The 72089-nt window shown below is 34.1% G+C and overlaps 5 protein-coding genes across 14 annotated transcripts; 2 read left to right on the top strand and 3 right to left on the bottom strand.

The window, feature by feature from the left end:
- Positions 1–9578: 9578 nt before the first annotated feature.
- Positions 9579–14851, bottom strand: LOC120073359 (Phototropic-responsive NPH3 family protein). Of its 8 annotated transcripts, none has more exons than XM_039026163.2 (7): positions 14362–14851; positions 13626–13698; positions 12275–12386; positions 12120–12189; positions 11423–11821; positions 10409–11149; positions 9579–10324 (listed from the first exon to the last, which is right to left on the bottom strand). In XM_039026163.2, the coding sequence occupies exons 3-7, from the start codon at positions 12331–12333 to the stop codon at positions 9791–9793; spliced, it is 1803 nt and encodes a 600-aa protein (XP_038882091.1). In that variant the 5' UTR covers positions 12334–12386; positions 13626–13698; positions 14362–14851; the 3' UTR covers positions 9579–9790. The 8 variants fall into 8 exon arrangements, with proteins under 8 accessions (XP_038882091.1, XP_038882090.1, XP_090168467.1 ...); XM_039026162.2 differs by lacking the exons at positions 13626–13698; positions 14362–14851 and adding exons at positions 12562–12638; positions 12767–13037; XM_090312341.1 differs by lacking the exon at positions 13626–13698 and having other exon boundaries at positions 14362–14770.
- Positions 14852–31044: 16193 nt separating this feature from the next.
- On the top strand, positions 31045–35063 carry PGLP2 (2-phosphoglycolate phosphatase 2). The gene is made up of 11 exons (XM_039025051.2): positions 31045–31486; positions 31574–31641; positions 31743–31835; positions 31924–31995; positions 32232–32303; positions 32948–33007; positions 33092–33144; positions 33523–33620; positions 33727–33826; positions 34498–34601; positions 34702–35063. The coding sequence occupies exons 1-11, from the start codon at positions 31387–31389 to the stop codon at positions 34800–34802; spliced, it is 921 nt and encodes a 306-aa protein (XP_038880979.1). The 5' UTR covers positions 31045–31386; the 3' UTR covers positions 34803–35063.
- A 2289-nt stretch (positions 35064–37352) lies between these two features.
- LOC120073943 (serine/threonine-protein kinase D6PKL2-like) lies at positions 37353–52029 on the top strand. 3 transcript variants are annotated; one of them, XM_039026868.2, is made up of 7 exons: positions 37353–37411; positions 37521–37600; positions 41263–41369; positions 45530–45633; positions 46589–46745; positions 48277–49369; positions 50924–52029. In XM_039026868.2, exons 6-7 carry the CDS (start codon positions 48411–48413, stop codon positions 51804–51806), a joined length of 1842 nt encoding a protein of 613 aa, XP_038882796.1. In that variant the 5' UTR covers positions 37353–37411; positions 37521–37600; positions 41263–41369; positions 45530–45633; positions 46589–46745; positions 48277–48410; the 3' UTR covers positions 51807–52029. The 3 variants fall into 3 exon arrangements, with proteins under 3 accessions (XP_038882796.1, XP_038882794.1, XP_038882795.1); XM_039026866.2 differs by lacking the exons at positions 37353–37411; positions 37521–37600; positions 41263–41369; positions 45530–45633; positions 46589–46745 and adding an exon at positions 47299–47800; XM_039026867.2 differs by lacking the exons at positions 37353–37411; positions 37521–37600; positions 41263–41369; positions 45530–45633; positions 46589–46745 and adding an exon at positions 47623–47954.
- LOC120073942 (Tetratricopeptide repeat (TPR)-like superfamily protein) lies at positions 38310–40766 on the bottom strand. The gene has a single exon (XM_039026864.2). The coding sequence runs from the start codon at positions 40667–40669 to the stop codon at positions 38513–38515; it is 2157 nt and encodes a 718-aa protein (XP_038882792.1). The 5' UTR covers positions 40670–40766; the 3' UTR covers positions 38310–38512.
- A 19-nt stretch (positions 52030–52048) lies between the features above and the next one.
- LOC120073944 (Adenine nucleotide alpha hydrolases-like superfamily protein) lies at positions 52049–54000 on the bottom strand. Its single transcript, XM_039026869.2, has 4 exons — positions 53443–54000; positions 52748–52866; positions 52561–52670; positions 52049–52476 (listed from the first exon to the last, which is right to left on the bottom strand). The coding sequence occupies exons 1-4, from the start codon at positions 53813–53815 to the stop codon at positions 52224–52226; spliced, it is 855 nt and encodes a 284-aa protein (XP_038882797.1). The 5' UTR covers positions 53816–54000; the 3' UTR covers positions 52049–52223.
- Between the last annotated feature and the right edge of the window lie 18089 nt (positions 54001–72089).

The following is a 72089-nucleotide window of genomic DNA, read 5'->3' as shown; positions in this document are numbered from 1 at the left end:
GTTTAGCCATATCTCAACGATCATTTACCTGAGGCTACCCGACACGACCAACTTTTGGTCTTCTTCTTTGCTGAGAACCGCATCTTCATGCTTCGAAACTTCATCACGAACGACTCGAATAAATCAAACACTTTGAATTACAGACTCGATTGCATGTTAATTATGCCCAAAAACACAGGGGCCCTTATAAATTAACACTTTGTAATTGAAAGAAAGTTTTGAACATAGGCAATTAACCCGTAAACATTCATCAATGCCATCCACAAACGCATTTAACACTTAAACGCAAATGCAGAAAACCCACCACGACTGTAAAAGAAGTTCAAAACATAAGTGAATTTTGAAATATCAAAACAACCTGGCTCTGATACCAATTGAAGGAAATCAGATATGAGGATTTCCATGAGCAACGGAATGATCGTTCCAAATTTCATTCATATTTGAACAAACACAATTACAATCAAGATATGGAAACTTACAGGTCATGCATAAAACAAAATTATAGCATGCTTTCAATAAGATCAAGGGATAAAGTATCATACCTTTGAAGACTCATCTTCAAACTCCCTCAATCACAAATGCTTGATCAATCTCCAAGACTGCAATACACGAATGCTCGTCCACCACGATCGTAATACAGCACGATCACAACAACCACGAACACAGTAAAAGGCCTCCAAAAAACTCGACCTCAGTCAAGTTGAGTACGACACCACTACAATGGCTACATTGATATTCTCGATATGAGAATCCAAAAGTGTGGGCTCTGTGTGGACTTGGTTAGAGGAAGAGACGGAGGATTAACAATCGTGTAAACGATTGAGCAACTGGGAGATGACAAAGGTCTATCATATAGACGAATGCCCAATCAATTAACAAATGTTCCGCGATCATTTAGCAAAAGCTCCATGATCGTTTAGCTAATGGCCAACTAAGTGAACTATCGTGTAATGTCACTCCATGATCATTTAATCTCTCTTCAGCTATCGTTTAGTGAATTTTATTCACTTGACATCGATTTTCTATGAGTGATTCCGAGAATGGAAACTCTTGCAACAACGACTAAATTTAGGAAAACATTTTTTCTTTTATCTCATGGTTACCATGAAACTACTAATAACCTCCCATTCAATTGGTTATTAGAGAAAAAGAGATAATTATCCAATAATTAATATTATTATAAATATATATGATAACCAACTTACCATAGTATATTTATAACATATAGTTTTAATATTTTATCTCATGAAACATATAAACCATAGCTCTTTTTTCTATGTCATGATACTTAATGTAAATCTCATTTACATTAATCCTCCACTTGATGTATCTCATACATCACACCGATCATATCATGTATAATCGAATTACCTCTTGTCAATTTGAAATTTTCAAATCAACACCAAGAACTGATTCTCAACTTGAATCCATTGAGCTACTAAAGGGATCTTATGGACCTATAACTCGAAGCTCCAACGATACGTGAATAACTGACTAAACTCTTTAGTCACGGGATCCACCATCCGTTAACTGCCAGGCACTCCACTATAGACCGACAGCTGAAATCTCCTTACTATTGATATATTATGTATCCATATCAACCAATCAACAGTGTAATAACCCTTCATAGATCACTCGTAAGTATAGTTGGGCCAATAATCGTTATACCCCTGTAGTTACATCTAACTCCTTAAGTACCACTGATCCCTCTAATGAACATAAGTCATAGTCCTACTATGACTAAGTTTTCTCTTCCAAAGAGAAGTTGTGGCCACTATGTTCAAGACCCAAAATCATCCCTTAAGGGAGCAATCTATCTACTTACCCCTACTTCGGAGAATGAGTGAATTCCATCTTGTGTAACTGAGTTCCCAACTCCGAAATCAAACAAGTCCCCAAAAAGGTAGGCATGTTGAGTTGGCAATCTGGCCAATCTCACCCATACTAATCAAAGGACCGCCCTCAAAAGTAGGAGTTCACAAAACACTCAAAATTGAGGTCATGTCACCTTTGGTCGTTTAGGTGAGATATAAGTCTTAAGTATCAATGACGTTATATATAGAGACTAGTCATCTCGTGGTCCGATCTTATTCAAACTCTTTGTATAGGACACCCCCGCTCGCATGTCTCCATATTAATGGTCAGGATCTACCATCTATAGTAGTTCAAAACATTTTCAAACCTCTACAAAGCGGGCTATATCCGTAGTGTCACCAGGATCAGGTATCCTTCCTTAATCCTTATACTACAGACCTTTTTAGGTTATCACTTAAAGCATGATCCACTTGTATATCTCATATACGTGCTTAAGTTTTTATACAATAACCATGGAGCTTTGTTTATTGGATATGAGAAAATACCAAATAAAATAACTCTTATTTTATTCATAATATTGTGTACAGTTTACAAACTACGAGACTTTGGGAGAATTAGGACACCAATCCCAATACTAGGCTGGATGGTGGTTTTTCAAGAAGAAGCTGAAGCGGTCGACGGTTTGGACAAGGAAGTGGCCTTTGATGAAGGGGATGGCGATGATGAAGATGAAGGAGAAACAAAAGAGGAGAAGAAGGAGCTCACAACGAGTCTCCGGTGAAGCACAAGGATATGTTTTAACTGTCAGAAATGTCTGACATTGTTCTCTAGTGTTCAAAAGCTTGGAAGAATGGTCGACTAAGAGTGGTCAGACGGCAAGAAGGCTTCGAGAACTCTGAGAACTAGGGTTGAGAATCGGAAGGAAGAAGAAGATGAAGTGGGTTATGAACCCTTTTTATAGAGCAACGCAGGGGAGAGAGAAAGTAGGGGACAAAGTTGACAGGTGCCAACTGCGGGTGACATTTGGGTTGCGCATTAAATGCAGATCTGCAAAGGTGCCTTGGGTCACTCAACCACTCGAGTGGTTTAGCTCCCCATATAACGTCTTTTCCTCTTCCAACGCATGGGTATGCATTGGCTAAATTCTAACGCCTCTACTTTAGTACCATCCCCAAATTTTAAAATCTACAAAGTTGGTTTTTAAATAATCATTCAAAAGTATGCAAGGTCAATAAACATGAAACAAACTTAAAATTTCAAATTCCAAACAAAGATTCAAATAAAGAATCAGAAACAAATGCATAGTATACATAAAGAAAAAAGTAAAGCAAGAAAGAGGAAGCGTCCCTGGAATATATGTCTGTCTGCATGCAAGAACACTTTGACGCGAGCCTCAGGCACCCTCTCGTAGCTTGATGAATGTCTTGTCGTATTCCATATGCCTTTCAAAGTATGGCTTTACCCTCTGGCCATTTACCTTGAAGGCATTAGTGTCACCTCTTGAGTGAGCTCCACGACTCCATAAGGAAAGATTGTTTTGATAACGAATGGCCCTGACCATCTGGGCTAGCGTAAAAAAGAAATACATTTTTTCTTTCAAATCACCATTAAAAAAAATCTCTTATAACTTCATCATTTGAAGAAGAACAAGAACCTAAATATAACATTCTATCACCATCGTCACCTGTAACGACCCTAATTTCCTACAATATTCTAAGACGCTACTTCATGCATGTATAGACTCCATCGTACAACGTCTTTTAAATCATCAAATTAAAGAGCCAAAAATTTTATTTAATAATACTCAAACGAGCAAAGATGGGCAAAAACATAATTAAATAATAATAAATAACTAAACCAAGATAAAATAAAATAATTTACCAGTTAGGGTACCCTTAATTTCTACTAAAACAAATGTTTGAAATTAGGTAGTCAAATAATAAAATTGATATATTTTGCATAATAGTGAAAGACGCCTAACTCCTAAACCAAAATTCAGAACATAATGCGATATGCGAAAGCAGTGAAACGTCCTAATCACCAAGTCACGGATCTCTCTTGTCATGCGCCAGTCTGTCATTACTCTTACCTGAAAAATAGGGAGAGAAAAGGGTGACTATAAAAATATACTCAGTAAGTGGCCCACTACTGGCCCCACTCAGTGACCTATTAGTCTATCCATTGGACCAAAAATGCACAAAAGCATCATAAACATAGGTATAGGCATAGGCATAAGGGGCGAACCTGAAGGTACACTTTCATAAGTAGTGACTCAAAGGTCACAGCATAATTACAACTGGTGATCCCAAAAAGGACACCGTACATAAATATAGGGTGTGGCCCAAAGGCTCACACATGTGATGTGCATGGCCCAATGGTATACTAACAGTCACTAAAATCTCATACGGACATAAGCTTACAAACATCAATATATATTTAAACATAAACATGCAATGAAGGTCATGCATCAACATTAAACTTTAACACCGCTCCCCATATTTCTGCTTCAGTCTACTCTTAACTCATACATCAATACTTACCCATAACTCATACTCATAACTCATACATCAATACTCAACATCAGGCCTTAACACATTATATCCATGCTTCAACCTTATCACAGTATCCTTTAATCCTTACATCCAAATTCATCACAGCAAGAATAATTCAAATTCAACTTATCGAATTCAGCACAACACCCATAGCAGATTCATCACAGTTTCACATATGAAATAAAATATTTCACACCAGGCCTAACAACAACCTAAGGCAACCAGCAGTAAACCCCTTACCTCAAGATAACACACTGTCCCAAAACAAGACCTTACTCCGATTGAGAAGTCTCTTCACCAACATACACTCCTGAAACCAATAACAAATTAGGCCCAAGAATCCCCAAATGACAATGAGCTGCCAAGAAAACAACTTACCCTCAACAAACCGCTCGACCAGACTACCGCGAATCGATGACAACCGACATTGTTCTGGTGCACAAGACGAACGAAGGATGCTCTAACGCGCATTGGGCTTCGACTATTGATGTGTGGCAGACGAAAAGCGGCATGGAAGAGGTTCGCACGACTAGGCCTCGCACGAAACAAAAGCAGATGGCATGGATCGGAGGCTTGCGGCACGGATCGAAGCTTATGGTGCGGAACAGAAGACGGCGTGGCTGGACCTCGAGCGGAACGGACGACGTGGCTTGCGTTGGGTCGAATGGCGGTGGATCGGAAGAGGAGACGACCGGCGAAGGCGACTATAGCAAAGGGGGGGCGGCTAGAGGAAGAAGAATGGGGAAAAACCTCTTTTTTTCTTCTTTTGCACGCATCCCAATGCCACTTTAAAACCCTACTTCCCTTCCTAAAAATAACCAATATTTTCCTCCTTTTTTCCTTTTTTTTTTTTTTTTACAACAAAACTTTGGGACGTTACATCACCTACAGTACTATTAGAAGTAGAAGACCCTTCCAAAGAACAAACACTTACATGAGCAACTAATAGATGTCTACTGATTGCATCTTTAGCCAAAGTCAGATATAAAAAAACATCTTTGTCCTTTTTTATTGGAACCACAGCTTGAATACTACTTTTACCAAAATCCAATCAAACTAACAAATCTACCAACCCATTCAATTGAATCTTTTCATATTAAACTAGCTAAGTCTACTCGATCATCTATCAAAATTCCACCACCCTCATAATTCTCATAGGAATGATAATCATTCCACTATCCTCCATAAAAAATAACTATAGGAATGGTCATGCTATTCTAAAAGATGAAAAAAATATATATAAGAAACTCATAATATAAATATTAATGAACTCATAAAGAAAATATCCAATAGTGATAGATAGAAATTGAGTTCTATCTTTGACTATAAGTGATAGGTAAAGATAGAAATATATTAGTGTCAACTATAAGTGATAGACAAAGATAGAACTCTATTAGTGTCTATCAGATAGAAAATGATACAGTTCTATCTCTATCTATCACTGATAGACAAAGATAATGATAGACAAACATACAGTTCTATCTTTGTCTATGAGTGATAGAAAAAGATAAACTTCTTATTAGGATGTATGCCCTAAAGCCTTGTAGTTTTATGTTAATTGAATCAATGGTTGGTTGATTTTATATTACTTGTGCAATAATCCATTAACCTGAGATCTAAGGTTATCTAATGTAACTTAAACGTGTATGTGGAGACATATAAGTGGATCATGTTTAAGTGATAACCTAAATAGTTTGTAGTATATGGATAAGGTTGGGTGCCTTATCCTAGTAACACTACTAATACGACCCGCTTTGTAGTTGTTACAATCATTGTAAAGTACTAAAAATGATTTGATCTTGATCATTCTTGTGGAGGCATGTAAACAAGGGTATCTTATATAAAAGAGTTTGTATAAGGATCGGACCACAAAATGTTAAGTCTCTCTTTATAACATCGTTACTAGAAGAGACTTACATTTCACTAAGATGACCATAAGTGACTTGACTTTAATCCTAGTTGAGTTCTGAACTCTTGCCTATGAGAGCGATCCTTTTATTTGTATGGGTGAGAGTGACCAAATTCACCGACTCAATAAGTCTACCATTTTGAGGATTCGTCTTATTGGGGAGCTAGTAACACAACTACACAAGAAGGAATTCGCTCCTTCTCTATAGTTAGGGTAAAAAGATAAATTGCTCTCTTAAGAGTTGATTTCAGGGCTTGAACAATGAGGGGTCTCACCCTCTCCTAGCTCGAGAGAGGTTCGATCATAGTTGGACTATGACTAATTGTTCATTAGAGGAATCAGTGGTACTTAAGGAGTTAGATGTAACTACATGGGTAAAACGGTAATTTAACCCAGCTGTACATATGAGCAATTTGTGAAGGGGCAATGCACTATTGATTGGTTATATCCAATGGACACATAAATATATTTATAGTGCAAAGAGTTCAACTGTTGATCTTTAGTGGAGTGACCGACAGTTAATGAATGTTGATTAATTTGATTAAAAGAGTTTAATCAATTAATCTCGTATCATTGAAGTTTCAATTTATAGGTACATAAAGTCCTCTCATTAGCTCAATGAGAACTTATGGGAATCAAATTAATTTTTGTGTGATTTAAATTGTTCAAATTAATTAAAATGAATTAATTGTATAAGATATAGTTGAATAATGTATATTGATACATTTTATAATATAATATATGTTGATACATTTTTATGAGAGAAATAAATATTTGAATATGACTTAAATATTAATTATATGAATATGAATCATATAAAAACTATATGTTAAAATTTAATGTGAATATGATTCATATAAAATTTATATAGTTTTGTGAGAGAAATAAATGTTTGAATATGATTCAAATATTAGTTATATGAATATGATTCATATGGGAACTATATGTTAAAATTAATATGAATATGATTCATATTAAATTTATTTATTTTAGTGAGAGGTATTATAATTTTTATATGATTTAATTATTATTTATATGAACGTGATTCATAAAAACTATAGGTTAAAATTAATGTGAATGTGATTCATATTAATACCTTAGGTTATTTGAGAGAATAATAAACTATGGTTTACTTTATATGTGATATAACATTAACTATAGGTTACATATGTTATATGTGATATAACATATAGTTTGTCTGTATAATATATATATATATATATATATATATATATATATATTAAATTCAAATTTTTTAATTTGAATTTAATAAAATTAAAATGGGGGAGTAGTAACTTCCTCACCCTTTTTTTTCAAGATCTCACCTAACAAACTAGGTGAAAGGAGAGAATTGTTCTCTCTCGTTCTCTCTCTATTTTCTCTTATGCATATGAGTTTTTACAGAGAAGAAAATTTCTCTCAATTCTCTTCTCCTTCCCTCATGTCAATTTTAAGTGCAAGTCTGCCTCTGCACGATTAAGACCATGTGGTGGTGTCCGGTTGCGATGTTTATGAGATCAGGAGAAGACGACACGAATTGGGGAGGAACTCGAAGAATTGGTCTTTAAGTGTATGTGGTTCCCTTTATATCTTTCTTCTCTGTTTGCTTAAGTTAATATTGTTTATCGTATTCGTCTCTCTATATTTTTCTATTCTGTAAAACGAAGTTTAGAGACCAATATATTCAATTGCTTCCGCTGCAGGAAATTCCAATTCCTTCACTTCTATCTCTGTTTATCACCAATACACTCAATCACAATGATGAGTGATATATAAAGATAGTGATATATTATTATCTATCAATGATAGTCAGAGATAGGCATCTATCTCTATCTATCAGGGATATTCAAAGATAGAGTTCTATCTCTGTCTATCACTGATACACCCAATCACAATGATAAGTGATAGATAGAAATAGTGATATATCGTTGTCTATCAATGAATAGTTGTACCTCACTGATACGATATAATACAAAGTAGTGAATTCAATTCAAAATAAAACAGGACAAAATAAAGAGATAGATAAAGATGATTGTCTATCAAGTATAAGCAAAGATAGAGTTTATCTCTGTCTATAGGGATAGGCATCTATCTCTATCTATCTAGTGATAGACAAATAATAGTACAATTCATAATCCTTCCAATATTGATATCCAACTTTTTGTGAAGAAGAAGAAGAAAAAAGAAAGAGACAAAAATCCAAAAAATAAAAGAACTAAGCAATTGATATGGAACTGAACCTTTTCCTCCTCACTTTTTCATATTTCAATTTTCTGGAGAGGTGAATTCTATTTTTTGGATTGAAGAAGAAGAAGAAGAAGTGTACTTGTGATCGATGAAATCTACGAAGAAGAATGAAAACCTGGTGATGATTGATCAAGAAGAAGAAAATGAATTGAAATCAGCGATCAGATGAATTGAATCGAGAATACTAAATTGAAATTGAAGTTGAAATTGTCGTTGAAGTTGAAGGCGTGACTGCAGTTGTAGTTGAAGTTGTCGAAATATTGATCGAGCGAAATTGTGAAGTTGAAAACTATACTCAGAAGTTGTCGTAATTGAAATCAAGCAAAGAAGAAGAAAAAAGAAGAACGAAGAAGCAACGGAAAAAATCGGTGAATTGGCAATATATGCGCAAAAAATTTAAAATATGGAGAGGTAGTTTTGGAATTTTTTAAAAAAATGAAGTTGTTTCCGTTGACATTTTTTTTGTTATAGGATGTAAATAGTTTCCTATTTTTTCATTTTGGACAATTTCTCCTAAAAAAATTTACATATGAAATAAGAGATTTAAATTCGGCTAAAAAGAGGATAGCTCGCATAAATTATACTATCAACCTTAATCTTAAGGCCAAAAATTCGATATTGTAGAGAAAAAAAAAAAAACAAGCGTTTAAATTCTCAACTTATTGAATTTGTTTAAAACTAAACTTATACTTAATATTTAAATTACTTTTATAAATATTTTTATATATTTTTCAATCCAAATGCCCATTACAGGGAAAATTTTTAATTTGTTTTCGTTCCCTTTCTGAAACAGATAATTTTCTTTCATCTACTGTATTATCATATTCTCAACTTATAAATATCCATTGCATTAACCAATCACACGTGAAGAATGATCTTCACCACACATTAAATTCACTTTTTTCTTGATATAAAATGTTATATGGCTTTGACATCCAAAAATTAATTAAAGATTTTCAACATCCAATAAAGTACATCAGCAGCATGTCTAGATAAAGACTGTATAATTTCATAGTAACATTCTGTTTCAACAGAATTGTATAGTCTGTGTACTGTTTCACACAAGAAATGAAATATTATTACTGTTTGATAGATATTTTATAAATGCCCACAATTGACAGAGTTCCCTAATTAGAGCTATGAAAACATATTTTTGAGCATTAGATCTAGAACAGTACAAGAGAAATGAAACTAGAATAAAAAATAAATAAACAAACAGCAATTAAAAATGATCTTATTCGATCTTCATTTTGTGTATTATCTGCCTTCATCTTTTAGCCTGTCTTTGTTCACCACCATGATCTGATCTGCTTCCCTTTGGTACCATTTTCTTAGAATCTGACTTGCTCAAGGACTTGCTATCCTTGCTTATCTCTCTGGTCCTACAACTCTTCACTGACTTCACATCAAGTTCTGATTTATCATCTTTCATTTCCTTCTCAAGTGGCAGCTTCACATCTGCTCTTTTTGTTCTATGTCCATCTCTCTCACTGCATTCAGAGAAGGCCTTTCTTTCTCTTACTTCTTTATCGACGCTACTGTCGATATCTGGTTTTAGCTTACCGTGATTGTCACTGGTGATTGTCGCCTGTTTTTCGACAGAAATCAGCTGTTTTGCAGTGGGTGTGAAACTTGTAAGTTGCGAGCTTTTCTCTTGATCAAAGAACAGGACCTGCACAACAGTTCTCAACGGTAATCGCTCATTCTTTACAGCATGGGCTCGGACTTCAGACGATAACTTTTGGCAGTCTAGAATTCGACACAGTCGCTTTTTATCTGCCTTGCTCAAATCGGGGTGTTCCTGCTCGACGTTAAAATATGTTTTATTAATCAATGTAGGAGAAGTCATAAAATAAAAGGGAAAAAAAGAGTAATATCTTCCTACCTTGAGATACATGTTTATTGCCTTGTAAAGATCGTCATGGTTTGGGCGAGCAATATCTGGCAGAGCTTCAACGAGTTGTATCACTTTAGATACAGGCATGTTGATATCCATCACAACCACCCGAAGATATGAATCAACAAGCTTCCCGACCTTTCTAATATATCTCAAGAAATGACTGTTTTCAGAAGCCCCAGAGTATTGCCTTCGCCACAGTGCTCGAAGACATTCCAACACCGCCACAACCGAGTCGACATCATAGAAGTGCGTATTGGAGGTTGACTGTGAAGGAAAGAGCAAGTCACTCACTCTTGCCTCCTCAAACTGCAGACTCGATCTTCGAATTATTTCAGTTTTGGTCATTGATGATACGGCTAGATAGTTTGCTATGTTAAGGAGTCTGAGCAAGAAGCCAACTGAAACTGATCCCCGATCTGAAGGAATCATACCAACTATTTTCTCGAGAATTTGTCGGCTCTTTTCCAAATCTTCTTTGCTCTGAGTAATCTTAGTCTCTGAAGGCTTGACATTTGCAGCATCAGGTAGCCAACGACAGGCATAGACGTGCAAGGCTTCTCCAATAAGTTGTGGTGGTAGAATGTATGTAGATCTAACCGCCAAAATTATACAGCGGAACAATTCAATGTCAAGATCTGACAGATCCTCAGTCCACCAATCTTTTGGGACACTTTGATTATTTTTTTTCGTGTAACCTGGTCTTGTATAAGTGTAGGACCATGAGACCTGCAAAGAATGATCTAATGTCAGAGCAATTCCAAGAAGAATGGATCCTAGACCCAAATTTTGCCAACTCTATTCCTCTTTCAGTTTAATATCAAGAGTGTTGAATGAATAAATATTCAAGCTGACATGTATTCAGAATAAATTAACGGTTGAATTTGTATTAGTTGAATAACTTCAAACTCTGGGGTTAATAGTACTCCAACATTAAGAAGTCATCTTTTCTCAAAAAAAAAAAAAAAAAAAAACTTAAAGAAAGTAAGAATGCAGATTAACCTTCGAATGTGGTGTTAAGATTTTCTCAACAATTGAATCGATGCACTTTCTGACAATTCCAATATTCTCAGACCACTCAGGTAACTTTACGGTGCTTTGTAGGGTGACAATGGAATCCTTCCAGCCAACAAGGATGCACGAGTGGAGGAAAGACTCTAGCTTCAGAACAAGATTGCCCTTCTCCACTGCTTCGGTCATGCGAAGGAACTTAGCAGCACATAATGCGGGTACGAGATTATGGGCACTAATATTAATAGTCATTCCATAACAAAATTTAGCACACAGTTCAAATGCTTCTGCACCTCCAGGAACATCATGAAGTTCAACAGTGGCGATGTTGGAATCTCCCAAGTCAGGGCAGAGATGTTGCAAGAGGCCACACTTTGGTAGAAGCTGAAACTGTAAAGCAAACCAGCAAATAAAAAATCCTGGTAAAGAGGAAATTCTGTGTATATCATTTGTAAACTCTGCAGTGTATGTTAATAAATAGGAAATCCTTTTGTCTTTGATTACACATTTCATCATTTCCGAGTCTAAAAATGATTTACGTTCAGAAACTTGAAAGTTTGAAATTGAAGTTCATATCAAGAAAAAGAAAAGGTATACGATGAGTGAAATGCATAGAGTTAAGAGCTTAGATATGTCATCCTCAAATTATGAAACAGAACAAAAAGTAGACCATTGTCAGTGCTCCTACCTTATGGAGAAGGAAACTAAAGTTGTCGATGCATATAACAATATTGCCTGGGACATCAGAAATAACCGTCCTGCAGTGTACAATTAATGTGTTGTTTAGTCAAGAAACTTTCAGGGTTCGTTTTTGGAGGGTGGTTCTGAATTCTGAAATGATACCTGGTAGCTGCTTCTGTGTAGAAGGAGTCAGGCCTCGTTCCCAATTTCATAAACTTCATTTCTAGAATTGCCTTTTCTTTTCATCGGTCTTCAGTATTTAACTTTGAAGCTCCTTTCATATATAAAAAGCTACATTCAATTCTCAACTACAATGACTGAATGAGGTATAAGAAAAAAGAACAGCCGACAACAGCTTGCTATTGCAGTTATCTGTGCTCTACAGTACAAAACACATAGAATAATTGAATAGAGTGATTTGTATATTTTCTAAACTGTTCTAAACCAACCAGATTCATTGGCAAGTACTGCAAATTAAATGCCAGAGTGAGAAATAGTGGTTGTGTGCAGCGCATATTGCCTTTTTCTACAGAAATGTTAGCTTACATTAAGTAAAGAAGAAAAAAAAAACATGTGGATTTAAGCAATCCATCTATGAAAGCGGAAACTAAGAAGAATTCAATTCAAATCAATTGGAAAGACAATGGCCAGAACCGTCCAACTTGGAAGAAGTCACGATGGAGAAAAATGAGGGAGGCCGATGACTTTATTGATGCAGGAGCATTGCATTAAAAACCAAACGACAAACACCAGTCGGCCCAATTGCAAAAACAGAGGAAACAAAACTTTAAAATTTACAAAAAGAAGAGTTGATAAGAGAGGAAAAAGGAGGAGGATCGAATTGAAGTTGCAAAAAGGAATATAGGCTTTAAACAAGTGAAAAGGAGAACGGTAACACCAAAAAAGTGAAAAGCTACTGTTGCTCCTGGTGGAATAGAATCCAGTATCCTTGTTATAACTTATAAGACAAGAGAAAATGCCTTCCCACGATGGATTATTCGCAATCTGACGTAGCAATAAAACAAGGATTGCGTTTTCACAGACATATGGGGTTAAACAGAATGTTACAGAGAGCTATCTCGTTCCTTTTCCAGAAGGAAAGGTCTCTGAGGTTCTTCTCTCAAAGGGAAATACAGTCATACGTGGAATATGCGCGTTGTAAGACCAATTTTTCCTTTTCTCTCCAATCTTGATTTGCTAGATTCTCGACAAGGTTTTTGATTTGTTCTTTTTGTCCATTTTCTATTGAAAGCATTCTGAAAACGTCCACACCAAGCATAGTGTGGTAAAAAGTATTCTTCCATATAAAAGAGAAGAAAAATGGAAGGTATCTAAGCTAAATTGAAGATTCATTTAAGATATTGCCTATTAAAGTAAAAGGGTTTTGTTTATTTTCACAAGTCAAAAATCCATTACTTTACTTCACTAATCGACAAAATTACTACCATAAATGAGGCCCTGAAGTAAACTCACAAATTAAATCTAGCAAGAAAGAAGAGATGAGAACATTTACCGTCGGAGACGCATACAAAATGCAGTTGACACGGTCCAGTTCCAGAAAAAAAGAGAAAGGGACAAGGTAAAAGCTGCAGAAACACCAAACAAGCCCAGGTGATCGGAGGAAACAACTGAAAAAGCTTCTCTGATTCAGATTCAACCACACAGCGCCATATGTTATGATGCAGAAGATGAGAAAGCCTTAATGGTGAAAAGGGTTTGGAAATCACAAGCTGATTTATTCAGATTTTATGATGGAAAAAAATGGGTGTTAAAAATCTACTGGTGAGGCACGCCAAGTAAAGGCAAATTGGGTTATTGAGTGCATGGGGACAAGGAGAGGGACATGGGTTTGGAATCTCCTGATTAGTCAACCTAGTAATAATCTAAAGCAACGCTATCATAAACCGCTTGAAGATATACAGAAGGGAGATGTAATGAAAAAGTTAATGCAGGCAGTCTTTAGACAAAATGGTGTTCTAATCATAAATCTCCAAATGAATCATGCATAATCAAGATCAAGAAAATTGAAATGCACTGAAACATTTCACATATACAGTCATAAGTTGATCTACAAAAGGTTCGCCAAAGAAATTAAAGCTGAAGTTCGCTGAAAGTCAAAATTGAAACAGGAAATCGAGATTATAAAAGTGAGAATTGAGATAGGGAAAAACAAAAACAAATTGCAGAGGTGGGGTTGGGGCTAGGGTTTAATGCTCTATAGCTAAGAAAAGGGAAAAAGGAGGCTTTACTGGGTCCCTGTGATCCTCGAGATTGAAAGATCGCCAATGGCAGCCTTCATCATGATTCCCCCCACTAACTCCGCTGATTCTTCTTCCATTAATCGTTGGTTGGTTCTTCTTGATCTGCATGTCGGCCACGTGTCGCCGGCTGTATCACTCTGACGTTGGATTACTCTTCTTTTTGTTGGTGGTTTCGGAGGCCAATCGCAGACAACTCTCTCTCTTTCTTTCCAACTATGTCGCCTAATTTCTCCATGCGCGAACGGAACTGCCACAACGCCGCCGCCTGATACGGCGGCGGCCATTTTCCACCGGCGGCGTTCGCTTTGGCTCCAAACAGCGGCGTGAACTTCGTGCAGAACAAACCTTTACCATCGTCTTTCTTACAATTTCATCATTGATTTGATTGCTCAAAATCATGGAAGCCTGCTCAATTCGAATGTAATTTATGTACTCTGTGACCCACCGTTTCTATCTTTACTTTTGTTGGGTTTTTTAGGGGGAAAAAACCTACTTTTAGGGTATTTTATTTATTGGGTTCGAGTCCCCATTACTTTTAACAAATATCAAATAAGACTTTTTAAAAATTCATTAATTTAAAAAATAAATAAAAATGAAAATAACTAGCTTAAGTTTATACTATCAATTTTCCAACTTCAATTAATCCCAATATGATAAAAGAAAGAAAGAGAGGAAAAAAACTACATCTACCATTTAACAAATTCAAATTTTATCACTTGTGTCGTAGTTGTAGTCATGTTTTATGATCCATTCAAGGGACAAAAAAGCTTTTTGACAAAAAAATTACAATTAGAGATAGAAGATTTGAACATAGAACTTGTATTTATTAACACACTAGTATGTCAATTGAATTGATACAAATGTAAATATTATTACAACAATTATTCAAATTTGAGGTAGAAATCGAAGTTTAAGATTCAATTGGATAAATTTAGAAATTTATAATTAAATTTAGATTTAAATACTATTTTAGTCTTTGTATTTTTTGTTTTTGTTTAGTTCGGTCCTTATACTTTCAACTTTAATTTATTTTGATCCCTAAACTTTTAAAATGTTCATTTTAGTTATTGTACTTTCAACTCGAGTTTATTTTGGTCATTGAATTTTCAAAAAGTGACTATTTTTACCTCTTAAAAGTGAAGTAAAAATGAAAATGATGGGACCAAAATGATTCTTGGTCCTTGAACATTAAAAAAAAAAAAAAAAAAAAAAAAAAAAAAAAAAAACTATGACCTTTTAAAAGTGAAAAAAAAATGAAAATGATGGATAAAATGATCCTTGAACTATCATAAAGTGACTATTTTGACCTCTTGAAAGTGAAGTAAAAAAGAAAATGACAGAACTAAAATGGTCAACTTTTGAAATTACAGTATTGAACATGAACATGCTGAAAGTTTAGAGACTAAAATGAGTATTTTAAAAATATATAAACTAAAATAAACCATATTTAAAAATATAGAGATTAAAATAATATTTAAACCTTAAGCTTAATATAAGCAACAATGTCTAAAATAAAATGACTATTTTCTATTTTAATTCGAAATAACGTAATAATTAAACCTTTTTCTTTTTCATTTAAAACAAATAAAACTTTTTATGAGCTCAAACCGAACCCAAAAAAAGGAAATAAAGAAAGGGAATAGAAAGGCAAACTTTTTCTTTAGTTTTTCTTTTTTTTTTTTTTTTTAAGGTAACAAGAGAGGCAAGCATTTTTAATTATTCTATTGGATTATCGGTAACCTAGGTGATAGCCTAAAATTCATAGGGAATTAGGCTTTATAGTTTTGACTCAAATCTGTCTCTCATTTTGTAATATTTTATAATTTTTATGATTTGGCCTCTTGAAGAAATTATTAAAGCATCATCGACCGAAATGTATCAAAATTGACCGACATTAATATATTTTGTAACATATGATGTTATTTTCACTCTAATATGTTGGAAGATCAATGAAAATCATTTGATAACGATCTCGTAGTTTCGGGATGGTTACAACCTTTTTTTTCCTGAATAATGGTGGATATCACACACTTGATAACTAATTAAAAAAGTTCGTATCTTTTATCTTAAAGCATAATATAATCTAAAACGAGAAGATTTGCATTTGAATTTCTCCCTCTTATGCATTTTTTAATTCAATTATGGATCAAAGTTTTAATTTCTTATATTTTTATCAATACTAATATCTCTATTTAATTGAGCATGACTTGAGTTGACTCTCTTCCATCAATTATGAGATAAGAAATAGGACAAATATCAATTTATACTTCTAAACTTCGGGGGTTGTATCAATTTAAATCATAAACTAAAAGTTATATCAATAAACCTTAAATTTTTTGGGTTGTATCAATTTAAACCCTGAACTTTGGGATTTGTATCAACTTAAACCCTAAATTGAGAATTATATCAATTTAAAACATGGACTTCCATAAGTGTATCAATTTAAACTCTGCACTTTTATAAATATATCAATTTAAACTCCGAACATTCATAAGTGTATCAAAAAATACAATGGAAGGTTTAAGTTGATACAATTATGAAAATTCGGTTTTTAAATTGATACATCTATAAAAGTTCAAGGTTTAAATTGATACACTTATAAATAGGGAAATTATTTCAAATGGTAAAACTGTTGAAAATGTTTACAAAAATATAACAAAATTTTAGAACTATACATTCGTTGATAGACACTGATAGACTTCTATCAGAGTCTATCAATATTAATGATAGTCGCTGATAGACTTCTATCAGTGCCTATCGGTGATAGTTAGAAAATTTTACTATACTTTGTAAATATTTTATTTTATTCTTTATATTTAAAAATAGCCCTAATACTTATAAACATTCGGAGTTTAAATTTATACAATCATTAGTTAGAGATTTAAATTGATACAGTTCACAAAGTTCACAATTTAAATTGATAAAATAATTAGTTTAGGATTTAAATTGATATAACACCAAAAATTTAGAGATATAAATTGATATTTGTCCGAAGAAACATGATAAAATAGAATATTAATCTAAATATTTTTTATGGACTATTTGTGAAAGTTTTATTAACCAATAAAGGCTAAATTTTGATTATAAACTATAATAATCAAACTATAATATTTTTCGAGCGGTAGGGACCAAATTTTATAACTGAATCATTTATTTTTAAGTTTTTTTTTTTTCACCGTTAAAAAAAGAAGAAAAAAAAAACGCTCCACTTGGTTCTCATAATTGTTGTATGTGGTTTTAAAAAATTATAATTATATTTAAACCCTTGAGTTTTCTTTAAAAATAAAAAATAAAAAAATCAAGTTGATCCTTATAACTTGTAAACACTATTTATGTTTTATTTTTATAGGAGAAAAATTGATTCCTCTTGGGTCTTATCATGATTATTGTTTCTCACATTAATGAGAATTTGATTGACGTTGTATAATGATTCGGCTCTGCCGATGTTGTTTTTTTTATCTGATTAAACTTTTTTAATGTATATTGAACTCCAACGTGACCAAACAATCTTAATAAATTTTAACGTCTCATTTAAAATTAATATTAATTATACAAGCGAAGAAGCATCCTCATTTAATCATTATTCATGTTCATAATTTAAACAAAATAAGTTGAGAATGTTTAAATCCTATTTTGATAATTTTATTTTATTTTGATTTCTAACTTCTAAAAACGACCAATGCCATCAAGTACTAAACAACCAAAATTTTTAATGTAAAATGACTTTTGAGTTCTATAGAATATCGCTTTACTACCTAATTCAAAATTGAAAGTCTGCATTTTTTTTAGCGTGATTAATATATTTGGCAGCCTAGTAATCTAAAAATACAAGTAATTTCATCATCTTGTTTGATAGTTAACAAAATTTTAATATGTACCAAAGTAAGCAATTTTAATAGTGTAGGGATTAGAATAAACGTTTCTAAAAGTTTAAGGACCAAAATATAATAAGTTTCGAAATTCATGGACCAAAATAGGATTTAAATCTAAATCTAATTATAAATTTAATCTCTCACATTTAAATTTTGTGTCAATATCTTTTAAAATTATAAAATTAGGATATGATTGAATTGATTAGAAAAAAAATATTTTTTTAAAAAAATATTTTTATTTAAACTCTTTTAATAAAAACGGTTTAAAATACAATGTTTCTCAAACATTTTTGAATGGTTGTTAAGCACTTCAACTTTTTCCAAAATGACTTATTAAAATCAAATACTTAAAAAGTTAAATAAATACACCCTTAATTTCTAAAGTCCCATTTTGTAACCACTGCGTTTTCAGTTTTTTATTTTTGAAAATTAAGTTTATTTCCACTCAATTTCTTATGATGATTTCCAATCCTTTTAATTACAAATATTGAATTCTTAGCTAAATTTTAGAAACAAAAACAAGTTTTTAAAAATACTTTTTTTAGTTTTCAAATGTTTGTTTGATTTTTGAAAATATCAGTAACAAATAGATAACAAATCAAGAAATTTAAAAACAAAAAAACTGTTTATATGCTTAATTTTAAAAAAACAAAAAATCAAAAATCAAATTATTATCAAACGGGACAAATTTTTTTTGAGTTTTTTAAACTTCACCGATCTATTAGACACATAATTACAAGTTTAAGGTTCTGCAAACACAAAATTTATATTTGTATATACTAGATCAATCAAATTTTAAATATATTGAATTTGTTAAATATCCATTAAACACAAAATTAATAATTCAACGTATATCTGACATAAAATTAAAAAAAAAAATTAGCAATTTGTTTTACACTTTTAAAAATTCATGGACAAAATTGACACGTCGTCTTAATTCGTAACCCAAATTAATTACCTGCAAAACGAGCATGCAGGGGCGAGTTGATGACTCCGTATGACAAATGATTTTCAATTTTCATGTTAATTCATCATTTCCAAAAAGTTTTTTCCCCCTTAATTAATTAATTTATTATTATTTTTCTTATTCTTATGTATCGGTTTTGTTATGTCCTTTAGAAAGCTAATCGTTAAGATATCTTATAAGGGAAAAAAAAAACCCTTAAAACTTAAAAAACACTTTTCTCCCTCTAAACTTTTAGATAAATAATAATATAATCTCTACATAGTTGTTTGAGACGTTAATAGAATAGGATTATAATATAATCCAAAACTCATATTTGGATTGAGCGTTTTTTGCTCGATTTGTAATATTAAACTCATTCCGATAGTTTTTAACTCAATCCTCTTTGTCACTGTTTTCACATTTCACGATTCCATTTCCATTCCCACCCTCAATTCCTCATGCATTCCAACATTTCCAACATTCCCCTCATTTTCAGTAATTTTGATTACATTTCAACCTTCCAAACAGTCCTTAAATTTTGATGACGTTTTAGTTCATGTAATTACTACAAAATCTCGTAAAAGTTTGTGACAATTTAGTCTTTAATCCTATTGTGAAAAATCTCATCAAAATTAAGTGTCAACTTTTATTATGTAATAATTCAAACCAACCTTTGTTAGTACACAAATCTGGTAATAAAGATTCGAACTTCTAACTTTTGATCGTGATTGATTTTTTAAAAATATATTTTAAATTTTCTTGTTTTTTTTTTAACTTATATACATTTTTTTTTTGTACTTTCCTATGTTATATACGAGCTAAGTTGTCCAAAAAAAACATGATGCAATGTCATTTATCATGATATACACAAAACTACCAATATAATATATATAAAATACACATTGGTTCAATTGCATGTCACATTTCAAAAGTTTATTATTATTGTTATTATTTAAACATCTAAGCCAAAAGAAAGAATATTTTGATGAGATTGGGATTTGATGATAAGGGTAGTCAAACTCAGCTCCAATATGATGAGTTTATTGATAATTTGGTATGAAAAAAGAAAAGAGAGAGAGAATAAATAAATAAAGCAAAGAGATTTTGATTGGTGGGGGGCAACCACATAACATTGTTGGCTCATTGGGGTATCACTTTGGTTTAGAAAATTAGAAATTGGGTATGCTTTAACTTTAAGAGAGAAAAAAAAGGGGGCCCTTCTCCAACAACTTCAAACCAAAGTAATTAAAGTTGGGATTATATTTGGTTTCCTTTAAAGCTTTACCCAATTAATTAATGCACCCTACTAATGATGTTATAAAGATAGTGGTTGTTTGCCCTAATTGGCCAATCTCTAGTACACATCACCGAATTCTCAACAGCTTTTTGTGCCTCAATTTCAAGCTATGGGAATGGCACTTTAGGAACGTTTTTAGTGAAGATATTGGCATAAATGGATTGGGCCATTGGTGCTCAAAGTCTATGAAAATACAATGTCAATCTAATATAACGTGGGTTCGTAATACATTTTCAAGTGTTTAATTTAAAATATAAGTCATCTAGAAAGAAATTTGAATGTTCGACAACAACTCAAAATAGTGTTTTTGTGTATTTTAATCGGTTTTTATCAAAAGTTTTAAATAAAAATGATTTTTTTGAATTTTTTTTCCCTAAAGTCCATCTAAATGGCCTATAATTTGAATTTTAAAAATACTTTTGGTCTATGAACTTTTAGAAAGTAACGATTTAGTTTTTATAATTTAGTTACTAAATATATTTTCAAATTTATAACCGTTTAGTTTTTTTAAATTTTAATAAGTAATGATTTAGTCTATGTACTTCACATTTTGAACGATCTAGTCTCTATTGTGAAAAATGTTATATGATTTAATAAAAATGTTTACACATGCAAATTGATAAAATAATTAGGAATCAAATTTATTTATAAACTATAAATACTGAGTCGCTGGATGAAAAAAATTGGCACTTATTTTCGATGAAAATTTTCACGATGGAGATTAAATTGTTACTTGATAAAGCTTAAAGACTAAATTATTACAACCTTGAAAATAAATAACTAAATCTTTACTAACAAAAGTTCAATGACTAAATTGTTGTTTTTTACCAAAAGTCTTTTTACTATTTTAGACATCGTATCTTTGACCAAAAAATTAGAAGTTTGTATCTTCGTCATTTATGTTTTTGTTTTGTTTTTCTTTTAAATAGAAGAAATGATTCTATTGATTAATGAAACAAAATTGGTAAAATCTCAAGAACACCTTATTGGTGAATTACAAGAAATAATTTCAATTGAAAATGAGAAAAAGATAAATTATAGGGACCAAAAATATATTGATTTTTATACGAAAGTAGTAGAAAGAAACCTATTTGTAACACGTTCAAAAGAAGAAGCATCACTAATAATGCAATCATTTCGTTCTCATTTGAAGTCAATTCCATCTTAAGCACCTTGAGTCTTTCTAGTTTCATCACATCGGTGTGCGATAGCTAAACTCATATCGGTAATTTGATTTCTTTTTCCCTTAGTTCATGTTGCATACAAAATTGTTGAGTGAAAATTTAACTTTCAAAACAAAGAGGGAACCAACTTTTTTGGTCGGAGAATCCTACATTGAAAAATTTGGTGTTGGAAGTCTCCTTTATGTACTCCAACCTTGTGTTTTAGGTTTGGGTCCCAAGGGGTACCCATATTTTGGAGAGAGTGAGAAGATAGACCAATGTGGGTTCAATGAACGTCCCGTGCCACCATCCGTTCAATGTGGCAAGGCATGACACGCGTGTGTGTGATGATTATTTTTTAATATAAAAAATATTTTATTTTTATTATTTTTTTAACTAGAAAAAAGAAGGAACCGGTTCGTTTGTCCGCGCGTTTCATCCGTACTGTCTGCAGTTCGACGCTGAAGGCCTATAAAAGGCGAGGCCTTCAGCAGTTCAAATACACATAATTCATTTTATTCATTTCCCATTTCGTTTTCCTCTCCTCCTCCATCCTAGCTTTCCGAGCAGTGAGTTTACAAAGGGTGTATGTTCCGGTCAGTAACGACACATTTCTGACCCTTTTTTCATTTGGCTATTTTATCTTGGGGACAACGTGGCAATTTTTAGACTTGCTTGCACATTTGGACAGAGCCGCAAAATGTCTTAAAGAGAGCGAGCTTCGCGACTCAGCCTTAACGAGATTCTGTTTTGCAGGTTTTGCTCTTCGCTCGATTGTTGTGCCTTGACGGTTTACTGTTCGTTGTTATGAGGGTCTTGTCGTTTTCAACAATTTTAAGACATTTTCCACATCATCAATGGCTCTCAATAGCAACAATGACGTTATGATATATGACTTCAACTATCCATTCCGGTTCGAAGGAGCGAACTTCAAGTGGTGAAAGCAAAAGATGTTGTTCTTCCTTACCGTCAGGAAAGTTGTCGAAGCTTGTACCAGCGCTAAGCCGATTGTCCCTTTAGAAGAACCAACTGAACAACAGATAAAAGAAGTTGCTGACTAGGAGGAGAAAGATTTTCTATGTAAGAATTTCATTTTAAATGGTTTGATTGATGATCTGTATGACTACTACAGTACAATGAAGACAGCGAAGGAGGTCTGGGATGCCCTGCAAAAGAGGTATGACACCGAGGAGGTCAGACCGAAGAAATATGCGATTAGCTGTTATCTCAAGTTCCAGATGACGGATGATAAATCCGTGGAGGCCCAATCCCATGAACTCTAGAAGATGGCCCATGAGATAATTACTGAAGGTATGCCTCTAGACGAACAATTCAAAGTTGTTGTTATTATTGATAAACTGCCCCCTTTGTGTAAGGACTTTAAGAACACTTTGAGGCATAAGACCAAAGAGTTCTCCTTGGAGAGTCTTATAACCCGTCTAAGGATCGAGGAGGAAGCCCGAAAGCAGGACCAGAGGGAGGAGGTAAACGCAGTACCTGGGAAACACGCCTCTGTTGTGATAAAACCAGACAAAAAATCTAAGGGGACAAAGAGGAAAGGTTAGAACCGTGCCTCCAACAACTAGAACCAACAGAAAAAACATAAGCCCTATTTAGGAGAAACGGTATATTTCCTTTGCTTTAATTGTAATAAACCTGGACACATGACTAGGAACTGTAGGAACAGGTGTCGTCCTGTTGGTCAGGCGAACCTGACAGAAGAATCGTTAGTCGTCATAATCATAGAAGTAAATGTGATCGGTGGTTGTGAAGGGTGGTGGATAGACACTGGCGTGACGCACCATGTTTGTCACGACCTTAGTTTATTTAAAACTTATACTGAAACTAAGGATAAGAATATTCTGTTAGGAGATCACCACTCCATGAAAGTTGCTGGAACCGACAAGGTGGAACTGAAGTTTACCTCTGGGAATAACCTCACGTGAAGGACGTTCTGCACATTCCAGAGATACGAAAGAATTTGGTTTCAGGCTATCTCTTCAACAAAGTCAGGTTTACTCAAACTATAGGGGCATACCTATATACCCTTACCAAAAATAATGTATTTGTAGGGAAAGGGTATGCAACTAAGGGAATTTTCAAATTAAATTTAGATTTTAATAAAATGAAATCTCCTGTGTATGTGTTGTGTTCTATGAATATTTGGTATGCTGGACTCTGTCACGTGAATAAGAATTTAATTAGTAACATGATTAGGCTAGAAATGATACCTAAGTCATCCATGAATGATTTTGATAAATGCGAGTACTGTAGTCAAACTAAAATTACTAAAACTCCGCATAAATCTGTACTTAGGAATTCTGAGCCTCTAGATTTGATTCATTATGATGTCTGTGAATTTGATGGCATATTGACTAGGAACAATAAAAGATATTTCATTACATTTATTGACGATTGCTCTGATTTTACTTTTGTATACTTGCTGAAAAACAAAAGTGATGCTTTTGATGCTTTAAAACTTTTTGTTTTTGAAATAGAGAATCAGTTTAATAGAAAGGTTAAAAGACTTCGTCGTGATAGGGGCATCGAGTATGATTCAGACAGTTTTAATGAATTCTTTAAGTCACATGGAATAATACACGAAAAGACTGCACCTTATTCTCCTGAAACGAATGGAAAAGCCGAAAGGAAAAATAGAACTTTAGTCGAGCTAGTAATTGTTATTTTACTTAGTTCAGGAGCTGCATTTATTGGTGGGGTGAAATCATCCTTAAACGTGTGTTATGTTCTAAATAGAATCCCGAAATCTAAAAATAAAACTTCACCTTATGAAATTCTCAAGAATAAGAAACCAAACTTTTCCCACTTTAGAACATGGGGTTGTTTAGCCTTTATATGGATTCTTGACCCAAAAAGGAGAAAGTCGACTAGTAGAGCTTATGAGTGTGTCTTTATAGGTTATGCCTTAAATAGTAAAGCCTACAGGTTTTATGATATAATGAACAAAGTGATCATTGAGTCAAATGATGCCGACTTCTTTGAAGATAGGTTTCCTTTTAAATCAAGAAATAGTGGGGGCTCTGGATCAAGTGGTATGACCTTAGTTAGAAATCCTAACCCTAGAGAGGAAACTGACCCATAACCTAAAAGAAGCAAAAGAGCTAGAACCGCCAAGATTTCAGAAATGACTTTCTGACCTACAATGTAGAAGAAGACCCTAAAGATCTAAGAGCTATCCTGTCCTCAGTAGATGCTAACCTATGGAAATAAGCCATAAATGATGAGATGGACTCTCTTGAGTCAAATAGAACTTGGCACTTAGTAGATCTACCCCCAGGATGTAGGGCAATAGGGTGCAAATGGATCTTAAGGAGAAAACTTAGACCTAATGGGACTATCGACAAATTTAAAGCCATGTTAATAGCAAAGGGTTTTAGACGAAGAGAAAACGTAGACTTCTTTGACATCTTCTCCCTTGTCACTAGAATTACCTCTATCCTTGTCCTGTTCTCTCTCGCTACCCTTTATAATCTCATAGTACATCAGATGGATGTAAAAACCGCTTTTTTAAACGGTGAACTTGAAGAAGAGATTTACATGGAACAACCTGAGGGTTTTGTTGTCCATGGTCAAGAAAATAAGGTGTGTAGAAAAATCTCTCTATGGACTAAAACAAGCTCCTAAGCAATGACATGAAAAATTTGACAACCTTATCCTATCTAAAGGTTTCAAGGTCAATGAAAGTGACAAATGCATCTACTGTAAGTTTGATAATAACTTTTGCACTATATTGTGTTTATATGTAGATGATTTATTGATCTTTGGGTCGAACTTGCACGTCATAAATGATGTAAAATCAATATTGAGTGCAAACTTCGACATGAAAGACTTAGGAGAAGCTAGTGTAATCTTAGGCATAAAAGTAAATAGGTCTGAAAATGGAATTTCTTTGGATCAATCTCACTATATAGAAAATATTCTAAATAAATATAATTACTTTGAGTGTAAACCCGTCTGTACTCCTTATGACCTTAGTATCAAGTTGTTCAAGAACATTGGTGACAGTGTTAATCAATCTGAGTATGCGAGCATCATGAGCAGTCTTAGATATGTTGCCGACTGTACTAGGCCTGACATACGTATGCTGTAGGATTACTTTGCAGGTTTACAAGCAGACCTAGTAAAGAGCATTAGAATGCTATAGAAAAGGTCATGAGATACTTAAAGAAAACCCAAAACCTAGGATTATATTATCAAAAGTTTCCCGCTGTCCTGGAAGGGTTCAGCGATGCTGATTGGAACTCTCTTTCGGATGATTCAAAGGCTACAAGTGGCTATATCTTTAATATAGTTGGCGGAACTGTCTCTTGGAAGTCCAAGAAATAAACTATTTTAGCCCAATCTACGATGGAGTCAGAAATGATAGCACTAGCGACAACTAGTGAAGAAGCAGACTGGCTTAGAAGTCTGCTATTAGAGATTCCCTTATGGGAAAAATCGATACCAACCATATTGATCTATTGCGATAGTATTGCAGCAATCGCAAAAGTTCAGAACCGTTACTACAACGGAAAGAGACGTCAAATACGTCGTAAGCACAGTACCATTAGAGAGTTTTCTCACTACTAGTGCAGTTAGAGTGGATCACATACGGACTGATAAAAATTTGGCAGATCCTTTGACGAAAGAACTGGCCAGAGAAAAGATTTTCAAAACCTCAGAAAGGATGGAACTTATGTCTATTGAAAGATGAATCACAGTGAGGAAAACCCAACCTGTAGACTGGAGATCCCAAGAAATAGGTAATAACTGATCAAGAGTGATATACAGTGAATCATGTTAAACCAAACACAGAGTTCCATTCCTATGACTTAAAGTCTGAGCATGATATCCTTAAATGTAAGAAAGGTTGAACTCAGTTCTTAATGAGATCTATACTTGATGACAAGTGGGGTACCAAGCTACAGGAGTACCCTTGATAGACTCACCTGTGTGACTGTGGAAGTGAGGGTCGCTTCCTATGGAGTTTTTTAGGAAAACTCTCTAAAGCATTCATTAAACCGGGATTCACGTGCTAGGCCTTAAAAGCACCGACTTTCGTACTACACCCTAATGACACTCCGTGTGAGATGTTGTTAGAGATAGAGTTCAAAACCAAGGGTTACTCTAGTATATTCTAAATCATCTACACTATGTAAAGGTTCAAGTCGTAAGACACCTTTGCTTAAGCACAGTGTTGTATAGACTGAAACTGCTTGATGAAAATCTTTTCTCTCTTTTCCTTTTGTTTAAATTTCCAAGTGGGGGATTGTTGGGTGAAAAATTAACTTTCAAAATAAAGAGGGAATCAACTTTTTATGTTGGAGAATCCCACATTGAAAATTTTGGTGTTGGAAGTCTCCTTTATGTACTCCAATCTTGTGTTTTGGGTTTGGCCCTAAGTGGTACCCATGTTTTGGAGGGAGTAAGGAGATAGACCAATGTGGGTTCGGTGGACGTCCCACACGCGTGCTGCCGCCGTCCGTCCGGTCGGGCAAGCGTGTGTGTGATGATTATTTTTTAACATAAAAAAAATTATTTTATTTTTTAACCAGAAAAAAGAAGGAAACAGTCCATTCGTCCGTGCATTTCGTCTGCAAATCCCGCTCCATTTCATCCGTTCATTCGTACCATCCACGCACGTTCTGTGGCGGAGCGCTCTTCCCACTCCCTACAGTTCGACGCTGAATGCCTATAAAAGGCAAGGCCTTCAGCAATTCGAATACACATAATATTTTATTCATTTCCCACTTCGTTTTCCTCTCTTCCTCCATCCTAACTTTCCGAGCAGTGAATTTACAAAGGGTGTATCTTCTGATCGATAACGGTGCATTTTTGACCATTTTTCATTTGGCTGTTTTATCCTGGGGACGACGTGGCAATTTTCAGACCTATTTGCACATTTGGGCAGAGCCGCGAAACGTCTTAAAGAGAGTGAGCTCCGCGATTCAGACTTAACGAGTTTATGTTTTGCAAGTTTTGCTCTTCGCTTGACCGCTTTGCCTTGACAGTTTACTGTTCGTTGTTCTGAGGGTCCTGTCGTTTTCAACAAAAATTTTAGGGAATAATATCTTTTTGGTCTCTAAGTTTTGAGTTTAGTTTCTATTTAGTCCCTAAGTTTCAGAATGTTACACATTTAGTTCTTAACTTTTGAGTTTGGTTTTAATTTAGTCCCTAGGTACCTCTTGAGACTGAGATCTCTTTTTTTTATCCTTGATATTTGAATTTTGCTTCAATTTAATCTCTACGTCTCGAGATTTACACTTTTAACCTCCATTTTTTCACTAAATACCTACTTTCCGTCTTTTGGAGTTAATTTATGTTAATAAATTAAAAAATGTTAAAAGAATTATAATTAGAAAAATTATTATAAATAGAAAAATCTAAAAAATATTTATAAATTATAGCAAAAAGTTTCAAAAGTGCTTTTTACTTTTTTTAACTTTTTGCTATAAAGTGTAAATATTTTTAAATATTTTTTTTATATTGTAAAAGGTTCCGAATAAATTAATTAAGTTTCACTATTTTTATCACTTTTAAAATTAAATTTAAAATTTAAATTCTAATTATTTTAAATTAATTAATAGAATTGACGTCAATGATTGAAAGTACATATTTAATGAAAAATTGAGGTTAAAAATATAAAATCTCGAAATCCATGTACCAAATTGAAATAAAATTCAAATCTCAATGATATAATTGTAACTTTTTTAACTTAGGGACTAAATTAAAACAAAATCTAAAACTTAAAGGACTAAATGTAGAATATTTTAAAACCTAAGGACCAAAAGGGTATTATTCTCGAAGTTTAATATTTCATAATAGCATGCAAACAATGTATTTAGTAACAAGTAATACAATCAATAATTGATAATTAAGAATTAGTCCTCCAACCTTGTAGAGTATAGAAAAATCTAAGGGGTTATTTGGGGGCCTAACATGAGATGGTATATCCCCACATCTTATATCATTTCAATGTTTGAATATCCATTATCCTATCTCACCGATTTTAATTGTTTGTGAGTCCATTTTCAGAACGTATTTCATATCTCACCGTCATTTTTCTTCTGTGTATCGTATATAATCTCAGTGCTTGAACATACTCGATTATACTCGATCGTTCATATTCGATCAAAACTCCCTAGACATCAGAACTCTCCAGACATCAGAATTCTTTACATCCTATATCATCTCAATCTCAACGCCCCAAACAATCCCTAACAATATGTGATCATTAGAATTTGAATGATAGTGATGTGAAATTTTATGAGTAAACAAAAACCATGGTTGGTTTAGGGTTGAAGGCACAACAAAACATGGAAACTCTCATGCCGTTGATTATAACAATAATACCTGAAGTGAAACAATCACTTCGAATTCTTTTTGGAGAAGATTAATCCAATGATATCTTTTTAGGAAAAAAAAATCCAATGATCAAACTTGATCATATTTGTTTTTGGTAAAGTGACAATTGATTGTGCTAATTAACTACATTATCCGATTGTTTGAAATACTCTTTCTAAGTCATATTTGTATACCTTTAATTTATAATTTATTCTCATTGTTTATAAATTCAAAACACAGATTTATTACTTTTTTTTCCCGCATACAAGATACTTCAAATTAAACCTATGTAGTTCTTGGATCTCTTTTGATACATTTGGTTATTATTATTATTTTTTCTAAACAAAATACCTCGATATTATTAAGTCTCAACGGGCAAAAACTTACATCATTCGAACTATGGATCATTGTTTCATTAAATGGGTTGAATATCAAATATCTAATTTTATATACGCTCTCATAACAAGAAGAAAATGAGTAAAATGAACGATAAATACATTTAATGATTCATTATGCACTCGTGTCATGCACACTAATATCAAGTAAAAGATCCTAAACATTTAGTTATATACATTTTTGTTTGAAGGTCTTTTTAATTTTCTTTTTTAAATTGTTATATTACAAGTTTAGTCGTTCAAGTGTCTAATAAAGTAATAAGTCCCTCACAAATATGTTTTTTTTTTTAAAAAAATATAGTTGATATATCAGATATATATTTTATTTTATTTTTTGTCTAATAAAATCTTAAATTATCAAACTCTGTCTAATAACTAATATTGAAATTTAAAAATTAAAGACACATAACTCAAATTTGTGATTTAACTATTTTTATCGGAAAAAATACATTATTGGTCTTTAAGTCTTAATTTAGTTCAGTATTTCAAAGTGTTACAATTTTGTCACTTAGATCTGAATTTCATTTCATCTTAGTTTCTAGGTTTCAAAATTTACATTTTTAACCTCAAATTTTCACTAAATACTCATTTTCATGTTTCATATAGGGCGGTTGGGACCAAATTGAAACAAAATTTAAATTTTAAGGATAAAATTTATAATATTTTATAAATCAAATTTGAAACAAAAAGAACTAAAAATTTAACATTTTAAAATCTAAGGGGGCATTTGGGACAAGGAGTTGTTATTATAATCCTATGTGTTTGGCATTTGTTATTATAATAGTTTGTGTTTGGGATGAGATTATTTTGATTTAGGTTATAATAATATGTGTTTGAGGTGTAAATTATTTAGTTTGATGAGGAAATAGTAAACATTGTAGCAAATAATAAAAAATGATGAATATAAAATAGTAAAAACTATAGCAAATGAAAGTGTTGAAATAATGTTGATGGTAGCTAATTGGAGATTATAAAATAGTATGCATTGTAGCAAGAGATGATTATTATAGTCATAGCACAGTCCTTACCCCAAATATATCATAAAACATTAAGGTCTTGTTTGTTTCATAGGTTTTCCATGCGAGACAAACATTTAATATATCGGCTTGTTTTACAAAATTTCACTTTTTAAAACCTAGGATATCGTTATCCAAGTAATATGACATAGGGTTTTTAATACCCTACAAAAGTGTGAGTTTTTTATGTCTGGGAGATGAATAGTAAAAAAATAACTTAATTAATTAATAAATTAATATCAAGAATCAATTAATATTAATTTTAATTATTAATATTTTATACTATCTTAACTATTGAATATAATTATTATTTTTAATTACCAATATTATAATTAATTAACTAATTTAATTACTTTTAGTAACTAATTCAATTAGGTTTAATTAAAAAGTATTATTTTTTTAAATTTAATTTTATTAATTAAATAATTAATTAACATACCAATAAATTAATTAATATCAAATTTAACTGATCTCTTACATTTAATCAAGTAATTATTTACTTTTAATTTCTATATACAAATTTTTTAATTGAACACAAATATTTAACTTTCTAATATTGATTATCCCATACATCCGTTAATTATTTCAGATATTTAAGATATAAACATTCAAATAGTAAATATTTAATATCCCTGCTCATAAAATAATATCTAGATTCAAACGGTCCGGAAGAGATAAGAGCCTTGAACGGTTTTCCCCCTTTTTTTCTTATCTTATCAAAATAGTCGCATACATTTACATTTTTGTTTTCAAAGAATAGTTGCACTTACATGTGAACACATAAAAAATAGCATTTTCTAATTTCCACCTTCTTTCGTCCGCCCGCCACGGAGGAAGAGTAATAAGAAAATGAAAATACCTCTGCGTAATTGGAATTTACAAATTGGACGAACCAATCACCGAATAATCCTCCAACAACACTACAGCCTTTCGATTGCCCTTCCCATACCGTAGCCGGATCCCGACGTCCTGCCGGAGGTATGACCTCTGTCAAAACATCCGCCGAACCCCAGCTACTTTCCTCCGGCAATGCCCGGAATCTGATCCATTCCGTCGAGGCCTTTCTCTTTGATTGCGACGGTATTCTACATTTTGCTTTTCCTCAGTTTCCGTTTCCGCTTGCTTCATCGTTAATGTTTTCTCGATTGCATACTTTTCATGGGTCAGGTGTTATATGGAAGGGCGATAAGCTGATTGATGGCGTCGCTGATACGCTTGAAATGCTTCGGTCTAAGGTAGATTTTTGTTTTTGTTTTTTTTTTTTTATTTATAATCTTATTATTCTTATTCGTACTATGAATTCTTGTTTCCGACTATAACTGTCGTCCGTTTGTAGGGGAAGAAGTTGGTTTTTGTCACTAACAATTCGTCGAAATCAAGAAAGCAATATGCAAAGAAGTTCCATTCCCTTGGAATCTCTGTTTCAGAGGTCGATTAGAACTTGAAACGCTCTCTACTAGTGTTGGGAATGAAACTATTTTTCTTATCTAATTGTTGTTCCATGATTTCTCTTGTAGGATGAAATATTTTCCTCCTCTTTTGCAGCTGCCATGTTCTTGAAAGTCAACAATTTCTCCCCAGAAAAGAAGGTTTGTGAGTTTGTCTATGTATTGGTTTGATTGCAATGACTACAACTGTGTTTGAGAGAAATAACATCGTGAGTAGGATTAGACAATTTGTTGATTATGTTTACAGAATTCATTTCCCCAATGCATGGTTTTTAAACTTCCAGATTTCTTATTTGTCGCTCTGCTGTCGCATTTTATATGTCTTCTTGGTGGTTAGCTAGTCTTAGTAAGTGGGGTTTCTTCTTTTCTCTATGCAGGTTTATGTCATAGGCGAAGCAGGTATCATAGAAGAGCTTCAGCTTGCAGGATTCACTGGTGTTGGTGGTCCAGTAAGTAGATAAGACAACTATCAAGTAATAGTTTTTAAATTCTCTTTTCTTGACTTCATAGGCTTTTTAGTTATTTTGGCGCTTTAACAAGGTATTAAAGAAAACCTCTCTAATTAATAATGATTTTTATTTGTTAGGCCTTTTATAAATTTCTAAGTCTCTAAGTGTTGGAGGGTGTTGAAGTATTGATATAATTAAATTTTTACATATTCTATAAGTTTAAGCTTTTGAGTTGATCTGCACTACTACCTATGGAAAATATCTGCTCACCTTGAATGAAATAGATAACATTATGTGGGTCTTATGGAGTAATGCTCATTGACTTAATTTACCTCTTACCCGGTCTAGCAAATGGAAATGAGTATTTCCTAGTATCTTGTTCGGGTAATGCTCAACAACTTTAGTTTCAAAATTGCAATTAGCTTTTGGTATTCGTTAGTATTCTAGTTCATTGGCATTCACAGTAGTTGAAACTCGTGCAATTTGTTTTAAAATTTTACTGAAGTTTAGTTGGGTAGTACTTTGCATAGTTGTGGAGGCAACTTCTCGTAACTCTAAGAAGCTTACAATTTTATCAATATCTTTTCCTTTGAATAACTGAATTTGATCGAACATTGCTCAAGTGCCTTTCAACTTTGGTGCAGGAAGATGCCAAAATAACTGCAGATCTTCATCTAGATTGTGCAATTGAGCACGACAAGAGTGTAACATGACATATTGGCCAAACTCTAGTGAGCTTTTGCTTCTACTTTCTACATATGATTTATATCTGCCATGTGATGTACCAGGTTGGAGCAGTTGTGGTTGGACTAGATCGGCATATTAATTATTACAAACTTCAGTAAGAAAGTTCAAATCCTACCTATTTTCCCCCAGTCCCATCCTCTTCTTGTTGGCTTCTACAGAGTTGATCTTCTTTGCCTTAAAAAAATGCAGAATCATAAGCTATTCTAATTTAACGGATGGACTACTCCAACTTGTGAATATTTCATAACTCACTTCATTTTGATTTGGGTAAAGACTAGATTATGAACCTGTTTGAAATGAGTTAAAAAATAACTTTTTTAAGCACTTAGGGCCCTATATCTTGTGCTTATTACCTACAGAAGCCTTCAATATGCAGTAAATTACTGCACTTGCTTCCTTGTTGCTGTTCAGTTTCATATACATGGCATTTGCATAATCACTCATCTATGGAATTTTCCTTTTTTACCATCAGGTATGCTACACTTTGCATTCGTGAGAACCCAGGATGCCTCTTTATTGCTACTAATCGTGATGCCGTAGGGCATGTTACTGAATCACAAGAAGCCCCTGGTACATTTCTTTTAACTGACTCTTGATTATCTCATTCTCGATCAACTTGATTGAATGCTGTTTCACATTGGTTGGCTCATTAACTTTGTTAATTCTTTTGATTCAGGTGCTGGTTGCATGGTCGCTGCAGTGTGTGCATCATCTGAGAAGGACCCCATTGTGGTCGGGAAACCATCAACATTCATGATGGACTTTTTATTGCAAAAGTAAGATATATAAAGACTGTCTTGCGCTGTAATTCTTTTTGGTATTTTTTTTTGTAGTTTTCTAGCTTGGTTTTTGAAAACACGGGTAGAAAGTAGATAACAAAGCAAGAAATGTAGAGGTAGAAGGGGTGTTTTTAGGCTTAATTTTCAAAAACTAAAAACCAAAAACCAAATGGTTACTAAACAGGTCCTAAACTTTCAATGTGTCCAATAGATTCATGAAGTTTCAGGTGTCTAAACTTCCAAGTCTATATCAAATAGATCCTTGAATTTTCAAATTCGTGTTGAATAGGTCCTTGGTCTATTTAATAATTTTCAAATTTACGGATAGACACAAAATTGAAAGTTTAGGATTTCATTAGGTATAAAATTTAAATTTTTATCTAAGAGAGGATTTAATTCTTAGAAGTTTCGAAGACGTCAAAGTTCAGGGATCTATTAGACATTTTTCCAGCTCAGAGAACTGTTAGATAGCAGATACAACATTTTTTTTCTTTAAAAAGGACAATAGATACACCATCGAAAGTTCAAAGTCCTATTAGATACTTTTAAAAGTTCAGGGACAAAATAGACGCAAACTTCAAATATTATGGACTAAACTTGTAATTTAACCGAAGAGAAATAACACAGGAAGAGACTATATGTAATCCACTGTGCTTTTTGTTTTCCAGATTTCAGTTTGGTTGCTCTAAAATGTGTATGGTGGGTGATAGACTGGACACAGACATTCTATTTGGCCAGAGCACAGGCTGCAAAACACTTCTCGTCTTTTCAGGTTTGGACTCTAGATTTTTGTCCCATTTTACTGTCAATGAACTGTAAAAAGAGAAAAAATGGAAACAGAACCTCATTCATGAGTACCAAAACCATGACAGGGGTAACAACTCAATCCCATCTTCAAGATCCCTCCAATCATGTTCAACCAGATTACTACACAGCCAAGGTGTCTGACTTGTTAGAATTATTGGGACCATGATGATGATTGAGTTGCAGTTGCACCAAAACTCCTGACTTATTAGTAGATCAGTCATAATAAAGCCATTACTTCTTTTAACTGTTAGATGCATAGTCAATTGAACTATGTGTATTTTGTATACAAAATTGTAACAATTGTAGCTATTGGAGCCCCTGATGGATCTGTGGGGTTAGCCAAATCTCATTTTTTGACCACGCTCATTGAATAAATTATGACTCTGTATCATTACTCTGTTTAAGTTCCCTCTCATTTTGCTGGTTATCTTATTGTTTGTTGCTGAAGTAAAAATTTTAAGCTGGTATCGTATTGATTTATTGTTGAGGATTTATACCTAGGAGTGGTAAAAAAAATCCGACATATCGAGTTGATCGATTGAAACCGACTAAAATTGATATTGGTTGGTCAGTTTAAGGTGTGTTGATTGGTCGGGGGTTGGTTGATTGGCGAGCGGAGGAAGTGTTCAAACCAAGGTTTAAAATATTGTTGTTTATGAAAATATTTAGGTCTAAGTTTTATAGGAATATCGATAGAAATATCAATAAAATGTCAACATTGATGGATATTTTTTGAAGAATTATAAAAATAGAAAAATTCAAAAAGAATATTTACATTGATAAATAAATATTTATGCTCTCTAATCAAGTTAAAATGTTTATTATTTATATTATATTTACATCATTGACGTTTTGCTGCTTATTTTTTATGTTTCATGGATTATTTTTACAATATGATGGAAATGTCAATTTATCGCATGTCAATGAAAATTTAATAAATTTAATATCCTGGTTCAAATTGATTGACTAATAAAATATAATTTATTATTGGTTAAATTACATATTTAATTTGAGAGTTGTATTAACATGATATACTTCAATACTTATTAGATTATTTTGACTAATTATTATAGTTTTATTCTTGAGTAATGAGTAGAAAGATCAAAACAATGTTGAGATAATTGCTCAAAAGATCCATTTTAAAAATCAAAATGGCAAATGAGCAAGTTTTTAAAAATAATTATTATAGTTTTAGTTATGGTATTGCCCTCTTTTTTCTTTTTTCTCTTCGCCTGTGGGAAAAATCTTCTTCTGCATGTTGTCTTCTTCTTCTTTAGCTTCTTCTCCTTTGTACGTCGTCTTCTTCTTCTCCGGCACGATGAGTCCACACGTGCAGCTCCGATGCAACCAACTCCGGTGAGCAAGAGACGAGAGAGAAGAGTGATTTTGTGAGTGAGGAAATGAAGAGAGAGTGAGAGACATAGTGGTTTGTGAGTGAAAAAAAGAAGAGAGAGCGAAACTATTTTTTTGCATGCATGTGAGTATATTTTGGTAATTCACATGAATTTGATGTCAGCAAATGGTCATTCAAACATTTTTTTTAAAATCTGGATCATTTCACATTTTTGGCCTATTTTTTGGGTTATCTATTCGACGGACCCAACAATGTTTTACCTTATCAAAAAAAAAAAAAAAAAAAAGGGGAAAAAAAAAGAAAAACACGCGCATACACAAAATTTTGTAAATTGAGAAATAGTTGTAAATAATTAAGGATTTTCAAAATTGGCGCGTTTTTCTTCGTTCACATTCATCTTCTTGTGAGGAAGAAGAAAACGAAGAATGAATTCCGGACCTCAGTCCTCGACGGCACCGATGATTCGCCGTTGACAGGGTTTTGTTGGACTTCTTGAAGGCATATTTCTCCTCGATTGCGATAGTATTCGGTATTTTCGTATCTGTTTTTTAATTCCCCTTCCTCTTCCAACCGGCATGGCGGAATCATCGTTTTCGATTTCTTAATCACTTGAGATTTCTCAATGGCATATATAATTTAGTGCCTGTTCTTCCTAATGATGATAAGTTGATTGATGGTATCGCGAGCACATTTGAAATACTGTTGTCGCGTTTCCCGCCCTAGCCTTTATTTTTAGGGAAAGATGTCAAAATTTGTCCCCAACCATTCGTCAAAATCAAGAATGCTGGAAGCAAATTTTATTAAGTCCATTGGAATCTCTGTTTCAGAGTTTAGTCATATTAGCTAAAATGTTCTCTGCAAGTGATAAATTGTTGTCCGTGGGGATTTCTCTCCCTGGTGGCTCTGGATTTTAAGATGAATATTCTCCTCGTTTTGCTGGCTACCGAGTTATTGAAGTTCTATTGCTTTCTCAGAAAAGGTTCATTTCCCCCCAGCATGCTCAATTATATGATTTTATCATCCTCAACGATCCCACCTGATAAGAGGACCGATTTGAAAGTTGTTATGTGATGGAGAACAATTTCATCAAATTTGTGTTCCACTAGATCACTGATTGAAATCTAACCGACTAGAGAACCAATTTGAAAGTTGGTATGTGGTGGGAGAACATTTTGCATCAAAATTGTGTTCCAACAGATCAGTGATCTTTGATTACTGTAATTTTATTGGTACTCAAGAGAAAAAGTAAGAAGTGACTTGCTCACAAAGTTCACTTCCTCCTTGCACCTCAAACTTTTTAACCCTTCAAGGCGAGGAAGGAATCGTATAAAGCTGCAGCTAGCTGGATTCGGGTCTTGGTGATCCAGTACGTTGGTAGCTGTCAAGACTAACGGCTCATAATTTCCTCTGATAACTTCAAGGTATGATACAACCATACAGATTTTCTTTGCGTTCATCATTTTTACTAATTTTGCATCAGAAAGATTTTGAGTCTGCTTGGTTTTTGATGAGTGACTTTCACACTTCAAGATTTTAACCAAGGCGAGGAAGAAATATTAAAGAGCTGCAGTTGGCTGGATTTCCTGGGTTTTGGCGATTCGGCATTCAAGGTACGATACAATTTATACAAATCTCCATTAATGTTTTTTTGGCATTCACTCTTCATTCTTGCTAATTTTGGATGAAAACATTTTGAGCCTCCATTGGTTTTGGTGGTAAGTGCTTGGGAATGAGAGAAGACATTATAATTCCTCTCCTGATTATACAAATTAGGAACAATTCTTAAATTTTAAATTTAAGACAAGATTACTTTAAAATACGAAACAATCTCATTCCAGTGCATGAGCTTTACATCTTTCTTTTCTTCCTTCTTTCTTCCTAGTACTTATCTTTTTATTTCTAATGTCACAAAAAATTGAACTAATTTAAATGGGAATCCCAATTCTAAATGTTCCTAAACAAAATCAATCCTAATATACCTCACTTATAACTCAATATACTTAAATATGAGCTATTTTTAAATATAAGAAAATGAATCAAAATATTTACAAATATAGCAAAATTTCACTATTTATCTGCGATATATCGCGATAGACTACTATTTGTGTCTATATGCAAATAATATCTATCGTGGTCTATCGTAATCTATCGCAGATAGACTGTTTTATTTTGTTATTATTTGTAAATATTTTCAGCAGTCTTGTCATTTAAAATAATCCCCGTTAATTATTTCCTAAGCATTTGTAAAATTTGTATAATTTTTTAGAAGTTTGAGATAAGGTTAGCATTTTATTCATAAATAAAATTCTACCATACTTGTTTTTGTTTCATTGTATTTTTTTTTTTCCAGAGCTTTTATTATGGTTAAAACAAATTAATAATTTTGTTCTAAATAGAAGCTAAATATTTACATCACTTGCACTACACATCAAATGCCTAGCGAGTCCTAGTATGCTCAGAATGAGGGCTCTAAAGTGAAATGCAGGCTGCCACTGCGAAGAGTATCCATTCAAACGTAGTTCTCACAAGTATAAATCTCTGTTTGTGTCTTCCAAAGAAATCCATTCCATAAGGCTAACACCCGAATAACCATCGTCTCCCATTTCTCGCATCATCTTTCTGACTTTTGCTACATCATTCCACCTCCCTGATGCTGCATAAAGATTTGACATCAACACAAAAAATCCTCCATTTCTGCAGTTAGAGAAAAACAACTTTTTCGCGACAGATTCCCCAAGCTTAACTTCCTGGTGAATGCAACAAGCACTGAGCAATGCTCCCCACACTGCAGAATCTGGATTGATTTCCATGTTCTTGATAAATACAATTGCCTCTTCAAATAATCCTGCCCGACCAAGCAGGCCAACCATGGATGCACAATGTTGTGATTCGGGCACGATACCAAATTCTTTCTTCATGATTTTAAAGTATGTTCTACCTTCTTCGACAAGTCCTCCATGAGTACAAGCAGCTAAAAGGCCTGAAAACGTGATTTTATTGGGCTTGATCCCCTTCTCCATCATTTTAGTATAACAGCGGAGAGCATGATTGTCAAACCCAAATAAGCCATAACCAGAGATCAGTGAGTTCCATGAAGCTAAACATGGGTCTTTCATGCTCTTAAACACCTTTTCAGCTAAATCTATTCTTCCACACTTGACGTACATGTCTATAAGAGCAGTCCCAACAAAATTCTCTAAGTCCAGATTGTTTCTTAGAATATAGCAATGAAGTATCTCCCCAAAATGCAAATTCCCATTTTGGCAACAAGCAGATAGTAAACTAGCTAGTGTAATTGAATCTGGCCCATAACCTGACAACATCATTTGGGAAAACAAAGCCATGGCATCAATTGACCTTCCTGCCTGTGCACAGCTAGATATCACAGAATTCCAGCTGCTCAGTGTCTTTCTATGCATCTCTAGAAATAAAGAAAATACTGCATCGATATTATCAAACTTTGAATACATGCTTATGAAACCATTTGCAACCAAACAATCAATAATTAGCCCACTCTTTAGCCCATAACCGTGGAAAGCAAGTCCAATGCCAAAGTGATCAGGATATGTAATACCTTGGATTATGCCAACCATTGCAACAGCATCTAGTTTCATATCTAAATGCTGCATTCGGGAATATAGCTTCACCACAGATCCCATGTCACCTTTCTCAGCATAGCTAGAAATAATCGCGGTTAATGCAACCAAGTTTTTCTGGAGTTTTGACATATAAATCAGTTCTGCTATTTGTATGCATCCACAGCTTACGTAGGAGCAAACTAGAGAGACAACCACGGAAAGATTTTCCACAAGGCCAGTTTTGGTAGCATAACAATGGATACATCCTGGATTTGCATTTGCAGACAAGATACTCACCATAGTCACCGAGTTAGCATTGACTCTTTCCTCAAGCATTTGCTTGAAGACAAGCATTGCCTCCAAAAAGAACCCATTTTGGTCGAATGCCCCAATCATGGTATTCCAAGAAACAACATTTTTTTCAATAGTCTCTCCAAATAAGAGTTCCACCGCTTCTAAATCTGCACATTTTCCATACATCGATGCAAGAACATTTTTCACTTGGGAGTCCAAATCAAGACCAGCCTTAACACCTAACGCATGAATGCATTTTCCTTGGACGAATAATTGTTGAGTACCACAGGAAGGAATTAAACTTACCAATGTTCTCTGACAAGGGTCGAACCCCCTTCTGCGCATTTCGACAAATAGCTTGAACGCATCATGACTATATCCACTTCGTGAGTACCCCGAAATCAACGCATTCCACGATACTACATCCTTTTCAGGAAATTCATCAAACAAATGTTGAGCAGCTTTAACAAAACCCAATTTTGAGTACAAATCGAGAAAGGCAGTACTGACATACAAAAATTGGTCAAATCCCCATTTAATGAAGTGGGTTTGGAGCTGATTTGCCTCCGCTTTTGCATTCTCAGAACAGGATGATGGGGCAAAAGAAGAAGATGAAGACGATACAACGAAGGCTTTGATGAGTAAGGAGAAGGTAGAATCATTAGGTTTAATCGGATATCTTAGCAGCTGACGGAAAAGCAACAAGGGGGGAGTAAAATTTTTGCCTTCAACGTAAGATTTGAATGCAGAATGGAAGGTAGACAGCGATAGCGTCGCTAGATGACCTACCGAAGATGTAAATTGCATAGCACTGGCCGCTCGTTTTGGCGGTTCCGCACCTATGGAATGTGCATGGTTTTTTTTTTTTGCCTTTGATATTTGGTAAATTGATTTAAATAGAGAAAAACTTGGATACTTTCTTATATGGACCTATTTTTCTGCATCCAAACTATAATCTAATAAAATTGTTGTATCTCGTGATATTTTTTATTTTATGAAAAAAACATTTTTTTTTTAAAATTTTTGTATGTGATAGAAAAGTGAGGAGATTAAGTGATAAATATAGCCTAGATTGCACTAACCATTGCTTATTTAAAAATTAGATACAAATATGTAAGGTCGATTTAAATTAATTTTCAGTTTCATAGGGTAGAAACTAGAAACTAAGCTTCATGAATGCTAAGTTTGTTTACAAACTCTAGGTTTTTCCTTTCTTAGTAGGACATCTGTTCGGTTTTCGATTGGTCTCAAATTGAAGAAACTGAACTGACTCTATTGGAGAAGAAATATATTGTGACTGTGAAGTTAGCATGGTTGTGAACGTTCACATGGAAATTTATTATAAATAGATCAACAATTGGAGCAAGGTTATGAATTATACTGTGTATTTTGTAATTCAGATTTCAGTTCAGTTGGTGGGCGATGGATTGGACATGGGGAAGGGCATATTGTTCAGACAGATTGCTGGCTATGGAAGCGGTGGAACTATTCTCCCTTGCTCTTTCAGGTTCCTTATTCCGATCTCTAGTTTTTATCAATTAACCTTTGTGCTTTATTATCCAAATCAGATTAAGCCAAATTTAAAAGCATCTAACATGACAAAAAGAGCTATAATCTCCAAATATAATCTAACCACCCTTATGAATATTGCTGGGTACAAATATTTTAAAATTTGAAACTCATATTAATTTATCCTATTTATTGAGTTTAAAATTTAGAAGGAAACTAAAGCAAGCGTGGGTAGATGGTAATTGACATAAATTATCTCCCTTGAGGTCCGGAGTTCAAATTTCTATACTCTCACTTACTATGTTGAATAAAGTTGAAAAATATTTTTTCCATTAAGTTAAATATAAAAGAAAAAGAATTAAAAATTCTATGAGAAAAATCAATGTTACTCATAAAACTGGATAAAATATATTAAATTTTATCATAGGATTTTAATTTCACCAAATTGCACCATAAACTTGAGAAATGTTTATTTCAAACTTGAATAATACTTGTAAATTTACCTTTTGATAATTTTTTTGTTGGAAGAACTATTAAGTAAAAAAGTTCATGTGCATTTTATGAACTATAAAATTTATGCTTGATTATTTGATATGAAATTGATAGGATTTTAAATAAAGAAAAGGTTTAAATCCTATTTTGGTACTTCAACTTTGACTTTTGTTTTATTTTGGTCTCTCAACTTTTAAAATGTCTATTTTTGTTCCTAAATTTTTAAAAAGTATTTATTTTGGTCTCTGCGTTCTGTGGTTAGGATTTCATTAACTTTGTAATAGAAGGCTTACATTTTTTTATGGCTTATATTTATTTTTCAACTATAAATCTTTTATGTAAAAAACCCGTATATTTTTTAGATTTGTTTTCAAATATAAGAAAATAAACAAAAATATTTACAAATATAAGAAAACTTCACTATCTATCGCGGTCTATCGTAGATAAACTATGATATTTTACTATTAATTATAAACATTTTCAACAGTTTATCATGTAAAATAATTACCTTTTTTTTTAACTATTAGTGATTTAAGTCTTCATGTTTTTTATGTAAAAAAAAAATGCTACAAGTCCTATTTTTTCAATTAGAATCTCCAAGAAAATTAGAAGAAAATAGAGTAAAATCAAAATATCACATAACTAACATATTAGTGTAGAAGATGTTTCATAAAGGACCTGTCTATTTTCCATGTAAAACTTTTTTTTTCTCAATCAACAATATTTTATTTTCTATGTATTCTTCTCCACTCTATTATGTTATGTCAACTTTTTAAACACAAGAATAAAACATTCCATGACAAGGTAAAATAAACTAAGAAATGCAAAAAAGTGCAACTTATAGGGAAAATAAAATCTAAGAAATTGCAAATAAATATTACCTCAGTGAATCACATAACTAAAAAGAAAGATGAGGAAGAAAGGATTGAGAGGAGCAGAGAAAAATATCTCATTGAACGACTAAAATCTGAAAGGCAAAGTGAATGACTAAATTCTGAAAGGCAAAACGACTATTGCATTTTCTTCATAAAAAAACCAATTCACCCTCTAATTTGAATTCAAAACCCTAGATTTTTTAAGGTGATTAACTTATATGGTATCATAGTCATAAAAAATATAAGTCACCTCAACCTTCTGTTAAAAAGTTAACGGAATCCTAACGACAAGAACCAAAATAAGTATTTTTTAAAAGTTCAGGGACTAAAATGGATGTTTTTGAAAGCTTAGAGACCAAAATAGAATAAGTTTCAAAATTCATGGACCAAAATAGGATTTAAACCTAAAAGAAATTGATATCATAGTTGTTTTTTTGTCATTTTGTTGTGTCGTTTTTTAAAGTAAATGTTACTTGCCTATCAGCTTTGTCAAGCACGATTTTAAGTCACTTTTTTTTTTTTTTAAAAAAATTACAATATTTTTTTTTTTGTTTAAAATGAGTGGATGAATGAGCAAATATGAAATCAAAGATAGAAATTATAACTTTTTCCGAAACTGGATAAAAATTATAACACTCATTTAAATTAAGACCAATTGAATGAAAACGAAAGTTTTAAGGTGAAACATACATGTTTATTATTTATCAAGAAAATGTTTTTGCCCAATTTTTTAAAATTGGGAATAGAAAAACGACAAGCTGAATCTGTTCTGTAAAAAGGTGTTGGGCTGGGCTTATGGCTGGAGCCCATGAACTTAAGCGGTGAAAAGTAACACGTCCTTAGACTTTAGCCTCTCTCGTGTCTTGATGAATCTACCCTTCTCTCTGCCCTTTCTTTTTCCCCATTGCCAAGCAATTTCGTAGCTAGCCTTTTCCTTAAACCCATGAATTACATTTGAAAGCTTTAAGCTCTTTTTATTCTTATAGCTATCCTCTATCTCACTCACCACCTTTAGCCCCTAACTCATAAACCCTCCCTTTCCAACAAATAAAAGATGCCCACTTCATTTTGTAATGGAAAAGCCTTCAAAAGAACAAGATTCACTCAATTGAATAGGAGCTTATGGATTTATTTAATATGATTCTAATGATTGATTGTTTATGGTAAAGAGAGATAATGGTTGAATTAAAACTAGTTAAGTTCAAAAGAAGAAATACAAGGGTGAGGGCGCCATTGTTGGTTGCATCTCTTTGAAAATTAAAAAACAGGGTACCCTTTGATTTTACTGTATTGAAGCATCCAAGATGCTTCGAACAGTGTAGCCATTGAGCCGATCGAAAGGGGGAGAAGCATCTAAGTTTAGCTAAGGAATATATTCCATTGTCATTTTTTAAAAAGAAAAAAGAAAACTGTAGATTCAAATTTACTTTATTAATAAGGCAGATGATGCCAAGTGTCTTCATCTGATTTTACACCCCTTTGTCATGTTTAAGCTACTTGCTATTGTCTAATAATAATCAGATGGGATGAGGACCACCCTTCCACTGCTTAAATACAGGCAATAGACCCTAACTACCTTTTTTTTAATCAAAATTGTTTGATTAAAATATCATGGTTGAATTTTAGTATATTTTCAGATGTTAAATCTTAAATTTAGTCCTATAAATAGTTTATTGTGGATTTTTTAAAGAATTTTTTTGTTATCCATTAATGCTTTTTACTAATTTTTTTTAAAACAATATGCGTGAAAACTATTTATGTTATTATTTAGCCAATTTTAATAAATTAACTTTGAGTGATAAAATTTAGAATTTATTAAAAGTATGGGGCTATAAATGGATATTTGAAAATATATAAACTAAAATTGAACAAACTCTCCCGTACAAAAACTAAAATGATATTTAAGCTAATAATTTTCATGTAAAAGAAAGGAAAATTATTTCAAATGGTAAAACTGTTGAAAATATTTACAAGATATAACAAAATTGTAGAACTATCAGATGCTGATAGTGTCTATCAATGTCACTGATCTGATAGAAGTCTATCATTATCTATCATCATCTATCATTGATAGTTCTAAATTTTTGTTATATCTTGTAAATATTTTGATTCATTTTTTTATATTTGAAAACAGCCCTAAAAGAAAACCATTATGTAAATATGTTTTAAATTTTATAGTAAAAATACTAATAAATAATAAATAGATTTTTGGAAATTTCAACCATAAGGTAGTATTTGAGACTAAAATTTAAAATGGATTAAAATTTGACATATGCCGGTATAAGAATTAAATTGAAAATGTGCATTTGCTTCATGAATTTTCAAAATATAATTTTTTATTCTTGAGTTTTTAAGAATATATACATTTGCCTAATAAATTTTCAAAATGTAAATTTTTAGTCTTTGAGTTTTTAAAAAGAAGTTTAAAAGGTTTATACAATAAGTTTTTAAAATTTTTTTATTCTAAAAATGGGAGACTAAAAAAATGCATTTTGATTTGAAAATTCAAAGATCAAATATACGTAATCTATCAAATATGACGATTAAAAAGATATATTTTGAAAATTAATAACTAATACATTTAATTATCCAAAATTCGGTCTAAAAGTAGGGTTTTTTTTTTTACCTTACATTGAAATTTCAAAATGAAGCGTAGGCACGTGGGACAGGCTGAACAGCTCGCACCTCTAAGCATGGAGCTGTGTGATTCTTAATAACATTGTTTAATTTATATGTGAATTTGAATTCCAATTGCTAAAAACAATGTTCAATCTGTAATAAATTGGCACAGATACGAAGAAAGGAGAAAGCTTTCAATTTGATTGGTTCAATGCTACTGGGATTAATATATGTACACTTCCATTTGGTATTAAAATACAATAGGCTGCCAATAAGGTAAGAATTGAGATTACCCTTTATTTTTTCAACTTACTTTCTAACTCATTTTATTGCTCAAGAGGGTTAAAGTTTTTTTTTTTTTTTTTTTTTTTTTTTTTTTTTTTTTTTTTTTTTTTTTTTTTTTCATGAGTTTACTCACTTCTTCTTTAAAGGTTATCGAATGAGATGAGACTATTTATAATGTTTTTCCTCTAATATTTATTTGTAGTTACGTGTAATAACGATAATGTAAGAAGGATTGCGATTCTCGAAGTTGCAGAGTCAGAGGATTAGTATAATTCCTTCGACTCGACTGGTTGACCTAAAATTCGAGGCTTTGACTTTTCTCTTTTAGGACGTGTGTTCTTCAATACCACTTCCTAATTTCCTTGAACTTAGGGGTCCGTTCGTGGGTCTTAGACTTTGCCCGACAACCATTGTCTTACTATAAAAGAATAAGAAAAATGGAATGGAAGAAAAAGGAGTAGAAAGAAGTAGTTTCTTAAGCAAAGTATGGAAAAGTTTAGTTAAGATGTAGATAAGAAAATGGGGAGGTCAAGTCAAAGGGCAGTAATAATATTTCCTTTTTGTGTCCAAATGTGATTTAGATTGGGACTGAATTGTGACTTGAATCGGTAACGTTGTCCACGACCAAGAAGAAACAAACGTAAGTGGGTATCAAAAGTTGATTTGTTGTCTTTTTTTAGTTCTGTAGTGAAAATATATAAACCATTTTAATGCATGCTTTCCCACTTTACATTATTAATAAATATTTCTACCGAAAATTGTAGTGAAAATTAATCAAAACCAGTCCAATAATGTTGACAGGGACATGCTTAATTATATTACCTTAAAATAAAGATGGAGACATGTTTTTCAAATTAATTAATGGTGTTAGACTAATTATATATATTTTTTTCTTGATTAATTATGATTGTACAATTCCAATTATGCACTTTGCTTCTGTAAGCAGGCACTACTAGGGGAAAAAGTGGCAGGAATTTTGGACTATTGCTCTAATTTTCCGAGTCAAATCAGAGTCTTACAACGCATCCTGGCTTGATTTTGGAGGCAAACAACTATTCTTTGTTGACAAACATCGTGAATTTATTCGAAAATTTCAATAAAAAGTAAGTTTGCCAAATCCATATTTTATGGAGACATATACTTTCTCTCCTACCTGAAGTTATTCCTTTTATTTTTAAGAGCTTAAAATTACCCTTTTCTTCAACTATGTTTGTTAGAAAAATCTAAATCAGACGTTATCTGTTTGTTTTTTTTCCTCTTATAATGCAAGTTTTTTATGTTGGAAAAATGATTATACATGTGAGAAAATTTGTGAGCCTTTTTTTTTAAAAAAATTATGGTTTTTTTTTTTTTCAAATGATTTAAAATTTAGATGGTTGATATTATTTGTCATAGATTTTGAAAATAATGAAGAATGATCTTTTGTCTTTATCAAAACGTACTAAGAGCATGTTAATTATTCATACCGTCCCTCCACGATTTTAACAAATGAGAAATTACAAGTTCAATTAATCTAATACAATAGTACTCTCACACACTAAAGTGATTCATTTTTTTCTCTTTCGCTAACTCTTTCACATGCGCTCGTTACTCCAAATCTTCATTATTAGTATATGAGAGATAGTATAAATAATTAACATGTTTATTTTGAGAATGAAAGAGGATCCTTCCTATGATATTAACCACATAAATTAGAGTTATTCGTACACAGAAAAACCCCAAATTTGATGTGGGAGTGGGAAAGGAAAGAGAAAATAATGTAGTAATGAACTTGGAAATGAAGGATTTCTGTGTAAAGGCGTGATAGACAGTGCGGGACCTCAGAAGATGTTTGGCGACTTCAAATTATTTTCGTTATAGTTCAAATAACCAATAAAAATTTAGAGTAGAAAGAGCATAACTTTATGCCTTTGACCGCTCACCCTCTCTCTACCTCTCCTCCTATTCTAATCCGCCAGAACCAGAGCTAAATTCATTTTTATTACTCTCTTCTCCGTCCCTTTGCCTCCTCTCTCTCTCCCATTTCTCCCAGGGCTGAGCTATTCTGGGAAGTCTTTCTACAGCACCCCTTTTACTGCCAAGAAAAGCAAAGCTGCTCAGCTCCAGTTCTTGAAATTTTCTTCTTCTTCTTCTTCTTCTTCTTCTTCTTCTTTTTTGGGTATACTTTTCGGCTTCTCTCGCTTTGCTTTTTGGTTCTCTTGCCTTTGTTCTTCAAGGGTCTGCATCGTCCTATCTTCTGGTTATGTTTCTCGCATCTGGGTCGCAGCCTGGCTTTGGATCTGTGATGGGGTTTCACTGAAAACTGTGGTTCAGTGAGAAAGATCTGGCTTTTTGGCTCTTACAAGTTCATATTAGTCGTTGATCATGTTTATGGAGTTCGTTTAGTAATTTTGATTCAGTTTTGACTAGTTGAAATTATACCCAGAAACTGCATTTGCAATGGCTATGTTGCTCGACTGATATTTTGATTTGATGGTCATTTCATCTGTTAATTTTTGCCTCAAAATTTTCATTGCTTTTGTTTTCACTTTTTAAGCATCTTCTTTGCCCTCTGCCCGTTTTTCCCCTCTGTAACGCATCTGCATCTGTTCCGTTTGCGTGGGTCATTAAATTCATTTTTCATTTTTTTCATAGATCAATCGTTGCTTTCGGTGGACATGAAGGAGAATTGGGATGGGCTGCTAATGGAAGATAGGATGGTTCGGAGAACAGCTGCTGTGCTATGGACCCTTTCAATCTGATTCATTCTAAGACTCGTTAGTAGCCGTATGGCCTCAATTGCTGGTTCCAAAGCTTCCTCAAATCAGCCACAAAAACCAGCTAATGGTGAAATGGTTAATGGAAAGGATACTGGGCCCTTGCCTCCGCAGATTTCCAAGTTAAGTAAACCTGTATCTGTTACTTCTGACCAGTCTAAATCAGTAAAGAGTACCTCAAAGAAGGATATGGAAATATCTTCCGACAAAAAGTCACCGGTATCGGATCAAAATGGATCTGCTAAGTTGTTGACTGAAAAATTTAATTTTAGCATATCGTCACCTGGTCTGAAACAGACATCAACTGAAGAAGATTCCCCTCACAATGAAACTAAATGCTCACCTGGAAGCTCACTAGACCAAGAGAAGAAAACATCAGAATATGGAAGTGTAAAGAGTAGTTCTTTTTCCGGCAAAGTAAGTGATGGGACTAGCTGTCTTGCGAAAACCAGTGGAAGTACAAAGGTTAGCGACCATGGTAACTATGTTGAGAGTGGAAAGAGCAGTATATGTAGAGGGAGCACAAGCAGTGATATAAGTGATGAGAGCTCTTGCAGTAGTTTTAGTAGTAGTATCAGTAAACCTCACAAAGCAAATGATTTGAGATGGGAGGCCATTCAAGTTGTCCGTGCAAAAGATGGGGCTATGGGATTAGGTCATTTTAGACTTCTGAAGAAGTTGGGTTGTGGGGATATTGGGAGTGTCTATCTCTCTGAGTTAAGGGGAACCAAATGCCATTTCGCAATGAAGGTTATGGATAAAAATACTCTAGCAAGCCGTAAAAAGTTGCTTCGTGCACAGACAGAAAGAGAAATACTTCAATCTCTTGATCACCCCTTCCTTCCAACGTTATACACCCACTTTGAGACAGAAAAGTTTTCATGCTTGGTGATGGAGTTCTGCCCTGGAGGAGACTTGCACACTCTAAGGCAGAGGCAACCAGGGAAGCATTTTCCTGAGCAGGCGGTGAAGTAAGTTAAGAGCAATTATACATCACTTTATTCATACTTACCATTCTTGCAGTTTATGCATGCTAATGGAATGTTTGTGTTCACTGTCCTGGATCTAACTCGATATATCTTGCAGTCTGATTTTCTGCTCTATATCTATCTTGTCTTTTTGTTTGTGCAAACAAAAATCGTCTCTATTTTTCTGCCAGTATCACAAACATTTAAATTGTTTATCACCTCTCCTTCCCTAATAAAAGCTACTAGGAATTGTTTTTGCCCATTCCATTTGCAGCTAATGGGTTTTTGGTCAAATATATCTTAACTTCTCCTCACTGGATGAATTACCTCAACAGCCATTAGGCGATCTGATGAACAATGAGGTGCATATGCAATGGTGCAAGTTACTGATTTTCTTGCTGAGAGTAGGATTCTCAACGGTTTCTACTCAAAATTTCACTTAATATAGTTAGGACATTCATCAAGAACACAAACGCCAATCCACATGCTTATTGTCATGCTGTCATAAGAGTAACATAGTATTTTGAATCGCAGGTTCAGAATGATTCTCTGTGTGATAAACATACAGTATTACCACCATCAGATTCATCTTTTGGGTAATGACTATAGGAATGAAAACTGTTTCACGTTTATGTAGATAAGGGTATTGTGTTTGATTGTTCTTATAAAGACTTTTCCTGCTGTACATTTATTTAAGTTCTTTTTGGATATGTAATAGTATTCCACTATAAATAATAGTACAGTGAAGAAAAAAGGGCAATGAGAATTAGCATCCTCCTAAAACCAGTAGCCTGGAATTACATGAACATATCACGACCTTTATGTAGATGGTTTCATGAGGTTTATGTTATGTTTCCTAGGTTTCTTCTTTGGTTGAGAGATCTCGGCTAATTTTATCTTCTTTCTTTTCTTGTTTTTTATACTTCAATTTTCAGAAGTCTAAGCAGGATTACAGCCATAGATACTACTCAAGTTGGCTCATCTTATCTATGATGGTAGTATTTCTACCTGGTCCTGGCTTAAATTTATGTTTCTTTAGGGTATGAGTAACTCTATGATAGATTCCTACTTAGAATGTTAGTCTTTAAAATGTTCCAATGACTAGATGTTGTAGGCCAAATTAGATTGTCTCATGAAATTGGTCAAGAGGGATTGTCTATTAGAAAAGTATGTTTTCCAACGTACATGACACCTAATCTCTTTCCATTCCTTAGAAATAATAGAAAGTGGCATTTATATTGCATTCCAGTCATCAGGTTTACCTGTTATTGCTCGTAATTTTGTGTTCGGTTCATTTGCATCTATCAACTACACTTTTGGTACTTAATGAATCAGGAAAGGTTGTCTTTGTATTGTTTCCTGATAGAAGTGTTGCTTAAGAATTGAACAGCAGTAACATGAGAATGTCCCTACTTTTTTACCGGACGTTATCTTCCAGGCAAAAGCAGAATGGCTGAAGGACTATATCCCGTGTGAAATTAACATCTGTTCTCTTATATAGTAATATTTGCAAATAAGTTGACAGTGGTACTGAATTTTCCTTCTTTGATAATGCAGATTCTATGTAGCAGAGGTTCTTCTTGCACTGGAATACCTGCATATGCTTGGGATTGTGTACCGTGATCTTAAGCCAGAAAATGTTCTTGTGAGGGAAGATGGACACATCATGCTTTCAGACTTTGACCTATCTCTCCGTTGTGCTGTTAACCCGACTCTTGTAAAAAATCTCTCTGTGGAGTCTGAGGCTTTAAGAAAGAACACAGGTTACTGCGTGCAGCCTGCTTGCATCGAGCCTTCCTGCATCCAACCATCTTGTGTAGTTCCTACAACCTGCTTCTCACCTCGTCTCTTTTCTAGCAAGTCAAAGAAGGAACGAAAACCCAAAATTGATATGGGAAATCAGGTCAGCCCATTGCCAGAGCTCATTGCAGAACCAACCGATGCCCGATCCATGTCTTTTGTTGGAACACATGAGTACTTGGCACCTGAAATAATCAAGGGTGAAGGCCATGGAAGTGCTGTAGATTGGTGGACTTTTGGAATTTTTCTATACGAGCTACTGTTTGGTAAAACTCCTTTTAAGGGGTCTGGAAATCGAGCTACACTATTCAACATTGTTGGTCAGCCACTTCGGTTTCCAGATGCTCCGGTCGTGAGTTTTGCTGCAAAGGATCTGATAAGAGGATTGCTAGTGAAGGAACCACAGCAAAGATTGGCTTATAAACGTGGAGCAACTGAGATCAAGCAGCATCCTTTCTTTGAAGGTGTAAATTGGGCATTAATACGTTGTGCTACTCCTCCTGAAATCCCGAGGCCGGTCGAGATTGAGAGAATACCACATGCAGTGGCCTCAACCAGTGAAAAGGCTGCTGCTATTGCAGCAGCAGCAGCTGCAGATAAAAAAGCTTCCGATAATTATCTTGAGTTTGATTTCTTTTAGAGGGAAATCCGTACACTTTATAGAGGGTGTTTATCAATGAAAGCCTGCCTAAAACATTTCTGTATGGCAGGGGGATTAGTGAGGAAGAAGCATATTGATAGATGATGAAACACTGTAAGTTTGTTGTTGTCTGTTGACAGTTTCAAATTGATGTTGCACAAGTATTGAATGGATTCTTTGCTTGACTCTTTAGAATGTACATCTTTAGCTATTTTCAGCATCAGAATCCAGACTCTCCCCAGTATCCATAGGAACAATCTTTTGCATTCATCTAATCTCATTGAAGTACTGTTACATAGAAATCGAGAATACAAACTTTGAACCTTTATAGGCAGAAGACACCAAAGAACATTGGTATCAAAAAAGCTACACAATATTAGGGACAAGAGATTGTAATGTACTTGATGTACATGTTGCTCAGACAAACCTAGTCTTAAAACACATGCAAGAAATTGAATTGTTTCGTTGTTCTGCTTCTATAATGCTGGAATTAGGATTATTATTGTCCTTGAAGCTATCATCTTGGTAGCGAGGTGAAGAGAGAGGAGAGGGCGATCCACCCAGTTGGCTCATTTCTTTCCCTTCACAAACAACCTTTACCTCGCAAAATTCCGGAGCTTTCTGAAGTATCTCATTAGCTATTCCACTCCCCCCTCGAGATCTCAACTTCCTAATGATTTCCAAGAAACAATGATTAGAAAAACTTGAGTATGGCTAGTTGATTAGTTTGTCTTCACATCTAGAGAGAAGTTACCTGGATTTGTTGACTCCAAGGACTAGCTTCCTTATGTTGAGAATTGGTATAACATCCAAAATTGCCCTTGCCACCATGTCACTTTCAATCAGTACAGTATCTGCCTTAACCTGTTCCATCAATAAGTGAGAGAGAGAACAAATCACAGATTCATTAGGTTAGAAATCAGCCATTTTCTTGTTGGTACCTTAGCAGCAGAACAGGAATCAATAAAATTCTGAAGAAAATCCTTTCTTTTGCTTTCTTCTTGGGCTACATGGATAGCCACTTGTTGTTTACTCACCTGATTAATTGGAATCTTTCCCACTGCCATCACAGAAACAAACAAAGATCACTCCATCATAGATTCATAATTATCTCCAACAGTTTATGACTTTTCTGAATAGATTTCCCTTCAACCAAGATAAAAACCAACGTTCTGGTGTTTCTGTTCATCAATGTTGTCAGTACTAAAAAAAGTAACAACAAAACACTCATCCTCTGTTCCAGTCCAACAGAACCCAGAAAAAAAAAAAAAAAAAAGAAAAAAAACTTCCACTTGTCAAGAAGAATCAGTGTTCAAACTTTTCCACTCTCAAAAACATAAAACTGTAGATCATACCCATGCGCAAAGACCATTAAAGAAGAAGAAGAAGAAGAATCTGAAACAGTAAGTGTCAAATACAACAACAGAAGCAGAGCAGAGATTCTCTAAAAGCAGTAAATCACCTCAGAACCATTCCCATCATGCCAAATGGCCACTTTCCAACTTAAAGCTAAAAGTTCAAACATGAGGCTTTGACCAGAGATAGAGAAAAAAGAGAGAGTATATGGAGTTTTTGACCAAAAATTTTCTGTCAAAAGAAACAAAAAGAGAAACAGAGAGTCCAGAAATATAATTACATGGGCTGGGAATGTAACGTATCTCAGGGAAGACATGTAAGAGATAAACAACAGTGGTGGAAGTTGTAATGGCGTTCTTGAGCGTCCATTGAAGAGCTTCCATACTGGAATCGCTTTTCCCAACTCCAACATAAACACAATCCTCCCATTTCAGAGCATCCGACGAGAAGGAACACCCACCACTGTAATCTTCTCTAATACTCTCTAACGCCGCCGCCGAGACCTTTTTTCCTTTAGTGTCTAACGTCTCTGCCGAATTCTCGTCCTCAATCTCGCTTATGCTGCTGCTGTATCTGTAATTGCTGAACTCACTTTCGAACGCTTCATCGGAGTGAAATTCCCTGGCCTCCGCCGCAGATGGCAACGCCGACATGGCGGATGAAAATGGGGAACTGGGATTGATTTGTTTGAGGTGAGAAATCTTGGGGAAGAAGAAGGTGAAGAAACAGAAATGAAATCCGATATTGAAAAATGGGGGCTTTGATTTTGGGTGTGTGTTACAGTTTTCCAACTTCTTGGAGTGATGTTTTTTGGACGGAGGATGATGCTAATTTAAACGGCTCTTCAAATAACGGATTTGGTTAATTTCATAGGTTTGACTTCTTGTTTTTGTACGGTCTCTTCCACATATTTTATTATCCATTGTGAAATGGTTTTATCTCTATGATAATTTCAATGGGACATCATTTTAAAACTATTTTAATATAAATGGAGGGGTGGTAATCGTAAACACACTCTTAAATTTTCAATTATAAAATTTATGTCCTTAAATTTATAAAGTGTTAAAATTGGACTCCAAAATTTATAATGGAAAAGTTGGAGCCTAAATATTAAAAATTGAACTGTCAAACTCATTGAAAGACTAAATTATTTTATAGTATGGTTAAAAGACTACATAGTTACTATATGAAATTACATGAACTAAATTGCTTGCAAGCGAAAGTTCAAAAACTAAATCCTTAGTTTAATGAATTAGTTTAAGTCATGAAAATTATAGTTTAAATTGAAATTTTATGATAATTATATTTTTAGGTGGATAACAAGAAGTTAAATCATGTGTATTTGAATTAAAGGGAGTATGGTTTACCGTGTGTAAATATGTGTATATATATATTTTGAAGTTGGAAGATACCTATTTGTTGTACTTAAAAAGAGTTTGCATGTATGGATTAGTTTCTTTTTCCTTTTTTTTTTTAATAAATTAATTATAAGTTGCCGTACTTAAATTTATAACCCAAGAAATAATTATATATAGTCTCCAGAGATGCAGGTGGCTGTCAAAGTTGACATAATAGCAAAATACCATTGGAATATTCGAATATCTCTGATAATTGCCATTTATAATATTTCCATTTTTTTTTCTAAGTCAATGTAATGAGATTTAGATTTTTTTTTTAAAAATGCTAATTTGGTACTTATATTTTTAGTTTTTCATCATTTTGGTTCTTATATTTTTAAAAGGTTCATTTTGGTTATTATACTTTCAATTTTGATTCATTTTGATTCTTGAACTTTCAAAATGTTCATTTTAGTCCTCATACATTCAACTTTGGTTTATTTTAGTTAATGAATTTTTAAAATATTTATTTTAGTCTTTATACATTCAATTTTGGTTCATTTTAGTTTATGAACTTTCAAGAAGTGACTATTTTGTGAAATTTTAATAATGAAGTAAAAGTGAAAAATGATGGGATCAAAATGGTCATTTTCTAAAAATATAAGAATCAAAATGAATATTTTAAAAGTATACGAATAAAAATGAACCAAAATTAAAAATATAGGGACTGAAATAAAAACTTTTAAAAATATAGAGACCAAAATACTATTTAAACCTAGTTTTTATTGAGGCTTACTTTGATATTAAAAAAGGACATGGTTAATATATGCTTTTGTCCTCATAATGTTTGGGTATTTTCTTTTCAATTTAGTCTTTTATGTATTAACATTTTTTTGAGTTTAGTTCGTCCACAAATGTAAATTTAGTTGATGATAAACTTAAAGGTACACCACTTGGTAAATTGACAAAAAAATTAGAGAACAAACAAATTTATCTAGGAGTGGAAACTTTCTAGCTCTCTAAATTTATAATAAATTAATAGAAAATTTGAATCTTCTTTTCTTAAATGCTTTTCTTCCAAACTTTTGGATGATTCACTCAGAAGTTATTTGGCGTGCTAACTTGAGTTTATATGTCTGTAAAGTTCACATGTCTATGTTTTGAATATTTGGAATGTCGAGTTCATATGTCAAGGGTAGGATTTGCATCAGTTGGTCAATGTCAATTTTAAGAGAAAATCGACAACGAAAACTAATAAAAAAATGTGAAATCTGACAGACGGTCAATCGAGTCAGTTTTTGTCCTTTTTTTTGGTTTTTTTTGTCTTTTTTTTTTAATAAAAAAAATTTAACAAGCAAAGCCAAGGTGAATGAAAAGAAAATATGAATTGATGAAGTGTTATTGTTAGGTTAATATAATTTGCAACTTTTTAAAATTTAAATTAATAATTTTTTAATGAAAAAAATTTAAATCAATCATGTAATGGATTTGGAAATTAGGCAACATAAAAGAATAATAAATAAATGCTAAGGCAGTAGGCTTGGGATGATGGTAGTGTGCTTACTTTTATACTTATTTTTTTGGTTTAAATACAGGTTTGATCCTTATACTTTTGGCTTTGGTTCATTTTGATCTCTTATACTTTTAAAATGTATATTTTGGTCTCTATACTTTCAAGTTTGGTTTCTTTTGGTCCTTGTACTTTCAAAATATTCATTTTGATCATTGTACTTTCACCTTAAGTTCATTTTGATCATTTAACTCTAAAAAAAGGACCATTTTGATCCCTTAAAAATGAAGTAAAAATGAAAATGAATGGACCATAATAGTCACTTTTTAAAAGTTCAAGGACCAAAATGAATATTTTGAAAGTACAGAGACTAAAATAGTATTTAAACCTATTTTTTTAAAAAATTAAAAAAAATTATATATATTAATCGGTCAGTCGATTTTCCACATTTTTTTATAGGAAAACCGGCAACTAACCGACCAAGCCCTAGTCCCGACCGATCGACCTTAATTCAATCAATTTAGGTCAGTCGAATTAGTTTTCGGTGCCTCTGTGCATACCCTAGTTAGGGATATTTGGTGCTTTTTTTTTTTTTTTTTTTGCATAAATAATCTATTTTTGTGATGATTGTTTTTATTTGGAAACTTTTTTATTCAATACTTCTGCATATATATTTTTAATAAAGTAGAGATTGGACTTTATTTTATTGTTTTTTAAGCATATATGTATTGTTGGGAGTTTTGGAAAATGAAGTTTAGGGTTTACTTTTGGATTAAGCATTTCTTTCTCTCTCTCTTTTTCAATTTACGCAATCATTTTACAACTCTGTGCATGTGACGTTTTAGTTAAGTCATTTTTATTCTAACATTTTTGATAAAAACTGTTTAAAATAAAACACTCATATATCTGGCAATGTTTTTTCAAAAGTTTTTTACATACAATTTTGTTCGATTTAATTTTGTTTGGAAACTTTTTTATTCAATAATTATATATATATTTTTTGAAAACTATAGAATGCACTTTATTTTATTGTTTTTTTAAGCACATATATTGTTGAGAGCTTTGGGAAATGAAGTTTAGGGTTTACTTTTTGGATCATGCATTTCAATTTTTTCAAGCAATCATTTTGTAAATTTGTGCATGTAACGTTTCTAGTTAAGTCATTTTTATTTTAACACTTTTGATAAAAAATTCTTAAAATAAAAATACTCATGTGTCTGACAATTTTTTTCTCAAAAGTGTTTTTACATACGAATTTGTATGATTTCTTACATGATAAAAGTGATCTTATTAATATCAAATTACTATAAACAACGACTATAAAATACTATGAACTAATAAAAAAATCGAGAATTCAACGTTTTGATAGAACTTACGTACTTTTGTGTCAACAAATGTGTTTTTATTGACAATTTTGTGCGTCAACTTAAATATAAATATTTATTGATGTTTTATATGCATTTTTAAATTAATAGTTATTTTTAAGCTTTAATTAAGGTTTTATTGACGATTTTATATCACGAGCGTCAGTAAAACAAAAAACTCATGTGTCGACAAAATGTAACTTTATAGTAGTCCTAATTTAAAATAATGGTCGTTGGAGTTGGTGGAGTGGCTGCTATCGGAGGTTGCCAGAGTTGGTCATTGGTGGTAGTTTTTGAAGTTGGCCGTTAGAGGTGGTAGCCAAAGCTGGTTGTCGTAGTTGAGCATCAAGGAATCCGTGGTGACGAAGGTTGAACGTACTGTTGGTAGACATGGTATTGAGTTGTGTTCATATCTCAACCCATCTCATGCAACAACAATTTGTTTATAATATAGCTTTTATTAACAACATTTTTACAAACGGCTATTAAAAATTCTAAAATTTTGGGCAGGCAAATTAAAAATGTGGCACTTAAACTTTTTATTACTTCACTTTTTTTGTAAGTTGATGAAAGACTAACAGTGCATACATCTTCAAGTATTTTGTGGTCGACTACATAGACAACTAAGTTGGAGTTATTTTGAATTTGATATTGACATATTTTGTAATTTATAAAGTTATGTTTTATTTCATCTCCAAGTTTCTAGTATTCATTAATATATATCTTTTTTGTTGGGATATATGAATCTTGCATTGAATGCTTATTTTGATAATATTTATTTGGGGATTATATAAATATAATTTTATTTGATTTCTTATATGTAGAAATGTATGAAATGCAACAATAGGATTATGAACATATTTGAGAAGTTATTATATATGCAACAATAGGATTCATTAAAGCTATAAAAAGCTAATAAATACTATGAATACAAAACGTTGACACCAAGGCTTATTATAGCTTTCATTAAATAAATAATTATAATTGTAAACAAATGCTATAGTAGACAAATAATAGCTACATATTTTTGCTATAGAAGTGATTTTATACCTTTTTTAGAAACGTTATCTTACGTGTTACAAAGACTAAATGTGCTATTTGAAACTTGTATTTATAGCATCTACAAAACGCTATAAAAACTCAAACATTTCATAGCATTTAGCAAGTGCTATAGAAGGAAGCTTATTATAGCATGTAACAAAACGTTGTAAAAATTTGAACTTTTCGATCGCATTTAAAAAGTACTATAAAAAGCTCAATACTTTTAATAGCATGAGCTGTCACGACTTTGAACAAAATGCAATAATAGACCTACGTATCATTTTTTCAAAGCTATAGTAGACCTTTTTTTTTTCCTATAGTGTCATCTCATCTCCTTATCCCAAACACCCCTTAAGTATTATGAAATGAGAGATTAAATTGAAAATTTCAAAACATTAGATACTATATTGCAACTCTTTAAAAATAAAAACTAAGATACTGTTTGGTAATCATTTTATTTTTTGTTTTTATTTGTTTAAAATTTAAGTCTATATTCTCTCATTTTCTTATTATGATTTGCATCTTTCTTAAGTATAAGAGTTGAATTATTAACCAAAATCTAAAAGCAATAACAAGTTTTTAAAAACTAATCAAATGGAGCCTAAATTAAAGGGTACCCAAACTTATTGAATATTATATTAAAACACCATTTAGCCTAAACATAATCATTTTCTTTATTTTTTTCTTTAATACAACACGATAACACAGTACCAGATTGAACCTCTAACTTTTAGGGAGAAAAGTCATGTCAATTACCATTGAGCTAAACTTACTTTTGACAACTATTTTATTTTTTTGATATTTAAAAAAGTTTTTATTTCTGCTAACAATCATGTGTGATTATCAAATTACTCCATATTCCTGGGAAAAGAAATATCTTGAAAAATAGTCCCAAATTTGTGAAATTTTGATAAAGATAGATTTAATTCCATTGATAAATCATATGCAAATCATCTTCTATTTTAGTATAAAATTAATTAATGTTATTACATATTTCATAATTTCCTAGTCATGCATTGCCTAAAAAAAATAAAAATAAAAATAGTCATATGAAATATATACTTCATTTTTTTTTTCTTAATACCATAAATATGGAGTATGAAGATCCAAACATCTAATCTCAAAAGAGTACATTGTCAATTGTGATTGAGTTCTACTTATGTCCTCCATCAGAGGTGATGGTTGATTTAGTTTTATCGATTTTTGGACCAACCAAGAACCGAACCAAACCAATAGTTATACAAAAAAAAAAAAAAAAAAAAATCCAAACCAATCTCCAATAAAGAACAAAACCATTGGATTGGTTTTTATTTGGTTTGGTTTATCATCGTTTGGTTCTCGACTTTTGGTATTTTCTTTTTAAGGACCATCACGCCACGAATGTCAAAATCAGAGCAGGTTCATTAATGCTGTCAGCGATCAAGCTCCATAAATTGAAGCCGTTGAGCATAATTTCAGATCATCCAAGTTTCAGTCTTTGGGCGGATCCTTGTGATTTAGACGAACGCGTGAGAGGAAAGCTTGAGAGTTCTTCATATCCTTCATCCATTCCGAGCTCGAGAGAGTCTGCTCCACCGCCCATCCATGGTACCACCGGCAGCCTTGACACACATCTGTTGGAAGCAATGGCAAGACATTGCTTCTAGCTGGTCCTTTCATTTTCTCTTCTTTTTTTATATTGTATTGTATTACATTTTGGCTTAAGAAATTAATACATTTTGTGAACAATGCATTTCTATAATTTCTTTGGACTCCATCTCCATCTTCATTACTTAGCATCCTTAACTTTCATTGCATCATTTAGTGAGATTGCTAGAGTATCGCATACTTAGTCATGCGGCATAGGAATATGAAGCATGTAGCAAACCACCGGGAGGTGTGCATTGCGTGAGTGTTGTGAGAAAACCTTATTTGCTTAGTGTGAAGCTGTAGCAACGCCTGTCTATAGGCGGACGCAATGCTTGTCTATGAGTAAAATCAGTAGCAACTAACTGCTCGGGAGGGTAAGTGGTTAGTCGCATTAAGCAATGTAAACAAGTGTTCACTAGGAATAAGAATGATCTTACATCAACCAGGCTTTTGCGGTTACCTTGTCTTATGCATGCGTCCAATACACCTTTAGAGCTACTTGGGAGAGAGTCTAAAGAAAGAACCTAAGACTTGAGAGAGCTAGGTTAGAATCGAGGCTCGAGAGAGCTAGATTAAGATCGCATAGGCAAGAATGGAGACTTAGGAATAAGTTCCGTTTACTATTACAAATCACGTGCATTTACGGCGGGCGTGTATGGCATGAACGCATTAGTTTGCGTTGGCTGAGGTTTCCCTTGCGGTCAAGCTTAGGGTTACGATAAAGACATCCTCACATTTTATCTATTTTCCACCCATTTTACTACCCGCCGTGTCTTTATCTCTCATTCATATTCCCACTGCTTTGTCTATTAGTTAGGAGTAGGAGTAGTTTACAACTTATACCTCCCCATCATTCTTTTGTTCAATCGCTGCAAGCACATCACCGCATACATTTAGCTACAAGTCCTTGAGTTCGACCTCGGATCACTCGAGAAACTTGCGTTCGTGTTATACTTGGCGTGAGCACAAGAAAACTTGTGACAAGAATGCATGGTTATCGCATATAATAGTAACACATATTTTCATTCCAACGCATGACCACCGATGCATGATAGTAAACGCATACCTTAATACATGCATCACATATTGTGTTCACCATAATTTTAGTCATCAAGTTTTTGACGGCTAATTTCACGTCACCAAATTTTTGGTGCCGTTGCTGGGGACTTGGCAGTTAATTGTTTGTTAAGTTTTGTGTCTCTACAGACAACCTTTTTACCTTGGGAGTATTGTAGCTTGTGCGATCAAGTTGCAAACAATATTGAAGTATAGGCGATGCGCCGAAAGCTAGTATTAACCCCAAGGTAGAAGGGCAATCAGTCGCATGAGTTGAACGTAGTTCTAAGTGCATGATGGCCGTATGCACCCACCAATTGCCGGAAGTTCCAAAGGTCAGGGCAAACCCCTTGACCTAAGCAATCGAGAGCAATCTTCTGCATGGGAGACTCCTTACGGTGACATTACTCCAATTTCTCCAAGGACGTCTTCTACTCTATCTTTACCTTGCTTTTCTAGTTTAGTTATTATTTTTATTGTTATTTTGGATATGCGGTTGCTTCCTTGGTTGTGGTACGTTTGCTCCTTGTAGGTGCGACAATAATTCTCCACGGTGAGTGGTTATAATGGAAGAATTCTCCCCATCTTTCAACGCATGGCTTCGATCGCATGAATTCCAAAGCATGGTCGCATGCAGTATTCCGCCTAAGATCCTTTTCTTGTTATCTTTTATGCATTATCCTTTTGAAATTCTCCTTATCCGATTGCGTTCCTTTGCGATGCATCTATGATGGTACGTATAATTCACCGCATCCACTAACTGAACATCGCAAGGCTCTCCTCACTTTTAAAAGCTTCTTTAAATTTTGAAAGTCTTAAGTTTTATTTTGTGCAAACCTTCACTCAAACATTGGTTATCGAATTCCCGTTAAGTTTGTTTTTAGCTTTGCGGTGAGAACACTGTCGACCTCTAAGTTTGAGGGTGGCAGCAATCTCGGAGAATTGCGTTCATTACATTGCGATCATTTCTTAAAAAAAAATTGAGAATAATAACTCCACTGTCAACGCAATGGGGAAACCCATGTTGATAAGAGTTAAGTTGTGAAATGCTCTTACCCGTAGTTGGATGTCCGCATGACACACATGGGGGCAAGCCCAAACGAAAGTAAGTTGCCAAGATCAACGCATACGCGCAACTCCTCTATCGGGTGCAAGCCAAATCTAGCAAGACAAGAGTTGAGTTGAATATGGAACGCAACCAAAGTTGGATGCCTGCATGACACACGTGGGCAAGCCAAAACGAAGAGCGTAGCCAGGTTCAACGCCACATTTTTAATAAGTGCAAAACAAACGCATTCTCAAAAGCTGAATGCAAAGTTGCGAAGAATGAATAAAATTTTTTTGAGCAAAGGCTTGCCAGATTTAAACTTAGAAAATATCTTTTTGAAGAAGCAACCAAAGTGAAGGAGAACGTTACGGCCATGGTTAGAGGTATGAGTAATTATATTCTGAGAGGCTGGTCATCGCAAAGGAAAGCCAGAAGGTGAGTTAAGAATTTCTTGAGTATAACGCATGCTTGAAGACAAGCATGATTCTAAGTTTGGGGGTGTGATGACATGCAGAAATACACGTCATCTTAGGCCTTTTATTTAGAATTATGAGGGTTGTTAAGCAGAATATGCGGCAATTATGTTAGGAATTCATGAGAAAATGAGTTTGCGTCCATCAGCATTAAAAATCTCAGCTAACCCACTATTATGTGTTATTATGTGTTCAATTGTCTATCTTTGTAGTTGATGCGGGCGCATACGCGGAAGCCGGGCTATCGCATTGACGACCGCATGCGGAGAATTTCTCCATCGCAAAGATGAACGCATATATTCGACACATGGATGTTGTGGCCATCAACCGAATGCGTCCATCGCATAGAAGTTACGGTCGCCAAACGAATGCGGTCATCGCATAGAAGTTGCGGTCGCCAAGCGAATGCGGTCATTGATGAGAAGTTGCAGTCATAGAGTGAATGCAGTCATCTCAAGGACATTGCGGCTACATGATGATGACCATAATAGTGGCATGAACGCAAGGTTGGTGAAATGCAATATGAACACATATCTCGGGAGTATCAAAAGATGATGTTGACATTTCACCTACCACACTGTTAGCAGCAGAGATTCAGAAAAGGACCATCACGCCGTGAATGTCAAAATCAGAGCAGGTCCATTAATGTTGTCGGCGATCAAGCTCTATAAATTGAAGTCGCTGAGCATAATTTCAGATCATCCAAGTTTCGGCCTTCGGGTGGATCTTTGTGATCCAGACGAATGCGTGAGAGAAAAGCTTGAGAGTTCTTCATCTCCTTCATCCATTTCGAGTGACGACCGGAGCCTTTGCTGGAGTTAGAGCTCGAGAGAGTCTGCTCCACCGCCCATCCATGGCACCACCGGCAGCCTTGACACACATCTGTTGGAAGCAAGACATTGCTTTCAGCTGGTCCTTTCATTTTCTCTTTTTTTTCTTATATTGTATTGCATTACATTTTGGCTTAAGGAATTAATACATTTTGTAAATAATGTATTTCTATAATTTCCTTCGACTCCATCTCCATCTTCATTACTTAGCATCCTTAACTTTCATATCATCACTTAGTGAGATTGCTAGAGTATCGCATATTTAGTCATACGACATAGGAATATGAAGCATGTAGCAAACCACCGGGAGGTGTCGTTGCGTGAGTGTTATGAGAAAACCTTATTTGCTTAGTGTGAAGATGTAGCAACGCTTGTCTATAGGCGGACGCAATGCTTGTCTATGAGTACAATCAGCAACAACTAACTACCTGAGAGGGTAAGTGGTTGGTCGCATTAAGTAATGTAAGTAAGTGTTCACTAGGAATAGGAATAATCTTATGTCAACTAGGCTTTTATGGTTACCTTGTCTTATGCATGCATCCAACACACCTTTAGAGCTACTCGGGAGAGAGTCTAAAGAAAGAACCTAAGACTTGAGAGAGTTAGGTTAGAATCGAGGCTCGGAAGATCTAGATTAAGATCGCATAGGCAAGAATGGAGACTTAGGAATAAGTTCCGTTTGCTATTACAAATCACGTGCATTTGCGGCGGGCATATATGGCATGAACGCATTAGTTTGCATTGGCTGAGGTTGCCCTTGCGGTCAAGCTTAGGGTTGCGATGAAGACATCCTAACATTTTATCTATTTTCCACGCATTTTATTATGCGTCAACAGTTTCCGTGTCTCTATCTCTCATTCATATTCCCATTGCTTTGTCAGTTAGATAGAAGTAGGAGTAGTTTATAGCTTATACCTCCCCATCACTCTTTTATTCAACCGTCGCAAGCACATCACTGCATACATTTAGCTACAAGTCCCTGAGTTCGACCTCAGATCACCCGAGAAACTTGTGTTCACGTTATACTTGGCGTGAGCGCAAGAAAACTTGTGACAAGAACGCATGGTCATCGCATATAAGAGTAACATATATTTTCATTCCAATGCATGACCATCGACGCATGATAGTAAACACATACCTTAAGACATGCATCGCATATTGCGTTCACCGTAATTTTAGTCATCAAGTTTTTGACGGCTAATTTCACGTCACCACCTCTATAATTTTAGTTCTACTATGATCGAGTCCTCTCTTCCAAAGAGAAGCTGTGGCCACTATGTTCAAGCCCTGGAATCAGCCCTTAAGGGAGCAATCTCTCTACTTATCCTTGCTTCGGGAAAGAAGTGAATTCTATCTTGTAGATTGAGTTCCCAACTCCTAGATCAGACAAGTCCCTAAAAAGGTAGGCATGTTGAGTTGGCAATCTAGCCACTCTCACCCATATTAATCAAAAGACCGCCCTCAAAGGTAGAAGTTTCCAAAACACTCAGGATTGAGGTCGTGTCACCTATGGTCGTTTAGGTGAGATGTAAGTCTCTAGTATCAACGACGTTATATACAGAGTCTAGTCATCTTGTGGTTCAGGTCTTATACAAACTCTTTGTATAGGACATCCCCACTCGCACATCTCCACATGAATGGTTAGGATCTACCATCTGTAGTAGTTTATAACACTTGCAAACCTCTACAAAACGGGCCGTATCCGTAGTGTAACTAGGATCAGGTATCCCACCTTAATCCTTATACTACAGACCTATTTAGGTTATCACTTAAGGTATGATCTACTTGTATATCACATATACATGCTTAAGTTCACATAAGATAACCAAGGAGCTTTGTTTATTGGATATGAGTAAATGATAGAGTTAAATAACATTTATTTTATTCATCAAACAATGTGTATCTTTACAAAACAACGAGATTTTGGGAGAATTAGGACACCAATCCCAACAATCTCCCACGTGTCCTAATGACTCGGGAGACTAATGTACAATACAATATAAAAAATGTACAATATACAATAAACTAGGGCATACCCCAGTATCATCTCCTACTTACCTTAGACAAGATGCCGCATGTCCCGCAGACCCAGACTCTCAGGTGACCCTCGAACACTTTAGCCGTGAGAGCCTTTGTAAAGGGAACAGCAACGTTGTGCTCCGATACGATCTTCGTGACTATCACATCACCGCGATGCACAATCTCCCTGATCAGGTGATATTTTTGTTCGATGTGCTTACCTCGACGATGACTCCAAGGCTCATTCGAATTTGTCTCAGCCCCGCTGTTATCACAATACAGTGTGATAAGCAAATCCATATTTGGAACAACTTTCAAATCTGAAAGGAATTTTCTCTACCAAACATCCTTCTTAGCTGCTTCACAAGCGGCTATATATCCAACTTCCATAGTGAAGTCCACGATGCATCCTTGCTTGATGCTTCGTTAGACTACAACCTCTCCATTTAGAGTAAACACTGACCCTGATGTCGATTTTCGAGAATCTCTATCGGTCTGAAAGTCAGAGTTTGTGTATCCTGTAAGGATCAAATCCTTATCTCGATACAAGAGCGTGTAGTCCCTTGTTCTCCGAAGATACTTGAGGGTCGTCTTGACCACTGTTAATTGATCAAATCCTGGATTGGATTGATACCGACTGACAATCCCTACTGTATAGTAAATGTCGAATCTGGTACACAACATTGCATACATTAAGCTTCCTACAACAAAAGCATAGGGAATCCATCTCATCTTCTCAACCTCTTGAGGTTTCTTAGGACATTGATCCTTAGACAAAATGATTCCATGCCTGAAGGGTAAAAAACCCCTCTTGGAATCTTGCATCCTGTACCTGATCAACATTTGATTAATGTACGATGCCTGAGACAGGGCTAACCATTTGTTCTTACGATCCTGAATGATCTGGATCCCTAGAACATGCCTCACCCAAATCTTTCATTTGAAACTGGGCAGCTAACCATTTCTTAATGTCAGTCAGATACTCTACATCATTCCCAATGAGTAGGATATCATACACATACAGTACCAGGAAAACTACTGAGTTGTTGATGATCTTCTTGTAAACACAAGACTCATCAACGTTTTGGTCAAAGCCAAACGACTTGACAACAGTGTCAAATATGACGTTCCAAGATCTAAATGCTTGTTTCAGCCCATAAATGGACCTATTAAGCTTGCAAACTTTTTGCTCTTGATCTGGAACAATGAACCCCTCTGGTTGAGTCATATAGATGGTCTTCTCAAGATTACCATTAAGAAAGGTAATCTTAACGTCCATTTACCATATTTCATAATCATAAAATGTGGCTATGGACAGGAGAATCCTGATAGACTTAAGCATGACAATAGGTGAGAAAGTTTCCTCATAGTCAACTCCCTCAACCTGGGTATAACCCTTTGCCACGAGTCTAGCCTTAAAGGTTTGCACCTTTCCATCTAGACCTCTCTTTCCCTTATAGATCCACTTACACTCAATAGGTCTTACCCTATCAGGTGGATCAACAAGCTCCCAGATATTATTGAAGTACATAGACTCCATTTCCTGGTTCATGGCTTTAACCCATTCATCTTTGTCAATATTCTCCATTGCTTTCTTAAAAGACAATGGATCCTCGAACCCATCATTCGTAATGTCGTTGTGGGCTTCAGTCAAACCCATGTAGCGATCCGGTGGGTTCATAACCTACCCATTACATCGAGGTAGTCTCAACTCTTGAGTTGGTTAACTAGATGTCTCAACAACTTTTGTTGATCTGTCAGCCTGTTCAACAACTCTTGTTGACCCTCAGCAGTCTCAGTCTCACTAGAGATCTCACACAAAACGAGCTTACTTCGTGGCTTATGATCCCTCATGTGGTCTTCTTCTAAGAAGATAGCATTTATAGAAACAAATACTTTGTTCTCACTTGGATCATAGAAGTATTCACCTCTCGTTTCCTTGGGGTAGCCTGCAAAGAAGAAAACCTTCAAACTTGGTTCTAACTTTTTTAGGTTAGTCACTAGCACATGTGCCGGACAGACCCAAATCCTGAAGTGGTATAAACTATCTTTACAGCCTCTCCATAACTCAAAAGGTGTTTCAAAAACACTTTTCGAGGGAACGTTGTTCAGAATATAACATGCAGTCTGCACTGCATAATCCCAAAAAGAGTCTGGAAGATGAGCATAACTCATCATAGACTGAACCATATCCAACAAGGTTCTGTTTCTTCTTCAGATACACCATTTTTCTGAGGTGTACTTGGGGCCGAGAGTTGGGACACAATCCCATGTTCTATCATATAGTTTTGGAATTAGAGGTCCGTATACTCTTCACCATGATTAGATCGTAGTATTTTTATCTTCTTACCTAATAAGTTTTCAACTTCAGCCTTATACTACTCCTTGAACTTGTCAAGAGCTTCAGAATTTCGTCGCATTAAGTAGAGATACTCGAACCTTGAATAATCATCTATGAAAGAGATGAAATATTCATACCCATCCCGAGCTCTAACATTCATCGGACCACAGAGCTCTGAATGTACAAGCTCCAAGGCTTCCTTGGCTCTGTAACCTTTTCCAGTAAAAGGTCGTTTGGTTATCTTGCCTTCTAGGCATGATTCACATACTGACAATGAGTTTTCTTCTAAACTCTTTAGAAGTCCACTTTTCACCAACTTCTCAATCCTATTGATGTTGATGTGACCTAACCTTAGATGCCAAAGATGGGCGTTTTTCGTAGGAGAAACCTTTGGTCTTTTAGCTGTTTTCACTGTATTGAACATTTCAGTGTTAACAAGGCCTTTATGACTAACGACCTTAGTACATATAAGTTGTTTTCTATTGAACCATAACTAATCTCCATTCCATTCTTGAAAATAAACACTTTATTCTCAGAAGAGGAGACGGTATAGCCTTGTTCAATGAGACAAAAAACCCAGATTAAGTTTCTCTTAATATGAGGAACTATAAAAATATTATCTAGTAACAGATAACGTTTCTTGTCAACCAATAACTTCAGCCTGCCTACAGCAACATCTGAAACAACCTAACCAGTATCGACTCAAAGAGTCATTTCTCCCTGTGACAACGTTTGTCAGGAACTAAATCCTTGGAAAGAGGAACTGACATGATTGGTAGCACCTGATCTAGGATCCAAGCAGAATCATCATTCTTTATCAGACACATCTTCAAGACCCATAAATCATATTTACTGTCTTGTCTCCTCTTTTGGGGCGTAGTAGGATCGAGGTCGTTTTCCATGAAATTCGTTTCACATGATTCTTTCCACCGTAAGTAGTCGGTCATATTAAAATCTTTAGACAAAAATACTAACGAGTTACTGAAAAGAAAAACACATTGACCTACGTTAGGTTTTAAGAAAATACTCGTTGTAAAACAAAACAACATCCAATAAGGTTTTAGTAAAACTAACATGAACCCCGTGTGACATCTAGTTTCGCAATTACGCTTCAAAGGTTTAGGACAAAAGCCGACGAATGGAGGTTAGTTATCCCTCATTTGAATCGAGAAGTTCTCAACCAGTCATTAATACTAGAACAAATCTTGCTCCTATAACGACTAGCCATCATTGATTTGGCCAAAAGATCATTAACTTACTTAACAATCTCCCGTAAGTGTGACCCGCCATTTTAGGCCCTAGAGGTCCGTCCCAAAAGGCCAATCTGAAGGGAAAAAATCCGATTGGGGAAAAACCTAAAGCGACCCTATCCATTTCTAGAGTTCACCTTGATCTTGACCAACTGCACAAAATCCATCCGAAGGGGGACGCTCAAAGGCGACACGAGAGAGTACAGAATGATCTCACGGTATGAACCAATGACAGAGACCATAGGACGTGTTGACACACACCCTTCACCCATTTACTATAAACACTCTCTCCGTTCACCTTGATATTGACTCATGCAAACACCATCTGAAGGGGGATGCTCCTAGGGCACCACGAGGCCAAGCATGAATCTCACGGTGTGAACATACATGGAGAAATGTGAGTGGAATCATAGGCATATCAGATACATCTCCTCCTCCCACTGAGTATTTTATAACCTAGGATTTAGATTACTTAGAAAAAAACACTGCTAAGGATTTTAACTAAGTGACTTTTAAGTTTGCCCAAGAGTAACTTTTACCTTGGATAATTAAACAACTTTTGATCATCATCCATTAAACTCTTTAACGGAATCTTTGACCAAATTGTCGCATGCTTGTTGAAAATCTATCTAATTCACCTTTCCAGGTAGGTTTCTAGGTAGGGGTGTTATGTTTCCGTCAACTTAAGAACCCCAACCTAGCTAGAACCCCCCTTAGACAAAAGGTTCCTTATAGATAGATTTACAACAAATTTAATCTTTTATACCAACCAATTTAATCCTATTAAACCGATTTTAAAAGATTAATCTAGGTTTCTAAACTCTTTAGAACTACTTGAACTTAGGTCTATCTCAAATCCAATTTAAAAACCCTTTTAAAAAACTTGAGTTCACCCTAAGTCCGCATGCAAATCTAAATTATCGATTTTAGGTCTAATTTCCTTTATAAACGGAAACAACCACCACAATGCGAAGCTAACACATGTAAGGCATTCATAACACTTATAAACAGCCTAAGTGTCATGCTCAATGCATTCTTCATTCATTGCTACTTCTTTTATATAACACTTATACAAATTAACAATGAAACTAGCACAACATGCTTCTATTCACCCTTAGACTATAACACTTATAATAAAAGGATGATGCATGATAATGCTCAATGCATGCAAAATATAACTCTTATATTTCATGATGCATGCGCATGCTTTCAAGTAATTTCTTCATGCAATATTATAACATTTATAATACATGATGCATGAATAATTGCACAACCTAAGGTGGGTTTTAAACTATATGTCAAATATTTTGGCATATAAGCACCATACATCACATGTATAATAAAACAATGTTGATGAACCGGGTAAAATTACCTTAAAAACACAAAAGGAAAGCTAACTATTACAAAGACAAACAGGCGAACCGGGTCTTGAACCGCTCGGGCAAAGCATCGTGTCTCCAACCATCGTGACTAAATTCCCCGCGATGGTCTACACGATAAAGCAAACGCTTTGTTCTATCGCTTACCAACGGTCCCAAAGCTAAATGATCGTTCAGCAAATACTATACGATCGTTTAGAAAAATCTAAACGATCATTTAGAAAAATCTAAATGATCGTTTAGCTATTACTAAATGATCATGTACCTTTTATTAAGTGATGAAGCCTGAGGTACACGATCGCTTAGTGCGCTCCACACAACGCCTACCTTTCGCGATCGTCTAAACGACTACGATGCTGCGAAGCACCATCGCCTAAGAGATCGCTTAGCTAGCGCCTCCATATCGCATACGTATGATAGTGTAGGTAGTAACTAAGCGATGAGGCTTGCTAACTACACGATCGTCTAGCGTGCGTCTTTTACTAAACGACGAGCATCACATGCTCCCACTACGATCGCTACCTCCCGTGCCTACGCGATCGGGCAACCAATGCTATGCGATAGAGTAAACGATTTACCCCATGGCTTAGCATTAGCTAAACAATCGTTTAGTAAATACTACATGATCGTTTAGAAAAATCTAAATGATCACTTTGGTAAATCCCAACGATTGTTTACCTGAGACTATATGGTACGACCAACGCTTGGTCTACTTCTTTGTTGAGAATCGCATCTCCATGCTTTGAAACTTCATCACGTACGACTCGACTAACTCAAACACTTTGAATTACAGACTCGATTGCAAAGTTAATTACGCCAAAAAACACAGGGGCCCTTACAACTAAAGGCAATTAAACCCAAAAGATTCATCAACTCAACCACAAATGCACTTAATGATTAAATGCAGATACAGAAACCCACCGCGAGTGTCAAATGAAGTTTAAAATAGAGTTGTAATTTGGAATATCAGAAAAACCTGTCTCTGATACCAATTGAAGGAAATCGAACTCGAGATTTTCATGAGCAGCGAAAAATAGATTATTCCAAATTACAATCATGAATGAACATTACAAAAACATACAGTTATGAAATTGTTACAGAAATTACAGCATGAACAATCAAATAAACAAGGAGAATGCTACGAACGTTTGTCGAATCGTCTCCACGCTCCTTGCTCACGAATGCTCGAAACAGAAACCTCGATCGCTCCAACAACACGATCGTAACACTGCACGAACACTTCGTGCTCGTCCTCAGCGATCGCCTCGGTCATGAACTCCCCAGCAACACAAACGGCCTCCACAGAATCTTGACGGTGTCGAGTCGAGTTGAGTATGACACCATCAAGAAGGTTACCTTGGTATTCTCGATATGAAAATCTAGAGGGTGAGCTCTGTGTGGACTTGGTATGAGGCAGATGAAGAAGGAATGAACATTCGTGTACACGATTGGGAAAGTGGGAGAAGATAGAAACCTATCGTATAGGTCGATGCCCAATCGTTTAGTAAAAGCTAAGCGATCGTCTAGCAAAAGCTAAGCGATCTTTTAACTCACCGTTTAGCTCAGTGTCTGTCGCCTACAAAACATTACACGATCATTTATTAAAACAAGCCGTCGCTTAGTAAATCGGTATTTACTTGACAAGCTTCC

The sequence above is a fragment of the Benincasa hispida genome, chromosome 3, assembly GCF_027475165.1.
Source record: "Benincasa hispida cultivar pf3 chromosome 3, pf3_genome.v1.1, whole genome shotgun sequence".
Lineage (NCBI taxonomy): Eukaryota > Viridiplantae > Streptophyta > Magnoliopsida > Cucurbitales > Cucurbitaceae > Benincasa > Benincasa hispida.
Note: the sequence above shows the minus strand (reverse complement) of the source record. Positions and strands in the feature narration are given on the sequence as shown.

What these genes read in the sequence shown, in the direction of transcription:
- LOC120073943 (XM_039026868.2), top strand. Translation starts at nt 48,411, where the DNA reads ATGGCCTCAATTGCTGGTTCCAAAGCTTCCTCAAATCAGCCACAAAAA. An exon ending in TTTCCTGAGCAGGCGGTGAA is followed by an intron (nt 49,370 to 50,923) that starts GTAAGTTAAGAG and finishes TTGATAATGCAG; the next exon opens with ATTCTATGTAGCAGAGGTTC.
- PGLP2 (XM_039025051.2), top strand. Translation starts at nt 31,387, where the DNA reads ATGACCTCTGTCAAAACATCCGCCGAACCCCAGCTACTTTCCTCCGGC. An exon ending in ATTTCTCCCCAGAAAAGAAG is followed by an intron (nt 31,996 to 32,231) that starts GTTTGTGAGTTT and finishes TTCTCTATGCAG; the next exon opens with GTTTATGTCATAGGCGAAGC. An exon ending in ATTAATTATTACAAACTTCA is followed by an intron (nt 33,145 to 33,522) that starts GTAAGAAAGTTC and finishes TTTTACCATCAG; the next exon opens with GTATGCTACACTTTGCATTC.
- LOC120073359 (XM_039026163.2), bottom strand. Translation starts at nt 12,333, where the DNA reads ATGAAGTTTATGAAATTGGGAACGAGGCCTGACTCCTTCTACACAGAA. An exon ending in TTAGTTTCCTTCTCCATAAG is followed by an intron (nt 11,822 to 12,119) that starts GTAGGAGCACTG and finishes TTTGCTTTACAG; the next exon opens with TTTCAGCTTCTACCAAAGTG. An exon ending in CAATAAACATGTATCTCAAG is followed by an intron (nt 10,325 to 10,408) that starts GTAGGAAGATAT and finishes AACGTCGAGCAG; the next exon opens with GAACACCCCGATTTGAGCAA.
- LOC120073944 (XM_039026869.2), bottom strand. Translation starts at nt 53,815, where the DNA reads ATGTCGGCGTTGCCATCTGCGGCGGAGGCCAGGGAATTTCACTCCGAT. An exon ending in ATTCCTGTTCTGCTGCTAAG is followed by an intron (nt 52,671 to 52,747) that starts GTACCAACAAGA and finishes TTGATGGAACAG; the next exon opens with GTTAAGGCAGATACTGTACT. An exon ending in CTTGGAGTCAACAAATCCAG is followed by an intron (nt 52,477 to 52,560) that starts GTAACTTCTCTC and finishes GGAAATCATTAG; the next exon opens with GAAGTTGAGATCTCGAGGGG.
- LOC120073942 (XM_039026864.2), bottom strand. Translation starts at nt 40,669, where the DNA reads ATGCAATTTACATCTTCGGTAGGTCATCTAGCGACGCTATCGCTGTCT.